Source organism: Buteo buteo, chromosome 19 (assembly GCF_964188355.1).
Source record: "Buteo buteo chromosome 19, bButBut1.hap1.1, whole genome shotgun sequence".
Taxonomy (NCBI): Eukaryota; Metazoa; Chordata; class Aves; order Accipitriformes; family Accipitridae; genus Buteo; species Buteo buteo.
In genome coordinates, this window is record NC_134189.1 from 29471720 (window position 1) to 29543808 (window position 72089).

The 72089-nt window shown below is 41.0% G+C and overlaps 1 protein-coding gene and 1 long non-coding RNA gene across 4 annotated transcripts; one reads left to right on the forward strand and one right to left on the reverse strand.

The window, feature by feature from the left end:
* Window positions 1-1012: 1012 nt before the first annotated feature.
* On the reverse strand, window positions 1013-48760 carry STK38L (serine/threonine kinase 38 like). Of its 2 annotated transcripts, none has more exons than XM_075051923.1 (14): window positions 48611-48760; window positions 19336-19480; window positions 17451-17502; window positions 15859-15981; window positions 15174-15257; window positions 12375-12498; window positions 11649-11803; window positions 10753-10855; window positions 9897-9958; window positions 8097-8214; window positions 7561-7684; window positions 4636-4731; window positions 2872-2963; window positions 1013-1408 (listed from the first exon to the last, which is right to left on the reverse strand). In XM_075051923.1, the coding sequence occupies exons 2-14, from the start codon at window positions 19467-19469 to the stop codon at window positions 1281-1283; spliced, it is 1395 nt and encodes a 464-aa protein (XP_074908024.1). In that variant the 5' UTR covers window positions 19470-19480; window positions 48611-48760; the 3' UTR covers window positions 1013-1280. The 2 variants fall into 2 exon arrangements, with proteins under 2 accessions (XP_074908024.1, XP_074908025.1); XM_075051924.1 differs by lacking the exon at window positions 48611-48760 and adding an exon at window positions 35258-35301.
* A 205-nt stretch (window positions 48761-48965) lies between these two features.
* LOC142042227 (uncharacterized) lies at window positions 48966-56516 on the forward strand. 2 transcript variants are annotated; one of them, XR_012653651.1, is made up of 2 exons: window positions 48966-49842; window positions 54351-56516. It is a non-coding gene; the product is annotated as an uncharacterized LOC142042227 (long non-coding RNA). The 2 variants fall into 2 exon arrangements; XR_012653650.1 differs by having other exon boundaries at window positions 48966-49664.
* The last annotated feature ends 15573 nt before the right edge of the window (window positions 56517-72089 follow it).

Consider the following 72089-nt stretch of genomic DNA (forward strand, 5'->3'; position numbering starts at 1 on the left):
CCCTGCATATGGAGAGATTTCTGCTTCAGTTTCCTTGACCTAGGAGAAGGAGACCCATCTCTGCTGTCAGTTTGTCACCATCCTGCACTTGGGGAAATAACACTTAGGTGCTCTGCCCAATTCAGTCATGGTTGTTTGTGGTTCCTGGAAACTGAGCTGCAGACTCAGCTTATCCTTTTTAATCCCATGGTCCCCATTAGATGGAGATACTAGAAGACGATGGAACCCACAGGAGAGTCTGAATGTAGTGGGGTGCTCCATTTCCTTTAGCTTGGCAGAGGCTGCTACAGGGTATTATGGAAAGAAAAGGCTAGATCAGGATCGCTTCTGCCTGGAACTTCTTAGGGAGACAAAAAAGAAAAAGCAGCAGTTTGTTCACTTTTCTAGAATACATTTTGCAGAAACAGAAAAGGCTATTTGAATTACGAGTAGCAAAAAAGATGATCTGCTTTACAGCAGAGGCAGGAATGCAGTCCTGGAAATTCTGCCATCTCTTCAAAACTCGGTATCAGAAAGTTTCCCTTGTGTTAAAAATCTGTATATTTTTCAATCGGATTCCTTTTTTCTTCTGAAGTTGCCAACAGGCATAGTCATCTTAAACAGTAATACCCATCAATTATCATTTAAAGCAGAAATACCACTAAACGGATCACAGTGGAAAAAGGAAGAAAAAGAAGAAGGAATGATTGGCTGATAAAGCCCTTCAGAGAGGAAGTGAGGGTAGGCAGAGTACAAGTAGGCCCACAGAACACTGCTATTTAAAATAATTCAATGTTGCCACACTCATGGGGGATCTGCACACCACAACTGGAACACCCTTGAACAACTGCTCAGAGAATTTTGCAAATGCGGACAATGGTTTTTATACTGCGTATCTAAAACCCACCAGGTAAGCAGTATAACAACAATGCTGCATAAAATGATATGTTTTACTCCTGGGTGGATTAGATGGTTTACAGTACAAAGCCACAGTACAGAGAGGCATGATTAACCGTTATACACACATAGGCAGTGCAGTTAAAGGGATGTACGTTCCTTTTATTCCAGTACCTTTGTATAATAAAGTTAACAAAAATATTCAAATATTAAAAAAAAAAAAAAGCCAGCTGGCACTGCCAACTAATTCCTGTAGTAGTCTTAGAAATCCTAATCCTGTAGAATTTCCTTGTGAAATCGATGCGCACCAGAGTCAATGTATTGATAACTAATGCCAAGCGGGTCTGGTGATGCAGCTACCTGAGGTTTGTATTTTTATATCTTTTGCGGGTTTGTGTTTTGTTTCACAACTTTCCGGCTTTCATGTAGGAAGGGATCGAGCCACGCTGCGTGAGCCCTTCAAACCTCTTGTAGGTATAATTGAGGAAAACCCAGTCTTTGGATTTGTAGTCAGGTTCCGTTGTGTTTGGCACTAGAATTCAGAAACAAAAGTAAAGACAAAACAAAACAATTAAAAACAGCGCTGCTTCTGAGAGGACTGTTCACAGAGCACTGACATAAACAGCCCTGAACTCTTATTTGCCTAGTCAGCAGAAGTTCCTTGAAGAAATCCTGTTTCTAATCAGGTCAGTTGCCTTTTGCCAATAGTCTGAGAAGAATTATAATTTCAGCATATATCTCTGAAGCGTAAAAAGTTCTTTTTTTTATTTGTTTGGGATTTGGGGGTTTTTAGTATGTGTACACACCATAACAGACTCCCATACCTTGACAGGAACCTCTAACACACCCACAGGATATACAATTATGAAAAACATAACATTTAGGATGCTCCATGCACAACAAACACATGTATACATATCGTGTTATCCTCACAACAAACAGAAGAAAAAGATACATCCAAGTTCTCCCAAGAGAACTGCATATATTACTCTCCTAGGACTTCCTCCCTGCTCATAGCTTCAGCAAAGCTTGTACAGCCTCCTTTTATTTTATGAACAGCCCACATGGCTGGCTTGCTGCACATGGACATTCACTGCAGTGGGCTTCTATATTTAGCTCTCTGGTTACTACTCTTAGAGTTCTATAACAATATTTTCAACTCAAGATGCCAAACACACTGATACTAAAGTTTCTATTTAGGTATCTAGATGTACAGTAACATTTTCAGTGGGTCTGAAATGCCGAAACAAATACAAATGTACTTGGCATTATCCAAATATGGACTTAAACAGCTGAACATAGGCACTGGAGATTGATTGCTTTTGCATTAAAAGCACAAACTTCCTTGCCATGAAATAAAAGCCATCTCACAAAAAATCCCCAGCTTTTTGATAATTCTTATGGTTGTTAGCACATCTACACTTATCTGTCATCAATTAATCATCTTTATATATCTATCTTTAAGACACTAATAATTCACTGAAAACAGTGGGAGCTGTGAGAATTTGGCATGTCAGAGAATCAAGCCTTTTATGTATAAAAATTTCCTACTACTTGCCAATAGAAATTAACAATTAAATTTAAATGAATTGCAGAGCCACTCTGGTTCATAAATCACTATGTTAAATAATCATCTGTCTGAAAGTTTTTGCCCACAAATATGCGAACATTATGTTTGGCATAAGTTGGTTAGACAGACTGTATGGTAGAAAACTGTAGTTTTCTGTGCTCACTATATATGCAAACCATTTTTACTAATAGATTTAACTGTTAATATCTGTGAGCTTTTTTTTTTTCCTCCAAAGTTCTAAGGACGTAGAAGCTATGAGAGATCATAGATTTACATTTATATCTGAAAGAAAACTCTCTAGATCAAGTCTGTATATTACCCTGATTAAGGTATCAGAAAAATGAATATAAACAACAACAAAAGCATCTGTGGTGTATTCTGACATGTCATAGATAGAAATTTGGAATTTACAATGGCAGTCTCACCTGGCTGTAAAATATCAGATTCAGGAAATTCATCAAAGTTGGAAGTATCATCAATACTTTTGATTTCTATAGGGATTGCAGCTGGTCTTTCCCTGTAAATAGAAATAAATGCCAGAATAGTCAATACTAGGAAAAGATATATTAAGTTCCAGTTTTGTTTAACTTAGCTTTTTACAGTTACAACATCCCTTTAATTTAAAGCACAGAGGTTCCACCGAGTCCATCAGAGATGTATTGGACTCGCCTGTTTGCTGACATCATGGGGAGATTTATTGGTTTCCTATCTAGCATTACTATCTTCTTGGCAAACTTGGGGAAAACATAATTTTTCCCATTAACTGAAACAGCATTCCACACTTCTCTGCCACATAGCTATCACTACAATCTTGGTTGTTACCAAGAACAACTGTGGTTGCCTTCATTTCATAAACCCAGCCTACCCAGCCGAGCAGGATTTTACTTGCATTTGAAGCCATCAGATATGTTGCTTTACAATTCCAGTGCTCATCAGCCTAGACCTCATCCAAATACTTTTGACTCTAACTCTTATTTCTGACACTCAGTCACCAGTATTTCTCATCCAAAATAGGCTGGCTCTGACATGTTACTGCTTTATTAGCTCAACAATTAGGCAGCCCTTTAAGAAGTTTTAACGTGGCTTTCAAAGTTGCTTAAGTCATCTGTCCCACGAAAGCATTCAAACTGGAACACGGCCCTGTGGGAAAGTCATTAATTTACACCTGTAAACTTACTATGGTTGTAATTATTACAATTACAATTAAATCCACTTCTGGGTGGAACAGAGAAACCATTTTGCCAGGTTGCCAAATGTGGCATGAACAGATATGTTACTGCTCTTGCTGCTTATTAACGTCTCCCACGCTGAAAAGATAAGTTAAATGAGGCTTTCTGCACCAGAAGAAATGAGAACTACTAGAGCTGGACAATCACACGCCCACAGTATGGATTTTCATATAGAAAACTGCACTACTACTGAAAAAGGAGACTACCTCAAACCTTAGAGAGCTGAACAGTAGCTGTCATTTCAACTGAAAACATCCGTGGGGCCACCAAAGTCTGCTCTAAAGGTGTTACCACTTTGGGTACTTGCAGATGTAGCTCAGCACCTGCAGGCACAAGCTCAGGCTGGAACTGGTACGGCTGCCTCGGCCAGGACCTCTGCCCAGGCTTGGCCCAGCAGAATTTGGCCACAAAGGCTGCAACTCTGAGGTGAGTCAGTGCCTCTGCCCAGCACTTCTGTAGACATACCGGTTCACTCAGGTGTAGTATCTGCAGCATGCAGTAAAGACATGCCCTGTGTTTTCCTCCTACTTGCTGCCTCTCCATTCATCTATTTCCCCTACATTTTTGGAATAGAATTTGCTTTTCTTATGCTCCTATTACAAAAAAAGTCAATGACAGCAATTGCTGCAGAGCCCATTACTACTGGAGGAGGAGCTCTCTGCTGATATCAGAGCATACATCAGGAACAACACAGCCACCCTACGACAATTTCTTTACATCCTGGGCACTCTGGGGCAATCTGAGGCATCTAAAGGCAATTCAACTCTGATCAGATCTATGAATGCCATCAAGGCCTGGAAACGTTCGCTGTCACCCACCTACTGCCTGCCAGTAGCTGCCCTTCAAAATAAAAGATAAATTGGAAATAATTATCCTTGACATCATGGTACATGAAATTCTTGCTTTCATGGCTTTTATTCTCTCTATAAAATGTGTGTGTATATATATACATATACATACCTGATATGTCCCCAGTCCACTCCTTCAAAGAATGGATGACTTTTTATTTCCTCTACTCCATTACTACCAATTCTATTTTCTGAGTCAATACAAAACCTGAAAAAGTGGAAAAAATAAAGGGAATGTTACAATAAATGCAGATGGAAGCAACAGCAAATAAAACTGCTGTGGTATCCTGTATCAGGAATTTGAGGAAGTTCTTTCAAATTGTGCCACCACTTGGGGTAACATACAAGCAGCCCGCTGCATCTAGGAAAGAAGGGAAAAAGTAGAAGCAGAATATTATTGGAGTGCCAAAACAAAAAGCCATGATGACAGTAACTTACACCTTTTCTAAACTGTTGCATTGCCATCTTCAAAGTTTGTGAAAAGCTGCTGCAAGTTTTAGCCCTGTAAGATTAGTTTGGAATGGAGGCTTAAGTCCCTACCACTGAAAACTCCTCTGCATGTTCTCAACTATTTAAAACCCATGTTTCAAAGTCACAAATAGGAACAAACACACTTAGTGAAATAGGACTACTCTCTGATGTCACATTTTGAAACTACAGTAAGCTAGACACATTCAAAACATGCCATGTCCCTGTTCTCCCTGTCACCCCCTCTTCCCTCTCCTTAGACATTGAGGTGCTGGTAGTACAAAGACTCAAGGCCTATTTCTGATAAGGCCCAGCTGCATAACCTCGGCTCAGACTCCAGAAGAAATTGACAATTTATGAGAAGCACCTGTGAGAAAGTCCATAGAGTCAAGTAAGAAGAAAAAAGTGAAACTGGAGACAAAGACAGGATTGTTGAGATGGGGATTGTCAGCTGCTCAAGTAGGCAGGAAAAAAAACCATCAACAAGGAAAAGTATAAAATCTTAAAGAAACAAAATAGGGAGGTGGAAGTTCTCTGACAGCAACTCAGTGACATTGGGGATTTTTTTCAGGGAGCAGCAGAGGCTGACCCTTCTCCTCTGGACTGACGCCCACCTGGACTCATGCCTAGCTGGCTGAAAAAGACTCTGACGTATCTCATCAAGGAGATGACCATACCAATGCTTAGCCTAGGAGTTCATTAAATCCTAGATATCTTTTATATGTGTTAGCAAAGATAATTGCTTTATATTTTTACACTGTCCTTACAGTCTCTTTGAGGATGGCAAAAGGTGTCAACAGTGACAGAAAGAGGGAAGTTTACAATAACAGGAAAAAACCCATGTCAAACAAAAAGCTTGGTCTTGCCAAGTGTAGAGTCACCTGACGATCTCCTGGAAATGGGGAGTACTTGGTAGCACGGGGATGCGGGCCTCCTGTTGCTCTAAAAGTCAGCTGGCCTTTGTTAAATGAAATCCTGTTTGCCTAGATGAGCAAAGCCTCTGGCTGTTGATTTAGTTATCCTGAACTCATAATCTCTCCACACAGTCACATCATCCAGATTCACAAGGCATTTTTCACATCAATACAACGCAATACAAAAAAGGTCACCTTCTTGCTAGTTAGTGAAATTTTCAGCAGGTAATTTAGTACCATAGCAAGTTAGGCTATAAACTGTCTCCAATTATAGGCTGTTATGTTCTTTTACTTGTAGTTGAGTGTCACTTGGGAAAAAAACCTGCGTGTATTTCTACTGCAGCCCAGCCAGTTGGTTAATGCCAAGTACTAATAATAGACCTCAAACCTTGTAACAAGAGTTAGCCGGACCAGGTGTCTCAGGCTTTGTCTGAACTTGAGCTTATTTTAGTTTGGTTTTAACTGTATCCATAAAAGTAAAGAAACTTTAGCTTTGTCAACAACTTTCTTTAAGTTGAAATATATGTTGTCTAACTTGTCCAAGCTGTAATGGACAAAGTACTCAATGGCCAGGTATTTTTTGCCTGCTGTTATGACCTCATTTTAGTAAGTGGTCTGTAACTAAAGATGTTTTATCCTAATTTAAATCCTTCCATGTATGGAGAAAAACTAATAAATTCAAGTAGTCATTGTATAAGTAAACTCATGAGCAAGACATGTTAACAAATAAACTGCCTGAGATATCTAAACATGTCCCAAACACAGCCAAGACTGAGGAGGAAGAAATCCTCAGCAGCAACACTGTACTCTTTCCAGCAGAGAACTCAGGATGCTGACAACACGCAGAAGAGGTTAAGCAGAACACTAGAGAAACAGATGCTGAAAACATAATAAAACTGTTATACATGAACTTATTAATGAGGATTAACAATAATTAAATAACTTGAACTGTTAGTATCACTGTAACTGGATTAAGAATAACTGTTTGTTGGATGCTACTGGACCACTGCTTGGACTAATAATAAATTCTAGTTCTTAGCTGTGCCTATGAAGTATGTTCCCCTTTTTGCTTGTAAAAAAATTGTGTAAGCTTGTAATATTATCTCGGGGGGGGGGGGGGGGGGGGGGGGGAAGGATTAAAAATCAAAGCCAAAGACCACATCCCCCTGCAAAACCTCCCAGGGCAAGAGAGCATTTCTGCCTGACCTTGACACCAAAACCCCTTGCAAGAACTTCAGTGCAAACTGAATGGATTAAAAACTGTTAAAATTACAAATTTTGGAAAAAGCGAGTAAATCCAAACCATCCGAAGATTTCTGTTCAGTACATTAAATGCTGGCGAGTGATTATTTACTAGTTCTCTCTGAGAAGAGAAAAATTGTGTGTTAACTTTTGTTTTTCTTCTTTTTTTTCCCCCAGTCCATTCTGTTTCTCCTGATATCATGGTACAAATCAAGATCATTATAGCTTATTTCATCACATTAAACAAATGGCAAAGGGAAAAAGACTAAAAAAAAAATCTATCAAGGATGGTGACAGACAAGAAACCAACCTTCCCTCCAATCTAAGGCTTCCTTCATGCAGAATGGAAAGTTAACATAATGGAAGATGACTATGTCTGAGTGACTGGCCAGAAATGGGCTTTTGTTACTGACCTTAGAATTAAATCCTTTGCTTTCTCTGAAATGGGCACTTCTGGAGGAAATACCAATGTTTCTTTCCAGTTCATAACTTTCCTGTAAGTCTCTTGTGGCGTTTCTGAGCAGAAAGGTGGATACCCTGCACAAACAAATAGAAAAATTAACAAGCTTTCCCAGAAGAGGAAAGTGACCTGGGCCTCTGCTTTTGCCACCACGACTCCCAAATCTAACAAGTAGTACCAGCCAAAAGTTTTCTCTTTTGTAATGCAACATTAAAGGTGTTTTGTTACTTCTAAGTAATGAGACTGAACCTCAAAAACATTTAATAGTGAACAGTTATTCACTGAAACAACTGAGGCATCATCTCTTGCTGTCTTCTTGGAAAGGTGGGAGGACAAAGTTTTCTGGAAGCTGAATTTGGGGCTTACTTCAGGTAGAACTGAATAGAATTCTGGTACCTCCACTATGCAGGGGATCAGACTCAGTGAACTAACAGACCCTGTTACCTTTGAACCCTTTGAATGATTCTTAAGTTGGGGTCTTTAACATACCTATTAGCATTTCATACATAATCACTCCCAAAGACCACCAGTCACACAGCTTGTTGTACCCAGTTTGCATAAATACTTCTGGTGCAATATAGTCTGGGGTTCCAACAGTAGAATATGCCTGGAAAAAAAAGAATAAACTCTTTGAAAGATAAATACTACGTTTTTACACTTCGCAAAACCTCTTCCTGGGGATTCACACATAGGATCTCGTTATTTGGATAGACAAGAATGCTTTATTTGAGAATTCACAGTATCTAAAATCCCAAGAACATTATTCTTTTACATGAGTAAGCACAGAGAACCTTGAAAGTAAATAGAAACCATCCTCCTAAATGTGACAAAATCATAAAATATTCCCACTGCAATATCAGAAGGTCATCTTAGCTAAAGTTTCAGGTAGCCGCATTACTAAAATACGCAAGAAGTTCTGTTGCTGTTGTAGTTGGTTTTGGTTTTTGGGGGTGTTTTTTTTGTTGTTGTTGTTGTTGTTGTTTGTTTGTTTTTTTTTAAAAAGGGATAACCAGTGGTAGATTCCCACGTGTGACACTCTGATACACTAGCTGTTCCATGTATTACTTTGTCTTCATTGCAAAATTTATTTGAGCTCTTACTGGACCCAGGCTCTGTCTTTTTAACCTTTTAAATGTGCAGCCTAGGTGATTCTGACTAATGACTAAATCTTTGGCTATTTGGGAATTTCTCTTTACTGATGGAAAATTTTGCACAGGGCAGGGGGGAAATACCCCCAAACCAACAAAACCCCACAAAACCAAAAAAGGCCACCAAAACCAGTTTTGCCAGAAAAACCTTTACTTTCATTTGTCTGACCAGAAACAAAAGACTTCATTTCATTGGACAGAACCAAAGTTTTGAACCAATAGAAAACCAAGAATATGGCTCCTTTTCAAATAGTGTTGATATAAGTGTCGTTTTGGCCTTTTATTCTCTCTGTTGGACTGTCTCGTGATTCATATAGCTTCACCCCACAGTTCTGCCACATCAGTATTTACTGACCTGGAGATATAGTCTTTTCAGGAATCTAACTCCAAGTGGGAGTAAGGGTGTGAAATATAGCCCCTGAGGTGGCATGATTGCAATGTAATCTCATTGTGTCTCATAAGGAAAGAAAAAACAACCCAAAAGCTTTTTGGGAATACTGCAGCATACCACTTTTTAAACAGAGTGTGCAAATAAAAAGTTCCAAAATTTGAAAACTGAGGTTTTTACAACTGCTATTTGGTGAAAATCAGGAGCAGGGCTGAAATTCTGAAATCCCATGGCTGACAGATACTTTCCTTTGATTCAGTTAATGCCACAGCTCCCTTTATTACTTGACCACTCTTCATTATAAACCCAGGCTGCAGCACTCCAGTGCCAATACACTCCACTGCCTTTCCATCATACTCCCATTCAGCGGAAGGGAAAAGAAGTTTTCCCCACAATTCTCTGAAAAAGAACCACAAAGCTACGCACCTTCTTGCGACACTGAACTGCAGGAATTAAACCCAGGAGTTCACACACAGTGTCAATACCAGCTCAGTCTAGGAGACAATCTCAAGATACTCAAGAAAACAGACAGACAAAGCAACCCTGATCTCTGAGCTATTCCACAACTGGAATCACTAAACCACCTTCTTTTGAGTTATCTGCAATTTTAGGAGCTTGAAGAGAGTGACATCTGTGATGGATGAGGACCTTTCAGATTTTAAAAACCAGTAGCATTAATGCTGAGTTTTTATTTAATGTTTTCTGTAAATAGTTTAAAAGAAAAATAAATTATGTATAATTTCATTAACTCACCAGCTGTCGCCTGTTCTTCTTCCATGTTTCTGCTTTCCTCTTTGAGTTCATATTCTGAAATGCTAATTTACAAAATAGTTATTAGATAATAAATACATTTGTGAGAATTAAAAGAAAAGATTGATAACATTCTGTTTTGAAAGAATAACTATTTTGTATCTTTAGAATGCTTTAGTCTAGAAACAAATATTTAATTATAACTGGAGATGGGAAAATGAAAATGAATAACTAGTGTCCAATTTGCAGCTGAAACTCATGCAAGTAGGACACATGATCAGCAATTCTAATTTAGAACTTGCTAAAAGTTTTACAGATTGATCTGAGATCAGCAGCACTTATTGTTGCAGCTGGCAACGTATATACAGATACGGGCGATGTTTTTTCAAGCAACAAGAAGAATCCAAGAAGAACTGCAGAGGAATTTTACTTTTGTAGAATAAAACACTAATGAGGATGTGTCACCAAGGCATGCTGATGAACAACTTTACTCTTATGAAAAGCTGCATGAGATTATCACTGACTTCAGAAAGTTGGCACATGAAACCAATGTCCCTTCTGCAAGAGTGTTTCTGTAACTTCGCTAACATTGTTATGAAAAATACATTAAAATACAGACACATTACATTATGTGTATGTGTATCTGCATACAAATGTGCAAAAATACATTATCACTGCAGAAATCATAATTTCTTTCCTGTGAAATGCTTCCATGTCCCAGGGAACATGCATTTCCAGTTTTCCAATTAAATGCAATCAGCCTGACCAATCTTGTTTATCCCAGCAGAAATAAATTATGATGTGGCAAAGCTGCAACTCAAAACTATTTAAATGTTTAACTAGGACACCTTATACTTACAGAAGTCACTTGGTGGGTTGTGTGTAAGGTTCCTGTAGAACTCTGTTCTGTGAGCTTTCTTTAAACCTGTGCATAGCCCAAAATCAGACAGTTTTACATGACCCTAAAAAAAATCAGAGAAGATGAAAACATACTTTATAAAGGTAGTGCTCAAAAAAGAAAGTTTTAATAACTGCTCGTGCCTTCTTAGGCCATGATGGACTAGCACAGGATTACCTAATTCAGGACAAGTAGGCAAATAATGACTGAATCTTGGTGTACCTTGAGAGTGTTTTCTCTCCAACAGGTTATTGCCCCTGGGAATGGTTAAACCTACAATTCTGCAACAGCTGAGGGCAGCTGGTTTGCCTGTTCTTATTTTGAACTGGGTAACACAGACTGAGAAAGCCTCCAGGACAAAATTATTTTGTTTTGCTTTGATGGTAACCAGGCTTTAATCAGGTTTCCAGACATCAATGCTAGATAGTCTAAAGACTTGGGTATGATGCTTACTGGGTCCATTTCATGGCTCCCTATAGTCAGTCTTAACAGACAGAGTGTTTCCGCTGGTGAGCAGGTAATAAAACAAATGAGGTAACTGTAGGAATTGAACTGATTATTTAACACTGCCTGAATAGTTCATGCTTTCATTTGTCTTGGAGTAACTAAGTGTATGTTTTTAATGTGTATGAATACGAGCACCTGGACACCCTTCTCACTTAAAAGGCTAGCCTTAAAAGGGTTAAAAGGCTTTCCAACAAAAAACAAGGGCAGTTTCGCTTTAAGTATATTGGTCCAGCTAGTTTAAATCACTGGTGCAGCCCTACTGGTTCCCACCAATTAGCACCACTATAAATGGTATTATCTGCAGAATGAGTTGTTTAAAGCAGAGGCAGTTTAACATGCACATTACATGCCTTAGCATCCAGCAGAAGGTTATCTGGTTTAATATCTCTGTGGATGAATCCCAGCTGGTGAATAGCATCTATGGCCAACACAGTTTCAGAAATGTAAAACTGTGTCTCCTCTTCTGATAAGGTGTCTTTCTTCATTAGTAAGGTCATCATGTCACCTAATCAAAGAGAAGAAAATACAGCTCAGAAATCAGAACATTTTAACCACCAGACTAATTCTCTGTGAAACCCCAGTAGAATCCAAATTTAACCTTGTAACTCGCCTTACAGCTACTAATTATAAAACTATTACTGCAGGGACCTACAAACCCAACATACTTTTTTAGTAAACTGGATGTAAACTGTTGAAAATCCTAATAGGAACTTTAATTGTATAGTCCAGGAAGATATCGTGAATTTTAACACATAATACATGTATCGCACAAATAAACTGTTTAAACAAGAGCTTTTTTGTTGTTGTTTTTACTGTTAATAGCTTCAGCAGTAAAAATCAGAACATTGGATTAGAATAATTATTTAATCCAAGCCTATTTTGACACCCCTTCATAACCCTTCTCCTTCCCCTAAAAGTCAGGAATGGTTAGATTACTGGGACTTCATTTAAAACAATGTTAAAATTTTTATTATCACAAGTTACAGAGCGTGCATGTTTCTAACATTTTATGAAGCTGACAACAAAAGCTAAGGAAGAAGTACTTGTATCACCTAACACTACAACATGCAGCTTACCTCCAGGTAAGAACTCCATGATCAGGTAAAGATTTCTTTTATCCTGAAAGCTGTAAAACATTTTCACTACCCAGGCTCCATCCGCTTCCACCAAAATATCTCTTTCTGCTCGGATATGGGCCACCTAAATTTTTAAAAAATTACTATTATTAAAGGACAATTTAAATATTTCAACAAGCAACACCATATTATATTCCTAGTCCTACAATATATTTTCATGATCTTTAGCAAAGAAACTATTTTTCATGCTCTTTTAATACTCATATTTTTCATAAGTTTTTACTAGATCCTACAAAGTCCTCACAAAATACCCACCAGAAACCCACAGAAGTCAACTCAATGTTGAAAATAACCATTCACACAACTTTGCAGAAGCAATCTCTAGAAACACAAAGCATAGCTTGTTAAGCTGGTTTTGTTTGTTGGAACTAATGAAGCTGGTGGAAAAGTGCAATTCCCTTCTTTACTATGCTCTAAAATGAAATAGGAACATTCCAAAACATTACAGAGCTGATCATCACAGAGCTTTATATGGTAGTGTCCCTACTGCAAGCTCAGACAAAAATTTATCGTGCAACTCAAGGTGCAAATACTGACAAAATTATTGGAAAAGGCCAGAGCTGGTCTTAAAAGAATGTAAGAACCAAGATGTAAAATGGTAGATGCATTGATTACTGTCAGAAGTTACCAGATTTCTCATATATGTATACAAAGAAACAAAGAGCTAATAGCTACTTCTATACAGATATCTCACTGTTTAAACTTGGCAAGATAAGCCTCGTGAATCTTCTCTAGCAAGGGTCACACAGCGTCTAAATGAATTACTTCCTGCAAAACCCGATTCCTTCATCACTGTGAAGAGAGAAATGTCTGGCTTACAGTGAACTACTGTCTGGTTCCCAAACCCACATTGTACACACTGCTGATGGTGCATGAACCTCTTCCAGATGGTACATGGAGACTGTTCCTACACGCATACGTGGCAAACCTTACTTGAACTGCATGGCAAGTGCCTTGGCCAAGTGGGAAAAGAGCTAGGATGAGTTTTAGCCCTTACAGATGATGGCAGGTAGCAATGAGCTCAGTGGCTAGTATTAGAGCAGTGCAAAAATGGTCAGGGTCTTGGGCTATTTAAGGGGGGGAAAGGGAAGAGAAGATGGAGCCATTGCTCCAAGTGATGTGCATGAAGCTGGCCCAGAATGGATATGGCCACCACTGCTGCTGATGTTGGTCCTGGGCAAGTGAGTTTGGGAATATCTGACCTTGCTCAGGATATTCCAGTCCCAGCTGAGGCTTTGAAAAACATATGGAGAGCTGCTACCCCATGAATTCACTGCAAACTAAGAATGATGGAGATTGGAGGAGGGGTGTGTGTTTCACTAGAATGTACCCTCATCCTGAAGGAAAATGAAAGACACATGCATGGAAAAATACTTCTTGACAGCTGTAAGGTTTTCATTATTCATACAACAGAAAGCAACTTCTGGAGAGAAAATATGTACCACTATTCCAGCTTCAAGGACTATTTCCAATAAGCAGCAGTCTTCTGCATCCCATCTCCAGTTCAACTGGCCAGAAGCATCTTTACATGTATGTGTTCTTTTCACAGGGTTTCACAGGGCAATGAGTTCCCTCTCTGTAGTAGGCACTTGAACATTGATTCACCTAGCTCTATCTATTCTCATTAGAAAATATTTCTTTCCACCCTCCACTCCTCAATGTAGCTATAAAATATAATATTAAAACCTTGCTTAAAAAACAGCCAGAATATCTTCCAGTGCTATCAGGCTTGGGGGTTGGGGGGGGTGGGGTGTGAAAATCTTAATTTTCTTGTATGTGTGTCCTGTGTTGCTTTCCATTGAACTAACCAGGCAATGAAAATTACAGCAGATAAACACTCTCCAGGGAAGAATACCATCCCAAACTAAATGGAGAGTGTGAGCTCAGCCTCTTTGCCACATCATGTTATGAAATTGCGGCAGGGATTCAACCAGAGGGCCACATGCATCCTGGCTGCTGTGCAGAACATGCTGCTCCTCTGGTTCCCTATATTCAGGGCATGGGCTTGAGAAGACAAAAAGTCTGTGCCAGGAAAAAAAATGAAGTACAAGTACCACTGCAGGGAAATGTAATACAAGAGCAAATGATGGGTAAGGTTTGGACTGGTTAGGAGAAGTCCTCTTTTATCTGCCCTTTTGCTTGAGACATCCACACTCAATTTCTTTGCTTTGTGGTGCTAAAGTACTTGCTGTGTTCTACCAAGAATTTGCAGTGAATTGCTAACTAAAAAGTAAAAGCAAAACCAAAACTAAACTAACAAAACCAAAGCAAAACAAAACAAGACCCAACTAAAAAGCAAAACAAAGGAAAACAAAGCCAATGAACAATGTGACATCTGTTAGTATCTAACCATCAAAAGAAAACAAATACTCTCAGTATTTACTTTGGCACAGTATTACTTTTCAAAAAGCATTTTCCTTGAAATGCACTTTTACAGATTAAGTGCTATAAGGTCTGCATTGATAAACGAAGGGAGGGGAAAAAAAAAAAGTCCTTGTCACTATTCCAAATTGGTTGTAAATAAAACATTTTTGAAAATCCTGTTTACGTGGCCTTATTTCCTAACTTCTACTTATTCTTTTGTATGGTGGTAGCAACTCCATAGATGCTTTGGATTGCTATACCATTACTGGGGCTTTCGAAGTGGAAAATATGACCAAATAGTATCTGCCACAAAGAACTTTGGCAACATTCTAGACAGCATAAGTTTGAAATCTAGGGGACTTATACAACACAAACCTGCTCTTTCTCTAGCATATCAGCTTTTCTTAGTATCTTCATTGCATAAATATGACCCGTATCCTTCTTCTGAACAAGGCGTACCTATAATGAGAAATATAACCCAATCAATCTTCTCTACCTCAGAAACTAGACCCCAGTGTCGAATCTACCAGAAGGCTCAAAATTGCTGGACATGGAAAAGTTCTTTTGTTAAACATTTAAAAACGCATGGAAAAAAGAAATATTTCTACACAGTGTATAACACTAACACTAGTGACGAACAGACAATTTGAAGTAGTTATTGTTTTAGGAAAAGTTAGCAGGCACAGTAAATTCCAGGTAGCCATGAGATTGCGTATGCTACAATTCAAGAGCAGATACAACTGTGATATGACACAGGGCAGGGAGGATGTTTACAGAGAGGAGCTGTGCCACTGCAAATCTATCATTTCAGGGGGCCACATGGGCAACATCAGTTTGGGCCAGTTTGGGAAGCTGTGGGAAACTAAGGGCCTTTCCAGGAGCCTTGAGAAATCATTGCACGTAATTCATTACTGGACTTATTACACTTGCACAATTACTCAAATAGCTATTCTTCCGCAATAAAACCCCCCAACTGTAACTTTTTATTCTGCAACTAAAATGTTTCATTTTAATGTTGAATCAAATTTTAACATCCTGTTCAAGCAAGAATGCCACAAACCTCCCCAAACGCTCCTCTTCCTATAACTTTCAAAGATTCAAAGTCATCCAAGCCAAGTCTAGTCCTTTTCAGTCGCAGAAACTCTGTTTCTTTGCGAGCATGTTGTGACCTGCGCAGTTTTTTCTAAGGAGACATATAAACAGAAATTTATAAGTCATTTGACAGTAAAAAATCAAGATATACAATCTCCCTTCCTGTGAAGTATTCTCTCTCCCATTAGGATTACAGAGAAAATGTAAAAGGAGAAGTCTTTCTGCATTTCTCAAAGTACCATCCATGAGCACTGTCTTCTATATAGAGACCTCAGGCCCATTTTCACTTTTTTGGAGGGGTTGTTTTGTTTTTTGTATTACTTGGATATAAAGAAACAGTAATAAAAAATAATGAAGAGAAAAAAAAAATCATATTGGTTCAAACAAAGTACATCAGTCCAAAGACCAAAGTCACTAGCTGAGGCAAGGACTCTTGTTTTGGGGCATTACAAAGGACCAATAAAAACTGAAACTTGCACCCCACTGAAAAGTGATGAGAGGCAACAAGGACCCTAACAGGCAGCAGAGATCCAACTCACACTATCTATAGCAAAATCCATTTCATTTATGGCAGGTAAACATCACATTTGAAAGAAAAATAGGTCCAAATCCTGTCATATATTTTGTTCTATAGAAATGTCAATGGGATTCACTCTGAGAGAAGACAAACACCAAGCTATGCTCCCAAAGTTGCCGAGAAGATCTCAGAGACTGCTAACCAGATCCATCAATCAGGCACCTGCCAGATTTTGTACTAGGATGGCAGCATCATTTAAAACCACAAGATGGCATTACGCACCCACACTCGCTTTTCCCTCTTCCCAGAAGCTACTGCAGCCACACAAACACAGAAACAACTGAGGCACTGTTCCTACTTATTTCCCTGCCTATTCTGAAGGCAGTACAGGCAGCCATGGATGATGGACCTCAGAAAAGCAACTTATTGACCAAAGTTCTGAGAGATACCAACCAGACAGAGATTCCTCCTCATCCGTATCCAAATGGAGCAAGCATGTGCCCAGTTTATTGTTTCAATCAAGAAAAAATGGTTCAGCATTTTGCTTTCTACTCACTTCTTCTAAGCGCATCTCACCTTTTTTATTTGCTAAATACAATGGCAAACAATTTTAATCTTTGAAAAGCATGCTATACACTTGCTGCAGCCATATGTCTCATAAGACATTTGTCAGGAATTGGAACATGCTGCCCAGGGAAGTGGTTGAGACACCATCCCTGGAGGTACTCAAAAAGCACATAGACAAGGCACTTCATTACATGGTTTAGTGGGCATAGCTGATGGTTGGACTCAATGATCTTGAAGGTCTTTTCCAACCTAAACGATTCTATGATTCTATAAGGACTAAGGGTGGCATGAAAAGCCTTAGCTATTGCATGTATCATTCAAGCATATTCACACCTCCCCTAACAAACAACTTATTTACAGGGGCAACATTCATTTACAAAATAAAACTTAATTAGCTAATGTTTCTGTAATGCCAATTTGAAGTAGTGTGACAAAAGCAAAGCAGTCTTTTCAAAGGTTACTTAAGTAGTATTTACCTCCTCATCTGCAAGGCCTTCCTCTTCCATAGCCACTTCTAGCTTCTTCTGCCTGCAAAGTGGAGAAACAGGAGATTGCTTTTTTTATTATTTATTAAAAACAAACATAATGATACAGCAAGACAATGCCTTTACTTCACATATTCCAGACACGAAAGAATTTGCCTCAAATGGAAATTTGAAGACTTACTGCCCACTCCATCCATCTACTCATTTGTGACCAAAGCTGTTGAAAATGTATAAGCAAACTTAAGCACATATTTATGTATTTGCAGAATTAGGCATTAAAAGTCCAAACATATAATCATTCTGATGATTTATATTTCTTCATATAATCTTGTTGAAGTAAGGCTGTTTTTATAAATTAGGATTATGAATCAGAATAAACAAGTCTTTTTCACCATTTCTGTTTCAGCTCTACCTCCAATGCCTCAGCCAGCTCCAGCTTTCACTCCCATCCCAGCCTTGCTGACCTCTCTCTGGTCACACACCTGGTCCTACTCCCCTTACTCTTGGGCCAACTAACTCTACCCCCCAGATTCATCATCATCTCCTCCCAGTGTCCTGTCTGGGCCAGGGCTCACGGTTCCAGAAGCTACTTCAGCTGGTGCCATGCCAGGCTGGGAGGGTCTGAGCAGGGAGTGAAGCCTGGGAGTACCCCAGAGATGGCAGGGGGTCAGCACTTGGCAATGTTGTCTATTGGACCCCTCTTCTTCCACCCACGGGATGCTTCTTTATGACTGTCAGGGTGCAGCTTTCAGACAACTGGTTACCCGCTAGCAGCAGCCAAGAGTTTGAAGGCTGGGTGCCAGGCTGCTAGTATCTTTCTGCACTTTGGGAAATACAGCAGGATCCCCTAAATTAAAGGCCCTCAGTAGACAGTCTATTCTCCTAACTAGAAGCAACTCAATTACATGGGATAATGACTAAATATGAAGAGAGAAACCCTGCTGCTTGGCTGAAAACCCCTCAATTAAAAACATATTACCAGGGGAATGATAATTTCACATGCTGATGACAATCTGAAACACAAAATTCATTATAATCAAATGCTTGGTGCTTTGACACTTAATTCAAGTAGCACTTCACCACATCAGAGGCAGAATGGGCAATGACAAGAGAAGTTAAAGTGAAGATGACCAACACATGGAGTACCAGTCAACACCACCCAAGAAAAATTTAGAGGTGGGTATTACATTATCCCCCAAATTCTTCCTGCCCACCCAAGAGCCACCAACCCTATGCTCTTTACTGTCCCTTATTTTCACACCAGGCCACCCCCAGCTCTCTGCTTCCTTTCCTTTCCCCATCACCCTGTCAAACACCTTTCTTGTCAGTCCTATACACTCCCTTCTGCAGGGTTTATGAGTCTTGGCATAAGCTCCATGCTGCAGAGCATGAATAGATGCCACGAACCACTGCCTGACAGAAAACCAAGTTACCACCCATCAACAGCTCTGCAGCATCTACCTCTGTAGAGTTTATTCCCTGTGGCACATACAGAGGAATTAGACATCACCAATCCCACATGCAGAAGTAGAAACCTCACACATGCTGCAAAATAAGACCCTGCACAGAGTGGTTTCCGCAAAGTGGTAATAATCTGATGAGGAGGTAAATTGTATGAGAACATCGGAAGTGGAGGTCCTTGGTCACTCAGTGACTGCTTGGTGCAGTAGCAGGGGATGTTCACAGGTCTACCAGCACAGCCAGCAGCTGAAAGGTAGCCTGTGCCCTTCAGGGATTAGCTCCTTGGCTACCAAGTACAGAGAGAAAAAATTCTGAGAACTGCTCCATGCATGGGGATCAAAATGCCCTTGAACAAACACTGCCAAAAGCCAACCAAGAATAGCTGAAGAGGGGCAAGAGGAAGCAGAGCCAGTACCTGGTTTCTCTCTCTTCATGCTGTATAATTAGGTTGCTGTAGAAGTTCTCCAGCGTAAGTTTGGCCACCGTCACTCTCTCCCGGGTGTGGTTACTCATGGGAAAGGATGTTGTAGTCCCTGCAGTCATTGCCATGGTAACATGTACTGAAACAGAGCATGTCAAATCATTACTCACTTGAAAAAAAATGATTAAAAAAATATATATATATAGACCTCTTTCCCACTCTCCATCTCCAAATTCTTAGACACTATAGAATTCACAGGAACGGCACTGTTCTTAAGATATAAGAAACTCCATTAAAAAACTGTATTATAAAACTATCCCAAGATAGCAGGAGGACTTACTACCCACTCTCTAAAAAAATAACAACAAGTTGGCAAAACAAAGGGAGAATCATAGCAAAGAATTACACAGGCTACAGGCAGCTCACCCAGCAGCGCTTGTCCACAAATGAGGAAAATGTACCTCTGGTGGACTTGAGCCCAGCCTGGGGGAGGGAAGAGGTGGCAGAGCATGGAAAGGAAAAGGGGGAAGCGAGAGGAGGACTAGGCAGCTCCTGCAGCTGGACATGTCACAGCTCTATGAACATTTCAGACTCCAAAAACTCTAGGTCCTACCAAAAGGACAGGGTAAAATGAAAAGTAAATGGACAAAACTCCTAACCCATCCAGAGGTGAAGCTATTTCAAGGAAAGAAGATAGCCATCAAATATCTTTGAATTTTAAAGCTGCTCAACCAAATTACATGTAGACATTTGGGGAGATTTCTAGAAACCATCACATGAAAATGAAATAATGGAATTGCCATATTTTAAATGGAAAAGTTCTGTTGTGTTTTTTTTTGTTTGGTTGGTTTTTTAAAGCAACAACCAACCACCAAGAATAGAAAACCCTTCCCCATCACAAGGCTATTAGGCAACCAGTCTTTCCGTTTGTTTCCTTTCCGACCGCTACTGTGCCATGCCACTGATGAAGTGAGTGTTTTCTGTAGCAGCTGTTTGTTACAGAGCTCCCTGTATTTGGATTCTCAAATTTAGGGGGGAAATCTTCTTAGGCAGCTGTAAACACATTACCCATGTAGATAAAGTACTTATAGGTCAGAGCATGTGGTCACTGAGCACTTAAAAACCAGGAAGAAAGAGGAAAGAAGAAAGGCTGCTCTCTTCGATAGCTTTCGATAGCTTTCATCTTGAACACAAAGAACTTGGATGTACTAGAACAATGCTTTTAATGCTGGGAAAAGACATCTTAGGCCAGTCCTGAGTCCCTTGCAGCTGGTCTAGGGAAGCCAGGGGAGATCAAAACAAACAAACAAACAAAAGCACAGTTTGTCCTAGGACTCATGCCCTACCTGGAAGTGGGTTGAGACACTTTAGGAGAGCCTCATGAAGGGGAACCATGAACAGCAGCATCTCAGCCCCATGCTCAGTTGTTCAGGTTGTTTTGGGGTTGGTTTTGGAAAATTACGCAGAAGTACATACAATTCCTTCTGATTATTTACATGATCCTTCTATTTCACCAGGGGATTTTGAGGAAGACAAATCCCAAATTAGGCTTATGATCTTCAGGCGGATCCTAATACCTTTTAAGGTGAAGCAATTAAAAGCTTCATACAGAAGAATATTTGTACATCCACATCAGGACAGGAAGATTGCTTAACTCTGCTGTGGGTTTTTCGTTTTGGATTTGCCTGCTACCCTCTGTGAGGATGGCATTTTATCTTGTGGATTTTTAATTAGATTTGGTGCGACAATAAGATATTTGTTGCCAGAAACACAGCTGCTGTGTCACAAATAAAGGCGTTTCATAGCATTACGTAGATATTATTTTAGCTGTGTATTTTGGAGTGTGCGAGATGCCAGAGTTCTGAGAATAAAAATGTATCTCTCTATACATATACAAAGAGGTTTTAATAGCACTACAGCTGCTTTAAGATGATATCAATATTTCTATTTTTTAATCAATCTTTTATCCTCTTCAATTTTCTACTAAAGAAAGATGAGCGCTGTCAACTCTTAGTCTTTACTAACAATTAAGGGGTTTTATTCTTTACACAATTATGTACCCCATATTGGACACCTCTCCAAAAGCTGGGAGAAGCAAGTACTGCTCTCCCTATTAAGTCTATTGTATAATATTAAACTCTCTTTCTCCCTAGATGGTGGGAAAAGATAAATATAAAACAGGTATCCGAGAGCAAAACTTACAGCATGCTGACACACCCAAATCAAACAGAGCAACTGCTAACTACACACTGGCATCTGTGATTAAGTTATTTCAAGAAATGACCTAATAGAGTAAAAACCTGCCTTCTGATCGTTTTGGAGTGTCAGGATAGTGTAGCATTAACCCGGGCTTGAAATGGATTAACCTTTACTTAAGGTATAATGAGCACACTCTAGCACTGGCAAGCAACAGGATATTTATCCTTTGCACATCTTGTATTCCTGGTAGGATAAAATAACACTGCAATTTTATTTCCTGTTAATTTGTTTTCCCCATGCTCCTATACTCACAAATGCAGACGTTACCAAAGAGCAAATCTAAGTCACTTGATTTTAAGCCTGTAAAAAGGAGATAATAATGCTAGCACTAGCACACCACGCTATAAATAGCAGGGCTGACCCTCACTGTGGTTCTACAGTACGAAAATACAGATGAGAACCCAACCCATAAACTAGCAAGCTCAGAGAAAGCTATTTACCAGAGAAGAAACTTGTAGCGACTTCACGGTCATACCAAAGCATAAGCCCACCAAAGCAGAAGGGATACATCACCAGAAGCGTTTGCTTCCAGCATCCCACGTATCCTGCGCACATGCCACCAGCCCTGCCTCCAGACCATGCTGTACCACAGCACAACATTTCCTTGAGACAGAATTTATTTTACATTTGCTCAGTTTGCAACTGGTGTTCCCAGGTGTCCTCAGTTAGCCCTGTCACCTTGGGAGAAAAAAACCCCAAACAACTAACTCTGTAAAACTGAGAAGTACCCTAAGCTCTCCAAGCTCCCCAAAGCAGAAAAGAGCACAGACCTGGCAGGAGACACAAGGTACCCTGCAAAATACTACATCAACTCACAGCCGAGGAAACCTCTTCATCCTTTTCCTCCTGTCTCTCTGCTTCCACTAACAAACATTCAAACAAAGCACAAATCCACATCCCAAACAAAATATTCAGTTGGGAGTAACCAAATAAAGTCCTTAAGCATGACCTTTGTAAACAAATGATGCTGGAGGGGATGGGTGCAGGGAGGAAAAAGCTTCAAAATGGGGCCTTTTATTGACAGCACACTACTTCTACTGACCTCATCACATTAACGGGAATGTTTTGAAAAGGTGCCACCCATAGTTCTTGGAAATGCCCTCAAAAACCTACTAATTCACCTAAATTCATGCCATTTGCATAATGGAACCATTCTACTCCTGCTGCATCACCAGCCTTGCATTAGGCTCCCTGGACCACGAAGAAGGTCTTATTAACCAACCAGCCACATTTGGCCAAAACTCCTCTGGCTGAGGAGGACTGAAGACCATTCTTTCCACAGAGCCTGTTACTTTGGAAAAAGTGATGCACTACCGGCTGCGAATGAGAGAGACATCAAACCTATCTAATCAACAGCAGACACTGAGCAGTGCGCAGCCCACAGGACAACGTCTCGGAGCTGCCAGAAGCAGAGACACTGTATGTGCTGCTTGGCCCAGAAATCGAGCCTGTGCCTCCTGGACAGATGGCTGAACTCACAGAGTGAACATTTCTCCTGGTGCCTGCTCTGCCCAGCAGCAAGCACCTATGGTCTGGGTGCAGGGGAGAGAGGGATGAGGAGCTACAGATGTGGGGTGACCAGGGAATATCTTCCCCAAGAGGCAGGTGGGACATGGGGAGGAGCTGAAGGATGTTCCTGAAGGACAAGGGAGAGCAGGGTACAGCAGCAGAAAGAGGACAACAGGCCCAATGCTAACAAGCTGGAGTATTCAAGAGTCTCCTTTGAGCAAGTCTCTCCTGACCAACCATCTCCTTTCTGGTAGAAAAATGCTGCCTGGTCCAAGCATATGTTTGATCTTTTTACTCCCAGATCTTTCCTGATGGGAAGCAGAGAAAGGTCAAGCAGTGTTTACTACAACTTCAGCCTGTGCTCCCATCTATCATGACAGCTCTAAGTCAAACCCTCAACTGATTTTCCTGAAAGCATTTCCACCATTGAAAACCCCACACCCAGCTTCTGCTACACAACCGGTAACTCAAAACTCATGTCCTCTCTGGGGCACTTCTTGGCAGCTCCCACAGTCCATCATTAATGTTTTCATATTAGGCTATTGGATTAAGACTCCAGTTAATGAGAGCAAAATCACTGAGGCATACAATTCCACCTGCTAGAACAATACAGAAGAGGAGAGATGGAAGAAATCAAGGCACCTGGAGAACTGTCCTCCCCTGAGAAACACACTTGGCACTTTGTGGGATCACTTTGTAATGAGGAAGGGATAAGAACACAAAATCCAAGCCTCTCGCACATCATCTACAGCCTTCACAGCCCCAGCTTGGGACATCCAGGATGTGTAAAGGCAAGGGAAAGCACAGAGCTGTCACTTGGCAGGAAGGAAGGATGGAAGTTTTGACACCCTCGGTAATTTTAGAGCCTATTTCTATGTATCCAGGTACCTCTAGACTTTAAAGAGAAAAGAATAATGACAGATGAAACAGGATCCCGACACAGATGTGCTCTGAGATCTCAAGAAGTTAGTTTTATTACCCCATGGCATACTTTCCAGCCCATAAAATGGAGAAACAGGACAGGGATGTGGAGTAGAAAGCATAATCATAACACTTCATGTCACCAAACATTTGAACTGTAGTGATGATTTTCCTATTGAAGTATTTCAATCAACAAGAAAAAAAAAAACACCAAAAAACAAAAACCCACAACAAAACACCAAAACCCAGCACCTCCCACAAAGCAGATTAAGTTCATCATTTCAGATCCTTCTAACATATTCTTCCAAGCTTTCACATTTACTTTTTTAACAATTTCTCACTTCAGTGATAATATAAATACGTGAGAGTATGCTACAAGCAGTGAAAACTGAAAACAATCTTTCCAGCTATCTTCCTTATTAGAAAGTTTCACATTTCTTAGGATACTATGGTAACTTATTTGATCAATTCTTGTTTTCTCTTATACAGAATGCCAGCAAAAGAGCAAGTCTGTACCAGTTAGACAGTGGTGGGTATCACAGCAGGGCTTCACCTCCATAAGAACAGGTCTGAAGGTGCCAGTCTCTTTACAGGCAAGTCTCCTGCACAACTGTGTTACATCGTATAGCTTGTTCTTATTATCAAATAAGGCTGGATCTATACTACCAAATTAACCTGGAACTAAGTCACACAATGGAAATATCATTCTTATTTTTGAAACCACATGTGTAGTATAATTACACAGCAGCCCTAGAATAAATTTACTCTGGACTCATTACTTAGTGCATGTTTAAGTTAGGGAGCAAACACCACATACAATTCTCTTGGAGAGAAAAGCACATTTTTTTCCACGTGACAGAACAATGCTACTTACATCATCCTGCTGGGTCTCTGATCCAGATTTAAAATTTAAAGCTATATACATGTTCATCAGGACAGGGAACACCAATCCTTCCTTCCAGAACAGCTATATCACTTCACAGAAAGGCCAAAAATAATTTTCATTTATACACCCAAGCACACCCTAAAGCCCAGCAATTAGGAAGGCAGTTTACTATTGCAGTTAAAAGGGTAAAACTGCAAAGTTTATAAAATTTCCATATACATTCCAAGGGATTTGGCTCTTGAATGAAAGCCTCCAGGTAAGGCAGGTACTGAAACATATTTCTGCCTTTCAAAGTTCCCATTTTCTCAGCATGACACATTTTGTCATTCAGCTTGCTCCCGACATGAAGTATACAAATGGCATTTTTCAAGAATTTGAAGGTGAAAGAGAAAGGAGAGATAAGCTTTCGGTGTCAGACCTGTTCCAAAGTAAACGCATACAGCTCAATAAAGTGAGTACCTTCAGAAACGCCAGCTATCACCACCGTGCATAGTGCTGGAGCTCTTCTGGGTGAGAAGCTAGAGCAGACATAGTAACGCTGCTTGGCTCCTTACAGACAACACAGCAAAGCAACTCACAAAATTGGGCTCTAAAAACCACTGCTGACAAGGATTATATTTAAAAAAATCTAGGAAAACACATGGACAGAGCAAGTCTTCAAGTATGAGCACCAGCCCTGCTGTCTCCAAATTGTTTGGATTCTCTTAAAGACAGACAGGAGGGGGCGGGCGAGAGAGAGAGAGAGAGATGGAAAAAAACAAAGAACAACATGGTACACAAATAACAGCATGATTCACACTAAAAGGCAGTGGGCAGGAACAGATAAATGAAATAAGCAACCAAAGGCTCTGCAGGACAAGGTGGTGTGACATACCAGCAAGGGTGAGGGGAGGAGCACCAGCTGGAGCAACAGCCACCCAGGCACCCTGAGCAACTTCTGAAACACGCAACTGTACATAGTATGAGCTGATGAAACAGAAGGAGAAAGTGATCATACTGTGGTATCAGCCTGGAGGGAAAATGACTTTCTGCACTATAGTTTCTGCTAGCACAAATTCAGCAACTGTGCTGTGTGTATTTTCACCATCCAATTGTTTATACTGAACCTCCTCCTGAAGAGGTTCCCTGCCTTCTTTTTCTATAACCCACTTCAAATCCACTTCCAAAGCTTTCAAGAAACCTTCAGAAACAAACAAAACACTACAGGATCCTGAAGTCTCCAAGCAGCAAGCAAACAAGAAAACATCGCTACTCCAATCTATGTCAATTATGGGCCAGTATTTTTCAACTCTTGGAGCCTGATCTTAATACTTGTGTTATTACCAAATACAGCTTTCCATGTTCAGAATGGAGCCTTGTCCCATGTTCACTTATGCCAATAAAAAAAACCCTCCAACTCAATAGGTTTTGACCTAATAGTCCTATTCTGGCATCTGGATGATGCTAGCTGTGCTACTGCTGTTACTGAAGTTGATAGTTATCAGATCAGCATGTTTGCCAAGCACTGCTCTGCGGTATGGTTGGGGGGCGGCGGGTGGGGGGGGGGGTTCCTATATAATTCATGTTTTCAGTAGTATCACCATTCACAAGCCCCTATTTTATTTAATATGCTACCTGAAGGAAGCAACATTCCCTGCCAAATAAAACAAATCAGATACTTCAAATGCAGATTATTCTTCGACGTTATTGCCGAGACCACATCTTTCTGATACCCTCCAGTTTTGACAAGTCCCCATCTGAGAAGGGAAAATGAAATAACAAGACTGCAACAAGACATCACTGACACTTCATTTACCTCATTTATATACTTCATTTCCTTTAGCTTGTTATTCATTCCCCAATGTGCATTACGTTCTGGTAAGTTTTGCTACTTTAAAGTTACAGAATGAATTACATTTGTTCTATTTAAAGTAGCACTAAGAAACCAAATAAAATTAGCCATGTTGGAACAGGCTTTGGTATTTAAAAGCAAAAGATGTTCAAATGTTTTAGCCATTTTAAGTCATTCTTGCTTTCCCCATGGAGAGTCTGGGTAAGTTGCCCATTATAGTCACAGCTAAAAGCAGAGCGTGCTCCATGACTCACCCAGCCCCAGCTCATAAACCAAAGAGTGGACACTCCCAGTGCCCGACCCCCACGACCATGAGAAAACCTTGAGGAGACATTCAGACACACAGGACTTGGGGATGGAAATGCTGCATGGGTCCTACAGCCTCAGTGGCTGCTGCGCTTCTGGGACCAACAGCACCAGGGAAACCCAGGGGACTGCGAGGCCCAGAGAGCAACTCGGGGTGTCAGTAGCTGGCTCCAACATGCCCCCTAAACCCCAGAAGAGCTTTTCACCCAATGCATCCAAGTAGGAGATGCTTTCAAAACAAAGGAACTTAGTTTCCTATCTTGGGGTAGACTCCTAAATGTACAAATACACCAAAATGTCAAGGAGACTCTCTCAGTAGACTAGGCAAAAAAACCCTCCAAAAAACAACAACAAAAACCTCCAGCAAAGGCCACGGCTGTATGCACACTGTAAGTTGGCACTAGCCAGTACTGTTTCTGAAAGAAGCCGTCCCACTTTCCATCAAACCATCTGCTTGTTTCTTTCCTGCTGCCACTCGATGCTTTGTGCCAGCACGAGAAGCTGTGTAACCCAGATTGAGGAACCACACTGGGCTGAAACGTTTTCTTTTAAAACAGCTTTGGTGAGGCTGGTTTCACCTGCGCTGATTGAAATGGGCCACCCTTCCCCAGGCTGAGTCTGTTCATTCCTTCCCATGGAGTTTGTCCAAAAGCCAGAAGTAAGTGACAGGGCCTTGTCTTTTAATTTGTCTCACAAACTAATCATACAAATCATTCCAACACACCCACAGTAATGATAAGGAAATATTTCCTAATATGGAATAAAAACTGAATATTGGAGTTGTGCTGCACTTCAGGATTTCCTGCTATTCAATGAAGCCAAGCAGCAGAGGTCTCCCATGAACAGCGGCCGTGATTCAGTTCTCTGCTGCTTTCAACTAGCAGCAAGCACGGCTGACAAACACAAATTCATTTCCCTGATGGGAAAAGATACCAGCTGGGTGAAACTACATATGTATACACAGAAATATGTATATATATGGATGTATATATATAGATGAACTATGTATATTTACACCTATATAAAATATATGCACTTTGTTTTCTTCCTTTTAATCTTTTGCCCACTTCGAGTACCGAAGAAACTTTTGATCCAAACATCGTAACCTTTGCTTTCATTAACAATGGGAGACTGGTCACCTGTAGTTTAGAAACACAAATCGATTAATAAGGTCACTTCCATCTTGGCTCCACTTGCCTCAACCTTCGGCGATAAAATTACATTCTTTATGCTCTACTATCAATAGCTCTGTCCCAAAGTTAAGAGTACATTTTGAGACATCCTGTACTTAGAACACTCGCTCAGCACTGAATGACTTGCAATGACATACCGAAATCTTCATGAGCTCAGTCCTTTCAAATAACTCATTTTATTTTCTTTACAGAGGGCTTTTTTAGACAATCGAATCATTTGGGTTTTAGCAGCACCCACTCAAATTGCTTTACTGTCCACGTGTGTGTGGCTGCAAGGTAGGACTCCCCCATCCATCCCATTAACCTCACGTAGAGAGTGAGGAGAAAATAGGAACAGGAAGGGAATAGAGGTGCTGGTGTATCCACACACTGCTGTCTTCCAAGGAGTGCTCCAAATCAGAGGTCAGCTCAGGACAACACTCTGGGTGACTAAACAAAGCACAAGACACAATGAGGGAACTAGACTTACAGTCCCATGCAGCCACCCCTCTCTTCCAGGGTTTACTGCGGCATCTGAATTGATGCATTTTGATTTATTGGTGACAAGAGAAATCAGTAGTTTGCTGAAAAGCTAACAATGCTGTGCAATGAAATGGCATCTCATAGCTTGTTTTAGCTTACTTGTATCTTTCCTTTCTCCTGGCTCTCCCCAAGTTTCATAGTGCTGCAAATCTTTGTCCTTAGAAATGTCTAAAAAATGGGAGGCTCTTCTATCTACCGAAGTAATTGCATTCCTGTGCACTTAAGCATTCTCTCAGCTTTTAGCAGGTACTTGCATCCAGCCATATTCAAGAAAACATCATTTTAAAGATCTGCTAAATTAACTGGCATAAAAAAGCCCATGCTAAATATTTTGCTGCAATGTTTTGGATCATGAAATAATTATGAGCAGAGCAAGGTCAACAACCAAAAATCTGCTTCCCTCCTCAGTTATTGGTTTTCTGAATAAAATTATACTCAGGTCTAATGAAAGATATGTCCCACTCCAAAACATGTACAACTGTCTAAAAGTAAAATTCAGTTACAGTAGATTTCTCTACATCTAGCTCTTTCATGGCCAGGATACATAACTTAGGACAGAAGTAAAGAATAAGAGGAGGAGCTTCTAATGTGGTGCCTGCATAAAGTTTCCTTGAAATTGTAATACATTTTCAGCTTTGATCCAAGAAACTCTACTCTCAAATTTTAGGGATGCTGTAAAGCCTTTCTATTTTCTAAGGAGCCTAGGGAAGCAGAAGTAGAGGGCGGCTTCGCCTTTGGAAACTAGAAGGGACTTTTGCATCGGAGAATGCTGGAGGAGAAGAGAACGCTAAGTTTGTTTTTCTTTTTACTGATGTATGTTTGAATCCCTGACTCTTGCTAGGCTCTTTTTAGATCACATCAATCAAATTAAGTATAGTAATCACACACGATAAGTCTGTGCCAGCAAAGGAGCTGACCCCTAAATGAGATGCAGAACATCAATGACTGGCTATGGCCTGTGCAATGCCTCTGGTCAGGGTTAATGAGCACAACAGATCCCTCTGGCCTTAAAAAACTGCAAATGCAGGTAGTGCATCTTGTTAGTATATGCAATACTAAAGAACAGATGTTCGCCCACTCAAATCCCACTACAACAGTTCATTTTTTTAAGTATGATTTTTGGAGGAGAAGACAGTTGTTGGCACATAAAGCAGACTACCTTGATGAGGCCCAGGATACACAGAGATAAAAAGACGTGTGTGGTCTCTTGATGTAAGAGAGGAATACGTGGTACCACCTTCCTAGTGCCTGAAGCTAGGAAGCAGATTTGGAACAGTGGGGATGGAGCTGTGCCAAACTCTTACCACCAAACTATCAGGAGATCTGGCCATCAGTACCAAAGGTGGAGAAAGAAATATTATTTAATGAAGGAACCATAACGGCAACATCTGATCCCTATAGTGATAACAAGGACAACTGAAAAGAGAAAACATTACCATTTTGCCTTATTATCAGACTGGTTTAGAGGAGAACAGTCAATACAACTGTTTTTTTTGCATTTCAAAATTTATATCTCTTTGAGAACATATATATCACTGTATCAATCTATATATCACTTTGAGAACAAATATACACTGCAAGTAGGTAGCTGGGGCTTATCCTTCTGAGATTTAGAGGTTTAGTTATAGAGAAAAACAGCTCTTTCAGCAGCACACTCGCAGAACCTCGCCTTCATGAAATCTGAGAGTCTTCTGCAGCCTACTGCTTAACGTCCCAACTGCTCCTCTCCTCTAGGGCTGAAGAGCGACCAGGAGTGCTTTGTTACGGCTATGTGCATACACACATGATCCCTCCTACGCATCACATATCTGCCTTTCCAGGAAGATAAGAGAAAGGCAAAATAGAAAAAGAAAATAGAAGATTTGCACCTAGGTGAAAGATGATGAGGTTTGTGATGGACATTAGTTGCCTGTGGAAGGTTACTCTCCAGTCTTGGCCTGGGAAAACTCACTCAGAATGGGTGGTGTTTTCCTTTAAATTAATCTCAGAGATTTGATTCTATTATCTGGTTTCCTAGTTAAAGGACAAGAGAGGCAAAACCAGGGTGTGGGTAAAAGCTCTGGCTATATCCAGCTGCAAAAGAAAGTGAGAGGGAAAAGGAACAGAGGATATCTGCTTAAGTTTCTGTAAGATACTAAGCTGTATGCAGCTGCTATGACACAATTAAACATGCAAGAATGGTCAAATTTCCAGATTAAAAAAAAAACCACACAAAACTTAAAGATGAAATTGATTGTGGCAAGAATAAGAGAACAAGACAACAACTTGTTTAGGAGCAAACCTTTCCCACCAAGAAAGCCTTCAAAACAGTCTTGCAGCATGTCCTGTGGGCTAAGCATGCTCTTGACTGAGAAAAGGAGCAAGACTCATCAGTAAGAAGGACTCTTCATGGAACACAGGTCACCTCATACAAAGGTATAGGCTTTACAGGAAAGTAGAAGGAAAAGCAACACTTGTGTTCCCGCAGAACAGCTCTCACTGTTCCTTTTCAAGCTGTAAGTGTTTATTGCCCTGTAAGGTGACCAAGTGTCATTGTGCCTCCGTTTCTTTATCTGTCAAGCAGAGACAAAGACAAGCGGAGTTACCTGCAGGAAATTCCATTTCAGTGCAAACAATGTATAAAGATGGAGACTGGTGAAGTGGCAAATAAAGAAGTCTTTCAGGCAGCAATCTGAATTGCTTGACAAGTTGGATACAACCAGCTATTTCCCATAAATAGTAACTAGAGAAAAACCCAAATAAGCCGTAGGAAGAATGAGATCATTTCCACTTTTGAAATATTATTTAACATTAACATTTCCTTACGGGGATGGGCCCCATGCACAAGGCCCTTACACAGAAAGGATAGATATTGCTGCCAAGTTCTATTTCAAGGAGTGTCAATGCAGGTCTATGAATTGCTTCTGAGAGAGAGGGGCCCCTCCCTCTCACTCTGCTGATTCCTCCAGTCCTGGCCACGGACTCCTACAGTTTTCCCAATAATGCAGCCACAGCCACAACCACAGCCGAGTTAGGTGAACTCAGCAGCCTGACAAAACTAAGCTACCAACCACCCCCATGCTCCTGTAAAAAGGAGACCATTTCTCCATAAAATCAACAAGTTGGTTTGTCCCACCCTCCAACTACATAAATGTTGAAAATTCAGTGAAAGAGGAGTAATGAAACATGGATCGGCACAGAGGACAAGGGGGAGAAAAGCACTGTCCCTTTTGCAGGCACCCAAATTTGAACTACATCCAAGCAGGGTTTGGATACACTTGTGGCGATAGGAGGATGGGACTGTCCCTTTTCACAGTGGCCAACTATATCAGATTGGGTACAACATAAACCCCAGAGTGTAACAATGACAACTGTTAAACAAACGTTAACTCTTACCAATGAGTCACGTTCTTCTTGCATCAACTTTTGCTGGCTTCGTTTGGAAACGGGCTGATAGAGAGGATAGCTTTGCAAAGCTTTCAAAAGACAGGCTATAACTACTTCCTCACATCCCTCTTTACTTCAGGCTGAAACAATGCAGAACACAATTCATTTGATTTTGATGAAAATGGTTATGGTGAGGCTAATCATGATGTACAGCTGAACATCTATCCCCTCAACAGTGTATCACATGCTGCACTCTTCATGAATAACTTTGGCTGTATTTACAAAGACCAGGAAGGGTTTGTACTATGTGCTGCTGCTTCTTGCTTCAGAAGCCATACCGAGCACTCCTCCTGGAGCACTGCTTGGTTCCTGTAGGTTGAATAAAGCCTGACATGGACAAGCAAGCTCAAACAGCAACGCTGACATGGAGCAGAAGTCCACACTATGCAGTAGACACAGACATAATTTGTACTTGAATTTGAATAGTTTTATGCTCACCCAAAGAATGCTGAGAGCAAAGACTTAGAGCAAAGCCTCGTACCTGATCTACAGCAACACACCAGGAACATCTACCTTAAGGCCTACTCTAATTTCTTACTCATTCCTTAATGCATCTCCTCTCATTCTACTCAACAACTCTACCAGAAGAGTTAGCAGTGAAAGTATCCCTAACACAACCTCTAATGGTGACTTGTGGACAAATTGTCCTGCAAAGTACAACCTGGTATTTGCCAATGATGCAAGCGCTGAAGTCATGAATATTTTGAGCTTTCTTTTTCTAATTGCAGATGATGTATGTACAGAGGAAGGATGCTCTTGTGGCTACAACACAGGAAACTGCATTAAGTAACAGATGATCTGGATTCTATTTTATTTCCCATGTGTGAAAACAAACCCTACAGAAAAAAGAAAGAAAAGAAAAATGTACTTAGGGTGTGCCTCAGTTACCCTACATGAAAACAAACCGATCATTCCTGTTGCTAGCAGGTCATGTCAGGAGGCTTAATAAGTTCATATGCACAAAGAACCTGGGCTCTTAAGAGTAAAGATGCTAAAGAAGTATTAAAAAATTATTAACTCATTCTGAAAATTGATTATTTAACCTGGCCCCCAAACTTAGGAGACATGTGGCCCCTTCTTTGTCATTTCACTTCTCTGAGCTGAGCTGCCCATTCAATCAGACTGGACAACAAGTTAACTCCTACAATCGACTGCAGAAGAGGCATTGATCTGTATACTGTGGATTTAGAAGGGTATGTGGCAAGATAAGCAACTGAGATGTCTTTCACTGTTCCAAGGACAGGGTTAAAGTCTCATTCTGATTTCAGAAATTGGAGGAAAATATATAGGAAAAGGCAATAGAAAGGACAATTAAATATTAATATACTGCAAGTGGCCAAGTTTGGTGATAACATTCCAAGTTGAGCTACACTCAGCCTTGAGTAAATGTTGCTATTGTGAATCCAGATGAAAGCATTCATTTGAATGACTCCCCAGTCAATGTTTACACATTCAGTTGCTCATATGCAAATAACATTAATCAGCTGTCTTTTAAAGTACTGATAAATAGACAACATTTGGAAAGTTTTACCAGTTTCCTGGTAAAGCCGCACATAATATCAGGAATGTAGTTTGTCACATTGATATAACACAGGCTAAGACAGAATACTTCTCAATTTCACAAATCACTAGGAAGCAGCTGCTCTGCTATATTTTCTTCACTTCTGAAAATATAAAGAGCACTACGAAAATAAAGAGAAAGGAGTCTAATAACGTAGTATTAGTACAGAATCAAAAACATCTATCTCTACGATTCCTCAGACAATTAATTATTGCTTCAATTAAGTCTTAAAATACATTTCAACTTGCACTCATTTACAAAAAGAAAACCAAGGAAAATCCCTTATTTTAGAAGTACTCCTGGCAGTCAGAAAAGGTCTGTGCAAAAACTAGCACTTTTTATTGCACAGATCATGCCCCAATTGATACTGAGCCCTACCTCCTTAGCCTAGATGCATAATAAAAATTTCATTGCTCTCCCCAGATCTAAGATGATAATGAACAGGGATGGAAGCAAGATCTGGAGGCTAGTCTATGTTGGTTTGTGTTTTTTTTTTTTTGCATCCCCTTGATTAAAACCTTGCAAAATAAATCAGTAATAAAATAAATTATGGAAACTTCAGCAAATCCTGAAAGCACAGGGAAGCTGCTTTGCTGGCAGCCTCCGGAAGGGAAGGTGTGCCCTCCTCAGTCCCAGCATGCCCAAAGCTGCAAAGGTCTCTTGGTGTTGTTACCAAGCCTCAAGCTGCTTTCCTCTCCTTTGGGTTATTCCTCATGTTAATAATGCCAGAAAGCATTCTCCAATGAAGTGGAGCTGCAAGCTTTATTCTGCTTCCCTATGTGATGTACCTTCTTCAAAGCTTTCAAGCAAATTATGTTTTGCCCTTTTAAAGTATTTTCTACCCAGATCTTGAGGTACTTTGCAAAACTGAAACATAAAACACATCATCTTGGTAAACCAAGTCAGCAATTGCATCACCACTGACTACAAAGGAAGGTAAATGAACCCAGGCTCAATCCTGGGACGACTTTGAAGGTGTATGAACAAGGGAAGAACTTGACCAGAGAATCCTGCCTTTTAACAAGTATCTACAGCAGCCTGCGGAACAGACCCCTTCCAACTCCACCCATTTAGTAATAGAAATAGATCCAAGATAACATAGGCTTACATAGCACTCTCCACATATAGTTCTCAAACTATGAGGACAATTTCAAAGTGTAATTTTCAGAAGCTGCCAGAAACCTGAAGAAAGAGCTGAGACATGGAATTGCTGCGTTAGTCCTGACTCTTACCTTAAGCTTAGTATTACAGTCAGATAGGTCAGCACTGGGGAAAGGCCAGTTGTTCCTCTGGCAAGCCTTCATACAGATACACGTTTGAAAAATAAAATGTGTGCACTTAAGGAACATAAAAATGTTTTATGGAATCCTATTTTTAACACTAAATGGCACAATGAACTATGGGAAAAAACTAGAATTACAGCAGGAAACAGAAAAAAGCTCAGCTGACCTAAGCCCATGGTTTTTCAGAGGTGCAACTGCAGAGGAGCTCTGCCTACTTACACTGCTGTTCACACGGGGCCCTGGGGCTTTCGCAGCTGCTATTGAGGAAGCACATTCTTCACGCTCTTCTGGAGAAAAACAAAGGGATTCTGACTATGCTGTCGGCAAAACAAAAGGAGTCTGTGAATTCACAAGTTTTTGCATGCACCTGCAGGGATATTTTACTAAGGTGAAGCCAGCAGATTTTACTATTGTTGAAATTTCAACTGCCATAGAAAACTACTCAGAAATCACACAGCAGTATCAGAGAGCGTATACTTGCATTCGAGGCTGCACAACTGGAAGTCCACCAGGGCCTTGCTTGTACCCATCTTTTTCTCCTGAAAAACTGTTAACCTCTGTTCTACCAGCTGTAGTGGCAGAGTCCTAAAATAGTCACCCTTGCAGAAGGTAGAAGCAAACACCTCCTCCTAGTGCTTTTTCATCTCCACTGACTACAGAGGACAGTTAAGATGACTAACTCACTTGGATGTGCAACTTTTAAGCACCCAAGGGGAGGCAGATGAATCCTGCCTGGCAGCTGACACAATGCCAACTCTCATTGTGATGAGGGTAGCTGGAATCTTTGGATTTAGCTGTTTGCTTCTCCTGATCATCTCAAAAGCCTGTAACTGTTAGCCATGTCTATAACAGGTTTCTCAAACACTTTTAGAAACCCAGCCTCATCAGATAGTACTCCTACAGCAAATGGATGTGACTTACAGTTAAAATGTGTTCCAAGGGCCAAACGAAGTAAACAAAATAGGTGGCATCCCTCCCCCATCCCCATCTGCACCACAGAGCACTGGACCCTCCCAGCGGAGGACAACTGGGCAACTGTCTGTAATGTGGATAGATGCAGCTCACACCACACTGAAGACAATTTGAATCCAACTGTGGTTTGAGCATCTTGTCATTTTTACCTCCTTTAAGTCTGGGCACCTGATAGACAGTAAAAATATTCTCCACATAAAGACAAAAGATGAAGATCTGAAGCTCTCTATATAGCATTTGCTAAAAACACCTCTTTGGAGACATCCTTTGCCAAATAACTGCCAAAACTTCAAAGGCCGAATTATAACGTTGAAGTATTTGTAATGCAAGTTTGTTATGCTTCTTGTGAAGCATGGCTGGCAGTCAGAGATGGCATCTTTCAGCTAAAAGACCTGGTCCAGGCAATAACTGGAAATAGCTCTTTGGTGGCTTACGTGAAATGAGTCAATGGATCTCAGTCCAGCTCTCAGTAAATTAGGAACCACATCACAAAAGCATCTGTAAGAGTCACTTCCTTTGTTGATACCATCCTAAAGGCCAAGGACTGAATAAGGTAGGGAAAATGAATTATCATCCCTCAAAATAGCACGTTCCTTCAAAACACAAATTGCTTTTACCTAGCATCTTTGGTGAAAGTATGCCAGTGTGTTTTTACAAAATATGAACTACTCTAAGTATTTATTTAGGTAATATATGTAACCCCACATTTTCTCAGTAGGAAAAACCAAGACCTGCTGACTTTCAACATGCCAGAGCCATGCAAAAGGGGAACAGCCAACAGGAGTATTCCCATCCCACACACTAACTGCACTTCTGCTTTCCAGAGCCAACAAAAGTTTAAGAGCTCCGACATATTCTTCTTTAAGAAAATTTAGCATACAAACATAGGCTCACTTGAATAAACCACTCAATTTCAAGGACTTACATCATTAGGAATATTTACCTTGTCTCTTGCCAGTAAAGGGGCATGAAGCAAGTAATACAAACTTAGAAAACTAAGAAAAAGCAACAGTATTTTAAACTCTGCTTTAAGAACAGAGAGTAATTTTAAGAGGACACAGATAATATGGCATCAAAATCTTTGATCATGAACATCAATCTTCACTTCTTGTAATAAATCCCCACAACCACTGAAAGCATCATATAGATCCCAGCAAATTAACTTTGCTAGAAAGCAAAGCCATACGTCACAAATACAATTCAGAGCAACAGTTTTGAAAAACCAGCTGATTATATTAACTAATTTGAACTTTGTTGCATTCAGATGGCACAAGGTAATTGAATATAAACACACAATATTAGAGGATTGGTGCTGCTTAGTAAATTTAGAGATGCTGAGTTAAGAGAAAAGAATGTGCTTCATTCAAAGAAGGTGAAAGCCTTCTGAATTTTGGTGCTTTATAAACAGCTCCTAAACTGACTGAATGATGCCTGTGAAGTACACAGGGTCAAATGTGGTCAATACCTCAAAGAGCACCAGATCTTTCAATATTGAAAAAGCACTTATAAAAAGAACTTGGTACATTCATATATTCTCTCTCTGCCTATCACTTCAAAAAATGTCCTAGGTATCCACAACAGAGGCTGGATTATTCTTTGTCAGTCCCCTCTCCCTCAAAGTTGACGAGAATATACCACCAAATTCAATATGGGTAGTAGATTTAGCTTTGTATCAACAAAAGATACTTCTTGCTTAGAAGCAGCATTGACTGAGGTACCAAAGGAAGCCATGAATTACAATTAAATTCTTAAGTGTTTATTTTGTTCATAAATTAGTCATTGGCAAATATTAATTTAGATCCCATTAATCTGGAAAGCCATTAGAATGCATTCAGTGCAGCTTCCTTCTAAAAAAGTAGGATTAGCCAAATTTTATTTCTGTTAAAAATCCTACACACTTGGTCAGGCACAAACTACATTCCTGATCTACCCAAGGAAGAGAAAACAGGAGGAAAAAGCATAAGCAGGTGTAGCGCTTCTTATGCCACAAGCAAAATAGCCGCTATTTCCCTCCCTAGATGTACATATATGACGTGACCCTACTTCTGTAAGTGACTTCATTTTGTAAATCAGATGCTTTGTTGACAAGATGATCACCACCCTTGAATAGAAGGAAGTTGCACCCAAAGCACCGATTCAGATGTTCTACACAGAAGTCTGGCCTTCCATCCAAGACAAATATGGAGCTTAATCTGCACTGCTCTTACCATGGTTTATTAGTTTGCAATATCTGGAGATGATTTATTTTATGATTCAAAGAGAAGGGGGCTGGGTGGACCTTACTTAACCAACATCTTTGTGGTAAAATCCAGCCTTGCCTTGGCACCCAAGAGAGGAAGAGAAAGCACTTAGATGCCACAATGACAGAAGAAAATCTCATCATGCAACTGCATTCTTCAACTGCACACAGGCAGATGCAGATTCACTATCACTCTCTAATGTCCTAAGTAAGAATACAGAAGCTTTTAGCCTCTTAGTCCGTATGGCAGCATTCTTTAAAGATGACAAGATGATATGACTGCTTCAGAGCACTCAGGCAAAAGAACCAAGAAAAGACATTTATGCTGTGTTTCTCTGACTGAGAAAATTACAGTCAAATAGAAATAAGAAAGATACTGTCAAGACTAGCTTCAAAAGTGAGCTTCTACATGGAAAAAAATACAAAGAACACAAATAGGTTTCAGGTTTGGGTTTTCTTTGGTTTGGGAGGGGGGTGTGTGTGTTTGTTTTTCTTTTGTTTTTTTTAGAAAGAGAAATAGGATAACCAAAATCATCATCAGAATTCTTCTCTTGCAGCCTTTGCTCCTGAAACAACAACACAGGCTCATCCTATGCCTGGGGGTCAAAATCTGAAACTGAGATCGGAGTGTAAACAAAACCAAAATTGGCTTGCTAAATATTACTGCTTCTTTATATAAAATGGGCAGAGGGAAAATTAGCTAAAATTACTTATCTTTATTAGAGTATAACAATTTCCCCCCAATTACCTCACAATTACTTCCTTTTTCATTTTTGGCTTTCCACTATTCTTCCAATCCTTTCAAATGCAGTGATCTAAAGTACACATGAAAAAATGGTGTGTAACTACGAATGTTTTTTCTAAATATTGTTTTTGATTGTAAAGATTATTTTACAAAGCAGAATGTTATTTTGCTTATTTAATGGGCAAGCATATATCTTTGTTGTACCCTCACCATGGCCAGAGTTTTGCATCTTACTGATGAGCAAAGCTGAAGGCAGCAGCATTTTTGGCAGGCTCCAAGGAACCTCTTTGCTAGTTTCCAGCAAAGGTGTTCAGCAAAGTTATTCTGTTAGCAGCCAGGCTGCAGCACAAGCTGCGAGCAGCAGCTGAAATCAGTGGTGTAAGTCAGGGTCGTCAGAAATGCGAAATTCTCTCATCTCTGGCTTGGGTGATACAATGTTCATCTATTTTGCCTGAACACTGAGAGGGATTTGTTGTTCTTTTTTCATTTGCCACTACACAATTGGCTTACACATCTGTGAGCAAAAGCAAAGAGTTAACATGAATCAGGTGCCCTCTGGGATTAGATGGGGCTTAAAGGTATCCAAGTACAAGCCTAAGACTTTGGAGTTATCAATGAACCATAGCTGTTAGAGACAATGCTTTCAACATGAACTTAGAGCAAGTGGCGCCCTGACAGCAAGGAACGTGGCAGGTTGTACTCTGATGCCTCCTAAAAAACCAAGTGGAAAGTTCCTTTAGGTCACCCTACAGTAACAGCAGCATCACTGATATTGATTGAAGGAGTTGGGATTAGAGCTGCAATACATTAAGTCAACTTGAATATCCACATACTGATTAGGATTGATTGTATCAGTACGGCATTCATTTCTCACTCCTCATTGTGACAAAGCCCAGAGCAGTAACTCTTGCGAGACAAGAGGACACATCACTATTCCTGTCACAAGAAACATTGATACAAGTTCACCTGCATCTAAATTACATCCCAGGTGTAACCAGCCCTCTGGAAATGCCAAGATTTACATGCTCAAACTGATTCACTAGTAAATATATTATAATCCTCACCCGGACAGCTCCACCCTTCCATATATTACTACCATGCCAGCACAGCTGAAATCGAAGTTTTCACCCCACATGTTTGTTCTCCTCTAACACTACCTTGGCTACATGGCCTCAAACCTTTGGAGACAACTTTGCATTTCCTTGTGCACCTGGGGCTCACAGTGACTTCAGTGTGTTCCTTCCTGTAGAAGGAATGGATGAATGTTGCCTGTAAACACTGCTAATTACTGAGAACTAGAGCTGGTCAAGAAGCGGTGCATGCTGCGACATAAGAAAGAAGCTAAAAAATTTTCCAATTTCTTTGAAGGTTTGCCAGTAAAGCTTGAAAAATCTAAAGCATTCCACTTTGTTCTTTTCCCTTTACCACTGGCTCATGAAAAAAAGACAGGGAGAGATAAGAAAGGAGAGGAAAAAGATTTAACAAGGGGAGGAAGGAGTCCCCTTTTCTACTCCCTTCATCTTCCAAACCAAAATAACTGGTTTTGTTTTTCCAGATCTTTATCTCCCTTCATCTAAAAGCTGTCCTCAAAATCATGTAATAAATTACCTGCAATTCATTTTCTTACCTGAAACTATTTCTGAAGATGATTGTTCCCAATACCACAGCTCCTCATAACTTAGTGATTTCCAACCTGGGGTCCACAGACACTGTCAGCAGCATGCAGCTGGTCAGTGGGACAGGAGTGTTTTTTAATCAAAGGTGCATGATGGTCTGGGAGTATGTTGTGGCTTGACAGTAGTCTATGGTTCACTGGACTTCAGAACCACAGCCTCAACTGTTGCTGTCTAACCACTCCATGGCTTATATAACTCAACTTCAGAGACAGCTGTAACACTCGGATTCAGCTGAAGAATATCAGGGGGAGTTTTATTTGACTTCAGTTCCACATGTATCTCTTTAAGCAGATACTGAAAGTCAATTATATTCATGTTTTATACTACACACACTTTTTTTTTCTCCCTCTATGAGGATCCTCCTGATGTAATGTCTGTATTCTGCACTTTGGGCTTTTCAAATATTTCAAAACAGTCTCTGCTCTTAGATTCTTATTCATCTTACTGTCATCTTGCCTGACTTCAAGTTCACTCAATTTCTGGTTGGAACAATTCAAAGCATAAGCAATTTACAGGAGATTATTCCAGGTGTTCTTAACATAATTGTTTATTTACTAAGGAGAAAAAAAAAAACAAACCACAGAAAAGTTTCTAATTGCTACTTATGCAACTGAACAGTGAAGTCACCATATCCAAAGTACAAGTGGGCTAAGATGCTCACATAATACCTATTTTATATGAACTTTCCTTCTCTGTTAGATGAAACTCCATGAGAAGATAAACAGCACAGAGTAGGGAAAGAGTCTCCATGCAATAATTAACCATAAGAGAACCCATCTAATACACTTCAATATAAAACAGTCATCAATACACTTTGCTCTCAAGAGATTTGAGAGCTGAATTCATGGAGAACTCCTCTTTCAATAAACCTTGCTTCTCTGCCCGTAGTCATTACTTCCTAAGATGCTACCTATGCCTGCTAAGACTGGGGAAGGACTAAACAATAAGACTTTACTAGAAATTGTATTTACAATATAATCAGGGTTTTGTTTGCCCCCCCCCCCCCAATTTGAATATTTCCTTTCCTACAGCATTTGCAGAAACCAAGATACATGCTGTAATAAATTTCATGAAGGAATTAAACTGTAAGCAGGCAGCTTAATTTAGTAAGAGAAATTTTCTTTAGGCACAACAAAATTTTTGATTTACAGAAGTGAAATATGGCAAGTCAGTCATGAAGACTATCAACTCACCTGCTCAACCAGAGTTATTTAGCACTTTAGTGGACTAAGCACAAACAAAACCAACAAAAGCCAGTGAAGATGCAGGTTAATGCACCAGAAGTGATAAAATTCCTTTCTTTCACCTTATCTTGACAGTCAGAATTCCCTGTGATACACTTAACTGCTTTCCGAGACATACCACTATTATGATCTGCACCTAAGACGACCTTACTTGTTAAGTAAGTCTCCCCAAGTGTATTTGCTACACAAATATCTGTTAACCAGAAGCCATTACTCCACTAAATAGCAATGTGCTTTAACAGTTGGCTGTTGCATGCTTGTAGCAGCCATGTCTTTCATTGCTGTATGATTGCCTAGTGTCCCACAGAGAAGCTATATGTAGAACACAAAATTCCCTTATAGTTCCAGATGTTAGAGCTTGTTAAATTATACTTTTTAATTATTGTTAAACAGACTTCATTCTCCATATTCAGTTTCCACAGCTTGTAAAAAGAGATATTCCCATTAAATCCTTACCTTGTGATTGAATTTGTTCTCTTTTCCTGCTCTGCCAAACACTAAATACCACAAAACAGAAGAATCCAGTTATCTTTAACTTGAAGAAACAACCGCCTTTAAACAATGCAGTACAACACTTTTGTTTGTGGTGCTACTAACATAAGCTTTCCTCTTCATACAGGACTCAGCGTGCTAAAAATTAGTGACATTTTAAGAGGAACAATTCTTTCATCATCAGGCTGATATTTGGCTGGCGTTCTGGTTACCTCCCTTGTAAGGCACCAGTGAGAGAAGTGCTGGGAACACATTATGCAACTATTCATTGCAAAAAAATAATTAAAACAAATTTTAAGAAATGTCTGTGACAAACACTTTTCCAATATACAAAGCAAGACAAAAGGATCCTGATGCCATTGGACAAAGGTCTGCTATTTCTACCTGGCTAATTTGGAAAAGGGGAATTTTTTCCTGAAATGATTGTCTCCATTTCTATGGGAAGAAGTGGAACAGCCTGCGAGCTCCTCCTGCCTTTTCCACATTTTGATTCAGATCTAGCTAATCAGCCAAAGAAGTAGTTCTGCACTCGGAAATAAAGGGGAGACACCAGGCCACACCTGTGTCCTGTCCTCTGTGTTCAGCTGTGACACATGGAAACCTAAGATGGCTAATCATAAGTTCACCTTCAAACAATGGTAAGGGGGTTCTGTGGCTAGGTAATCCGCATATTGACGGGCTTTTACAAAACAGCTCTCCTGCAGACAATGAAATACCATTTGGAATTTAACTATCAGTTCAGCTATAAGTAGGTTCTTTCTTTACTAGTGTACTCATAACAACACTGATGCTTTCTACCAAATGAAGCTATAGCTCTTCTGGTAATACATGGCAGTTGAGTTGGGCCTCTCTCAATATTAGATTCAGCTCTACTCATTCTGGAAAAAACGAAGTAGAAAATAGTGACCTGTGGGAAAGGTCCACTTTATCAAGTGATCCCCCACAAGTGACTGAGCACAGATTGGTAGTAGTGCTGGCAAATTCAAGGTTTGCATATGTGGCAGAAGCAAATCTACCTTGAAAATGAACAGTCCCTGGAAAACCCTTTTCCCACAGAGCAGACTCAAGAGTCTCCAAACTGGCAGTGACGTGCGGAAAACAGTCTGGCAGGAAGAAGATGTATCTGTCCTCTGCGGGGGTTCTCAGTGATGCTGGCAGAAGTTCATGGTAGAGCACAAGTGTGCTAGGTAAGTTGTCTCACTCTCTGTTGCACCAGGGACAGGGAGATGGAGCCTAACCTTGTACAACCAGGATAACCCCCTAAGCACACACAACTCCCCACTTGCAGCAAGCTGCTTCTGTAAAGCGACTTTCTTTTGTTGTTTGCATCCTTCTTAGCAGTAGCTTCAGGGTAGTCATGTGTCTTACTGAAGTTATGACTTTTGTTCCCCTCTCCCCGCAGTTTAAACACCTGTGTATGGAAGCTGACTGTAGTTGTAACTGCTATGGCTAGGGATGACCTAATATCTTCATTTTAATTGCACCCAAATTAAGCACAACTGTATTTCTCATAAGCATTATTCTACTATAGTGGCTCATAAAAAGGGCCCTAAACCAAGTACTTCTTTCTCATAAGGTATCCACTTGACTAAAGTTTTCTAATTGTTTGTCTGGGGGGTGGTTTGCTTGGCTTTGTTTTACTACAAGGAGATTTAATCGCTAAAATTTCTTAGCACATTTTATAAATGCACTAGCAGTGCCTTAATGCAACATTACACATGGTACTCTCGGAGAATTGTAAAATGCTATCTTTATTACACATAGTAGAAAAAGGTCTCACAACCTTTTATCTGTTCAAAGGTAACAAAAAGGTTTTTTGTTTCCACTTCTGTGGAAGGAAATTCAACGAATTCCAACATGCCAAGATCTTTGCTAAGTCTGCAGCTCCTCTACAGCACGTCAGCAATCACAGGCTCAAACTCTGGAACATAAGAGACATAGCTAATATAAGTTGCAATACAATAAACACTCTTCCTCTAAACACAGTTCCTCTCCCCATATAGATCCGAGTTACCCCCTTACTTCCTCCCTCCCATTCATTCTCCCACCTATGATAAACTCAATCTGTTTGCGCAACCTACTCACATCAAACTATTACTTAATATTGTCTGTTACCTTTTTACTAAAAGCTGAATAGTTGTCTCTCTTTTTACTGCTTCAGGAGATTCTTACCCTTGTGAAATCCCATAAACCCAGACTACCATTTAATCAATCATTGTTCCCTTTTACTAGTAAAATAATAGAGAAGTCAACTGTTCCTTTGACAATCAAAATACCATATAAGTAGCCTTCTGAAGCAAGTTTATTACATTAAAATTCTAGGTGTCTGCTTTCTTCATGCTCTATTCAGTTGCAACTCTTATAAAACCATATGTCAGCTAACAGAGTGCAAGTTTGTAGGTATAAACATTAAAGACATACATCACAAACTAAGTTTCAAATCTACAGTTCAAACCAGAATGCAAAATCCAATGCCAAAATTACTGAGAAATTAGAAAAACAGGTATTTGAAGCATAAAGATTAATATTATTTCCCGATCTGTTTTCCTTCACTTTTTTAATCTCTAGAAAGTCTTGAGATATTAATGCAAGCCTCACAAAATTACCTGATTTCACAAGTAAAAGACAGTAAGTATTAACTATGACAACTGCCCATTTGAATGCTTCCCATGCTGATCAAATTATTTATGACACAGAAAATAAGTTTTTTTCCGATAAATTCATTCACACACACACACACCAGTCCCTGTTTTGTTTTTATTGTTGTCAAAGAAAAATGTTCTATTGTTTCCTCAAGCAGATACAGGAGCAGTGGGACTGCCAAAAGTTATTTTGTAGTTTTAGACTACAGAGCTGCAAGACTTTTCATACTAATAAAATGATCGAATCTACGCTTCTGCATTTGGCAACAACTAACTTCTGATCCTTCAAGAAAAGATCCCCCACCTTAAATACAGTTCACCATGTAAATTCACACCATGCACTAAATAACTCTTCCCTGAGTTCATACCCCATAACATTAGATTGGGTTACCCTCACTGTTACTCCTTTTTGCACAACAGAAGATTTTATTTAGTCACCAGGCTTTGAAAAATCCTGCATCAACCCATCCTGAAGAATTAGACTTCAGTCAATTATTTATCAAACCCACATTTTCATGCTACAGTAGCGCAATTACTACTGATGGCAGGTCTGCTCTAAGTGCAGCTATATGTTGAAATGAGCTGCGAACAAGAGAAGATTAAATGATTTTGTGGACAAGGGTATGCTTGATTTATGTCAACTGTCATTACCTTAAGACACATAAAGCCTCTTTCTGGGGTACTAAAAGCAAACCATTTACCATATAATATCAGCTTAGTAGTCTTTGTGCTGATGAATACTGTATTCAAAGCAGTAATTCTTTTCATTGTAATTTACATGTCTACCCCGCATCTCCTAGAATACAAAGTTTATCAATTGGCTTTACATTTTAGCTAATCCTCAACTTAAACTTAGTGGGAAGAATATTTTTATTAGAATAAACACAGACTGAGTGAAAACAAAATTTATAGGGAGAAGATAAGCTTTAAAAACCAAGACAAACCCATTGCCTATACAGATACAGCGGACAAAAAGAGTGCTTCTCAAACTGTGACTAAGCTCCTTGTGGTCACCAAAGGATTCAAGAGAGATCCCAAACTACAGCAGGTAACTTAAATGATTAAAAACTTCTACCCACCATTCAAGCTTCAGGGACACACAGACAGATGAGCCAAAAGGCAGCTACACAGAAGTCCTGAGAAACAGTAGCTAGGCAAACCTCACCCACGTGCGTGAGAAGCTATGCATACACTGAACTCTGTTCAGTGTGCCATCCCAAATTATTCCAATCCATGAGAGGCCCACGAGGGACTCCACTATGCACAGGATCAGACCCTCAGAGGTCAGAATCAGAAGGCTTGCACAAGCAGGTCCACAATGGATCATTTGACAGAAATCCAAAACTTCTGTTCTCCTGGGAACATTCCCTCATTGGGCACTGAGCGTAGGGGCCTGGTCCAAGTCCACTACAAGTTAATGATAGGGTATGGGTGTGTTGTTTGGTTTGGTTTTTTTAAATACTAACTTTCTGAAAAAAAAGGCAGAAAGAAATAAAGCATGCCACCCGTCCGCAGTAAGTATTTGCTTCTTAATTCTGTTTAGCTAGTGGTCTGGGGATTTCTTTTCCCCTGAAATGTTTGAGAAATAAAATCTTTAATTTTAGACTTTTTAAGCTCTGTTAAGCAATAATATTTAAATTGAGCATACACTATGCCATGTACAATGTGAAATACAGCCGAGTTCCAGTTCCACAGAACTATGCAAATTTGACTTTTCCTAATCCAAGACACCTTTTAACAAAAGCGGGAAAACATGTCTACATATAGCACAGAAGATAAAACCACATAAATACTGTTAGATACAGTAATGGATTTCTCATATGCAATGAGTGTGGCCACTGCACACCATCTCTCAGGTTTAGCAGCCTATGGGCTAGTATTTCAGTTAGCTGCTCTGGAGTAAAATTAAGACTGAGACTCTTTCACCTCTAAATTCCTAAAGGATAAGCAATGAAAGCAGTTTTTAAGATTTCTGTGTATATTTGGGCATCTTTTACGGAACACACACAATAATTTAGTGACATTTCTTAGTGTTATATACACTCACAAACAAGATCCCTCTACTACAAGTGACTTAAATAAAAACTGTAATCGAAACACTGAATCGGCATAGGTGACAAAACCCATCATCTGTGGTCTCCAAACAAATTTCACTGCTCTTAAGCAAAAAGCGAGTAAAAGCAAAACAACATGAATATATCCCACCAAATATCCTATAAGAAACTTTTTTTTTTAAAGTCAAACTTCAGCATTGCTTTTTATTCAGAGGCTACATCAAGGCTCATTTATTCCTACTCTGAATTTCGCAACAGGAAATCAGGTATGCAACATCAGTGGAGGCAGCCTTTCAGCACTCATGTGAACTCTATTATTCTAACCCAAGACGATTCAAATTAATTAAACCCAAACAAAACCAGGCGACATCTCATAGTTCTTCGCATCTGACTTTTACCTTACTCACTGTAAACAGCCTAAAGATACAGAGCACGAGCCAGACTGTCAAATTACGGGCCCAATCCAAACCTCCTTCGGCTCAGGGAAATGTTACAAAAGCAGGTTTTGGATTCGTTCACCTGAGAGTGGGAACTTCTGAGGTTTTGTTTGCTTTTTAAGCGCATCACAGAGACAGTTTTGCCCCTTTATTTATTTATTTTTCAAGCGGGCAGGACACCCTTAAGCCCGAAAGCCACGTTACCCGCGGGTAAGGCGGCTGCACCCCGCACCACCTCACGACAGCCGGCCGCGCCCGGGCCCGACCCTCACCGCGCACCGCACGGTATCCACACACGCCCGGCTTTGCCTCCCACCCCGCTAAGCGCCGAACCTCCCCACCGAGCCCACCTCTCCCCCCGCCGCCACCTCAGGCGGGGCACCCCCGGCTCTCCACAAGCCAGCCCGCCCGCCACGCCAGCCTCCCCGGCTCTCCACACGCCAGCCCGCCCGCCCGCCCCGCCAGCCCCTCAGCGCTTCCCTCAGCCCGCCGCGCCCAACCGCCGAGCTGGCCGCCGGCTCAGCCGTCGCCCCCCTCACCGCCCTCGGGGATGGAGCGGCTGGCGGCGGCCGTGGCGGGGCATCCCTGCACCTCGCTGGCCGGCGGCACCCACCCTGGGGAGACGGACGAACTCGGGCAACTTGTGCCGCTGGCAGGAGGCGGCAGCCCCTGCTCGCCCGCCGGCGCGGCCGCTGGGAGCAGGGGGAGAAGTCACCTTAGGGGCAGCGCGCCGGGGGCGGGCGGGCAAACTGCCCCGGCGGCTCCCAAGCGGAGAGCCACCCCCGATCCTCCCCGGCCTGAGCAGCAGCCGGAGCTAAGGCTGTCCTCCCTCAGACTCCGCGGCTATGGCTGCTCCTGCTGCCTCACGGCGGGGGGGCGGGGGGGGGAGGAGAAGAGGGAAGGCAGAGGGAGACTTCCAGTCTCCGATGACAGGGTCCCTTCTCCCCCCGCAGCACGCCGGGGGAAGGCTGCTCCCCCGCCTCCAGCCGCCGCCAGAGAGAGGGCCGGGCCGGGCCGGGCCGAGGGGCGCCCCCGGGGCGGAGGGCTGCGCCGACTCCCCGCAGCACTCACCTCTCCGCGCCGCCCTCCCGCCGGCTCCCCGCTCGCCGCCTGCAGCCGGCGCCTCTGCGAGCACGGCCCCCTCCTCCGCGCTAATGGCAGGAGGAGGAGGGCCACGGGAGGGCCTCGGCCGAGGGATGTTTACTCGGCGGCTCTCGCGAGAGCCCGGCGCCGCCGAACCGGGCCGCGATTGGCTGCTCCCGCCGCGGCCCGCGGGCAGGTGCCGCAGGAGGCGGCGGGTGCCCCTCGCCCGCCGGCCGGGCGGCCCCGTCTCCTCCTTCCGAACGGCCCGCAGTTCCTCAGGGGCGGCGGGCGGCCTCGCCCCCGGCTCTTCCCGGAGCCGCCCGCCTGCACCGGCTCCGCACGGGGAGCTGCAGTCGAAGCAGCCAGCTGAAACCTCCGCTCTCGGGGGGCTCTGGGGGTCGAGGTTCACCGAAGGGACTGGAGCTGTGAGGAGATCTCGCAGTCGGGAGGGCACCGTTAAACTTGCCCTGAGCATACGCAGGTGCTCAGGTGCTCAAACAGAAGACAGCGGAATTAACTGGACATCAGGCGTTTGCAGGCCTCTTGCTTTGGTATCCTTCTGTCCCATCACCGAAGTACAAGGGTAAGGATGTTAACGCAGGCAGAAGATAAGTGAAACCCTGCTTTGGTTTTACTACTACCTGATGATAAAACGAAGCAGCAGCACTTATGGGGAGAGTTGTTATCCCAAGGATGCAGCAGCACAGATTTCCTACAAAGCCAGCTACACAGAAGGCAAATCTCTGAGCTCAGATTGGAGGAATGACAAAGGACAACTGTCGTCTTCTTCTGTCACAACGTGCAATGTGTGGAAGCTAGCCAAAGTTTGTCCTAGTGTCGTCACTTGACTGGAGGATAGCTGCTGATGGCAACACTCTACGCCAAAGCAGATTTCTTGCCCAGAGATCTCTACCACCTCGGGACCTCCAAGTGTATCTACATGTCCCCTTTGCCTGCAGGCAGAGCCAGGAAATTCACCATGGGCCTCCCTGAGCACTGTGGACCTACCTGCTGAGACCCATTTTCAGAAGCATTAGATTTGGTAGGTTTGAAATAACAGAAGCCTAAAATTAGCATGTTTTAACTTGAATGTGATGCAAGAGTGCTTCCTGGAGGCACTGCCCTTTGTGATACCTGAACTCTGTTTCCACATTTGGAGCCCGCAGTAATGAAGTTGTGCACTCCCATGTACCACGTTGCAGTGTTAAAAGCACAGACAGGTAACCTGGGAAAAGAATTAGCAAGAGGGGAAAAGATACTCTACACTATGATAAGTAAATTCAAAATAAACTGGTTACAGATCTAGAAAAGTGGTATTTAACTAAAGTACTCTTCCCAGAGCAAAAGTCTTTAAAAATCTTTATCAATAACAATGGTAAATGGGAGTGACAGACACACACCCCAACCCTCCAACAGGAATGGGTACTGATTTTGACTGGGGATTGCTGGTGTTTGAGGGGTTTGATTTCAGTATCTTCCTTCTGTCTGCTCCCCCGCTCTAAAGCTGTCAAAGGGAAGTTGAGAGGGGCAAGGTCAGTCTCCGATATGATGAGGACCAGCCGTGACAATGAAAATTGAATGAATATTCACAACATGACATTACAGTTCCTGACTTGCTGCTGCTACTCCTCTTGTGGGTCCTGCCAGCACAGCAGATGGTAGATATTGAAAGACTTTGTGCCAGTGGAAAATTACTGAGTTTTGTTGGTCCTGTGTATGTGCGTGTGTGAGGGGAGAAGTGGGGCAAACTTCTATTAAATTAGTTATTTTCATGAGAGGAAAGGAAAACAAATGGTTCCTAAGACTACAAAAATTACTGGCATGTAAAGAACCAGTCTCTTATTTTACATGAATGATACATGTCTGTTTTTACATTATAAGTTTTCCTTGTAATTCCATGTAGCTCTCCTCATAAATCAAAATTGTGAGTTTTCCTAAATAGCGGTGCAATTAAAAAGAGAACAACATTGTAACAATAGCACTGGGTGTTACTTAAGAGACCTGTGGAAAAACTAAGTATTTCATGTTTCTATTTTTATGTGGCTGTAAAAGTATTTATGTTAGTGGAGTTTCCATTGCAAAACAGACATGGTTTATCTTAAATTTTTTATTTTTTGTTTTTTTTTTTTTTTACATAGCTATAGGCATAGAAGGTTATCTTACTTGATCTTGCAACGGCATCCCTACTGTTGCAGTTGAAGTCAATGGGATACCTAATGTGAATACAGTTAAGCATGTCCGTAGTCTTCGAAGATCTGCACACTTAAAGTTACAACAAAATGCTTATCCTGAAATGAACTGCGGCAGAACCAAACCTGCAAATAATTTCTGTGCAGGCAAATGAAGTGCGGAGAGTTGGCAGAAATACATAAGGTTTTAACCAAAACTGCAATGCAACTTAACAGTTATAAACAGCAGTGTTTGCCCAGTAACTTCTAATTGTGTATATTTGCAGAGTTAGCCCTTAATTTAGAGGTATAACATATTCACTATGTAGAAGGGCAACATCTCTTTCAGTTGCCAGGCATAGGACTTAGAAAAACATTTTGAAACAAAATCTTTGCTCTAAATGTGCATACTTCTGCACACTGTGTGATGTTCCAGTCCTGCAAGTTGCAACAAGCAGCAAAAGGTTCTGCGTCCTCTGCTCAGATCGTTCTGACTGCAGCATCAGGATACACCCTGGTGCACAGCAATTAAAGGCAAACACAAAAGCCTAAATACCTCTTGTCAAATTCCACTGAATCTCTGAAGCCTTCAAAAAACTTAGGGGAAGGTCTGTAGCAAACCAAAACAATATTGTCCTCATTATTGTAATTCAAAAGAGGGATATCTTGTCTGTGAAAGGACATTTATGTGAGGTTTTGACATACATTCCTTTCTTCTGCAGTCAATTGGTGTAACAAATACAAATTGCTCTATCAGAGTCATGCTGGAGATGTCTCTTGGAAAGATTCTGGGTTTTTTTTAACCATGAAAGGTCCTTCTCAGCATCAGAAATAACCTATAAATTAAACCTATGTTTAATTCACAGAAGGCATTACAAGTAGTTTGCAACTAACTCCTTAATCAAGGTAACATTTAGGAATCAATTCTGACTTTCCTTTCCTGGTTTCTTACTATTTTTCTATACAATATAAACCAGTTGTATTTCTTCAAAATAAGACAAAAATTACCAAAACTTTTAAGACTGGTCAAGGAATAATGCAGAGCTAGGGGAGCATAGTGCAAGCCATACAGAAACATTCACCCAGATTTTCCAGTGTCTTATGACTTTTTTAGTTGCTGTTGGTACTATTTTTAATCCAAATTTTACTTGTAACTCCCTGATCTGCCTAAATGACAGAAGTATATGTTTTTGTTGTTTAATATGTAGAAGGCCAGGAAAAAATGCAATCCTTTAATCTGTTTTATGATGCTTAGCATGCTATTATAAGTTTGTGATAAGATTTTACACCTGTTGAACGTACTGTAGATCTTTAGTTGCTTGATTCCGGTGGGGCACGTTAATGAATCAAATACTTAGAAAATGCTGCGGCATAGAAGAAAATGTAATTTCTTAATAGGCAGAATGCGAACTTAGAAAGACGCACATATGGTTGTACTTCATATGCAATGTTTCACAGTTGAATTAAACAATTAAGAAGATCTTGGGCCTGCAGACTCTTGAAGACTTAGGTAACACTGAAAGTGATTGAGTTTACTTCTGTGAGACTGTTCACAGAAGTAACATTACTCACCTTGTTGTTTCCTGTGATGGGCTTCATATTTAGGAAACTGTCATCAATATTTAAAAAGATGTAACAACATAGGAATGTCTGCGCTCATTCAAACCTAGGTTCTGTCTAAGTCACATTTCTATCTTCCCAGTGATCATGGGCAGACAGCTAGGGAAAAGGAAGAATAGAAAAAATTCACAATGGATTCCTTTAAAACCCTCCCACCCTCCACCTATCCTGAGCCTGATGTGGTCTGTCTAAATAGTAACTCCAAGGGTTTGCTCTTCCAAGTGCTTGTGTAGTTTCTTAAAATATTGTAAACACCTTGCATTCCCAGCCCACTGGAGTTCCACAGTCTGTTGTGTGAAATTCATCTCCTTTTGCTTGTCCTGAACCTGGTTCCTGAGAGCATCTTGGTGTGGATCATGGTTGGTATTAGCATAGACAGGGAACTATTGATCCATGTCTGTCCTGGCAGTGCTAATTTTTTTTATATCTCATACCTTCTCAGTTGTCCTTATTCCAGACTAAAGAGTCCTAGCCTGGAAGCCATTCCATACTTTTCATCATCCTTGTTGCCCATCTCTGAACCTTTTCTACTTCTATTGCATTTTTGGAAGTAAAGAGACTAGAATTTCACTATTCAAGGTGTGGACGAACCATGAATTTTTCCAGGGGCATATACTTCTTGCCTCACCTCTTAATTTGAAGGCAGAAGACACCATTTGCTATGCCTCTCAAAAATAGTAACAAAGTTAAGCAATGTCAACAAGTAAATAGTATTAGTTAAGTTTTTAAATGAGGTTCCTTTTGAAGGCATTTGCAACAGTCCATCTCTGTTCCATACAGGCAACTACAGACTGTTGCTACCTCCACACCTCTTCTTAGAAAATTCTAATTTATACTTTACTGAAAGCCCAGATAAGTTTCTCTATATTAATAGCATCTCTGTCACTGGGAAACCATTTGTGTTTCCGTATGTGTAGTCTAAGGAACAAAGCAACTCATTCAGCTATACAAAATCAAGGAAATTACTATAGTCACCTTACAGACTGTCAACTCATATCCTGAATGTCTTAGCAATTCACAACTATCCTTCCAAAACCAGTATTTTGCCAATTTTCAATACCATTTAAATGACTTCTTTCCTATGTAAGTATTATTATTTTTTAGCATGAACTTCTGGCTTGGCTGTGACTTTTGCAGGCAATTTGGAACCCACAGCATGTTTCTTCCTAGCACAGAAATACCAAATTCCTCATGCAGGAGTTAAGGATGTGACAAATTTTATTAATTTTGTAAGCAATTAAAATACTTATAGCTGTTCACTTAAACAATGTCATCTCTTAAAATATTGTTCCTGGATTATCTCTGGAGAAAATCTTTGGTGGACTTGCAAGAGACATATTTAGTACATGATCTTTTTCCACAAATAAAGAAACACAGAAAGTCTAGAACAAAAAAGTTAGCAAAAACACTACCTAATAATAACTACTTTTAATTTTTAAGGAAGCACAATATTCTTCGACAGTCAGCACTGTCCTTTCTTTAAAATTCTAGAGAATAATGAAGTTTACAATCTTTCCAGTCAACATGAGGGATACAAAATAATATATTTAACAAAAATACTCCTATTCTTCAGGCATTTTATTCTTAGTTAATATCTTTGATCTGTTCTTACAGTGTTTCAGGAGTGACCATATGCTTTCTTCCTCTTACCAAAGATTCTCTGCGGATTCTTTACTAGATCCATTGTTATTTTCACATTATCCTGACACACAGGAGATCATCTGTATATTGCAAGCTTACCACACAGTCTGTCTTCTTACTTAACACTTGCTTTCTGCTTGTCTTTGCTATATAGCTATCTAGTTCAGTTTTTGTGTCTGAAATAAAGCTCTTAAAATAAATTAAGAAAAAAAGAAACTGGAACAAGATGTAAACTAAATGATGCAACTTGCTGTTACATTCTGTTCTCTGTTTTTCAACCTTAATGCATCTATTTTCAGGCCTGATACTGAAGTCTCTATACTCAGAGGAACTACCCCATTGAACAAGGACTTCTGGAACAGCCTAAGGAGAGGCACGCTTGCTTGGAAGGGATGGCTAGCATCACAGCATAATGTAGCTCTCATAGGAGAACCAAGGATGACAAAATAGGCTCAGGAGGCACAGAGACTAACCTGACTGGAATTGGACCTGTCATATTTCTTCTACTGTAACTTGAAACACCACACTTCAGGTCACAGGATAGGGTCGTGTGTCTGGTCACACAGAATGGGACTGAAGTTTGCCTATGCAAGGTGACAAGCTTCCTGCCTGAAGGCCATGGACTTCTGGCCTCTCTCCTCTTGATATCTTCATGTATGGATGGTCAGTTGCAGAGGAGTCAAAACCTGCAGTTACTTTCAGAGTCTGTAGCTCAAAGTATGGAGTCAGTATGGAAGATAAGAGGATGGGTTACAAGGAAGTGGGATAAAACATCACTGGGGTTGTGAAGAAGTGTTTGTAAGACCATGAAAGATTTGTCCAAAAGTGGCTGGTATAAGCTTAGAACGTAAGCTTGCATTCATGTTCAGGCACTCAGTTGCTAAGATGCATGGTCCAGCTGTAGATACCTCAGAGTTGCTGCACTGCAGGGAGAAGGATTTGATGAGGGAAGAGGCTAGAACAAGGGTCACAGATAGCCTCAGAAAACCATAGTTCCAAGGATCAAGGAGTCTCAAGAGCAGACCCACCCTTTCCATGATGGAGGAAGTAAGTACAGTGTAAAGGGATCACCATAAAGAACTTTGGAAAGTATTTCTTACCCAAAGCTAAGCTAATCCAAGACTAATGCAGCACTGCCAACTTTTAAGTGCTCAAAAATCTTAAATTAGCTCCTCCCCTGCCAAACTTTCACAAAATTTACAAAACTATGAGTCCAGAAAAGAAGGAGATGATGGTGATGAAATTCTGGGGTTTAGTCAAGTGCTTTGGTTATTTAATTTCCTCTGCCTTGTGTGTCCCCCCCCGCCTCCATTTCAATGGAATAATTGAAAGCCTGCAAACTCCATCCTAAATACACACACAAAGATGCAATCCCTGCTCTGCTGCATTCTTAATTTATATTTCCAGTCCTTTCCCTCACTGTCTTCCAGCTCCATTCCCTAGAGCCCTCCTTGTTCCCTAAGTCCCTTTAGCAGAACCTGACTGTCCCTGCACATTCCTACTAGATTTCCCCAACCCACTAACAGATGGGCACAGCTTCTCCTTTGTTTCCAGTGTGTGTGAAGCATGTCCTTGTGATGTCTTTCATTACCGACTTTTCCTTACTGAACAGCATAGGGAATATTTTCCATATTGCTTGCTGTTTAACAACATGAGAAGTCTCCTCCAAATTTTCAACACTGATCTGGTTCCCTCTTGAGAGGTGTTGCCTCTCAGCCAGCACTGAAGCCAAGTGCTTGAACCCTCGCTGTTTCTACCATAACTGTGCTTCTCCTATACCTCTGCTCCTACCTCAAAGCTCTAGGCTGCTAGTGAGGAAGATGCTGTTTACTGCCAAAGTTGCAAAAAGGGCACTTCTCCAACTTTCACAGTAAACAGTAAACTTTGGCTCTGCTATGCAGAACAAAGAGAGAGAGAAGTCATTGCAGGAGCAGAGCTGTCAGCTCTTGAGGTCTGGGTATTTCTCACACAACAAATAAATGCAGTAAAATCTACAGGGGTATAAAAATAATAGCTCTTAGCTTGGTAAAGGTCAGTTCTTAAATGAGCTGGCTTCTTACCAAATTTGCTTAGCTACATGTATCATGTAATGTGAAGTAGGAGTTTCTAGATAAAACATTTTAAAATCAAAGTGTAATTCTAATTTGGAATGGGGGTATAAGAATCAGTTTCCTCATGTCTCTCATACAGTCCCTATAAATATCCAGAAAAGGTACTCTTTTTCTAGTAAAAGATGAATTGTGCTGCTGATGAAGACTTGATGAAATATCAAGAATCTGTTCTTGGTTGACATAAATTTTACGGGGTCTCTGACTCTGTCCATTTGTCTGTCGTACACACAAGCACATACATGCACAGTCAGTGTAATTAAATCTGGCATGTGAAGATGTCGAGCGTACTGGCCTATGTCAGCAAGATCACTTGCATTCCTAAGTTTTAATGTCAATAAAGAACGAGTAACGCTACATGCTATTGCCCTGCACAGTAGGGTATCTGCCTGAACGTTCAGCCAGTGTGCAATGTGAACACAGAGATCAGTGTGCGCTTCTCCCATTCACCTCACAGTGACACTCTGAAGGTTTCCAAATGAAGTGCTAACTACTGTGAGCATTTCAGCAATAGTTTTAGCATTTCAGTAATAGTTTTCAAAGTTTACTAAGGAGGGGAACTGATCAACCATTGCATTTGTAGGTCAGGCCCATAAGAAATTGAGACAATCACCCTGTGAAGACAAACATAATAAATGGGATGACATTTTGAAATCTCAACTGTGTTGTTGCAGGCAGAGCTTGCAATGATACTATCATCTTCCCAATTTAGCCTCTCAGCACAGAGATTTGATTAGGTAGCCTTTTATGCTACTTTTGTAGTAAAAAATACGTAAACATGCTGTAATTACCTTCCTTTTTTGCTGCTCTTCTTTGTGAAACTTACCTTTGTTGTCCTTCTTTTTCACTATCAAGGTAATTGAAAACATAAATTATATAACTAGCCTTTTCACTTTTAATATACCACAACCACACACTAGAATATAATGATCTAAGCACAATCTCCATCTGCAGAAGAGAAGAAAGTGATTCCAAGCTAACAAAATAGTTACAAACTTAATGCAGCCTCACACTTGTTTAGACTACTAATGAGGGAGAGTAGAGAAAGGAAAACAATTCAGTTCCATTCCAGTTATCTTGTGGGCTTGGATCTTTAAATGAAAACAATCCAATTAATTGTCACAGCATGAAGAAAACAGTTGGGTCTGATAAAGACAAGGCAGAACTCTGAAGAAAAAATATATGTTTAAGGTCTTAATATAAGCCAACAAAAGATCTCCTGGTTTCCATGCACTTATTCCAGAGCCTTCTCTGCATTGTCTCTAAGTATAATGTCATGGAGAAGTAGAGCAGTCAGCCCAGGCACATTTAGCAGGACCAGTTGTATAATGCTGGATGTCTCTGACTGTCGTTATGTCTGATGAAATTCTTCTGGAGTCCTCAGGAGTGCAGAGGCCTGTGCAGAGGCTTCCGTGCACAAATGGAAACAGAGCAAGTAATTAAGCCTGCAATGCTCAAGTCTGCTATGAAGAAAGGCCACAGGGGGCCCAGTGAAGAAAAGCTTTTTAAAATGGCATCAAACATGAAATCCCCGGAACTCTGTTTTCACCCCCCCAGCCAACAGTCAAGGATCAACCACATTTTTCAAAAATGATTGCAATTCAGAAAACATGGGCAATAAGCTGCCAGCAGGGTGTCAGTGAATCTGGAGCTGCCAAAGTAATTTCCTAGTCTCTCCAAAGGGAACAGAATGTTAATCAATGTACTCGTTTTTCTCCTTCCACTATAATTAGCCATGCATGGCCACAGCTTGACCACCTGAGTTAACTCAAAACTGTTGAAAAAATCAGTATACTCAGAAGGATTACTGAAAAAAGAGAGTAGCTTTGGAAAGACAACAAGAAGTCAAATATATAGCCTAGATTTGTGAGGGTCTATTAAAGCAAGCAGCCTGGTGTTAAGGGGTGCATACAAAAAAAAAAGCATGGATGAAAACTCTCTTAGGTTTCTTATGATTTTAGTCTCCTGTCTTCCTGGGACAGTAGCATTTCTTAGTAAAAACAATACTTCCAAGGCTGGTTCCAAAGAGATTGCATACATTAGGGTTGTTTCACTAGCTGGAAACTTTTCATTGGCTGAACTAACTAGGAATCCCTATTCTCTAATGAGACTCCTGTCCTTTTGCATGCAGCGGCAGAGGAGTGACCCATGGAGCAACTGTAAAACCAGGACTGAAGCCTTTGGTTCTGCACCCTAAGTATTGTATGCTAAGAAAACATCATGGCAGTCAATATGGAAAGGAAAGATGTGACAAAAGCAAACATGAAACAAATTCTTCAGAGAAGCTGGAGAAATTTCTTAGTGGAAGAAAATATTTCAGACATGAACAACTAGTCAAACATGTTGAAGGGGAAGAAGAATATATAAACTCACTTTTCATAAATTTTTGTTGCAGTAAATAAGATCCAGAAGGTAATTGAGAGAATAATTTCATTTATGCTAGGAGACAAACATGTGAAATGATGGTGATACTAGGTGGTACCTTCTAGGCCTTCCTTTGTTGATGTTAGGTGGAGTCAGGGAGCAGCAAGAGCAGGGTTTCTGCCTGAGGGAGGACAAGCTGGGGCCAAGGGTGACCACAGCACAGATAATACCCTCGCTGGTCAGGGCACAGTCCTACAGTATGTGAATAGGGTGTGCAGCATCCATCGACAGTCCCAGACAAGGCAAGGTGATGGTGAGGTCTGGAGCTTGTCCAGGGAGTCCAGTCAGGAGCAGCACAAGACAGAATTGGAGACAAGACTGTGGACCTGAGGTCCGTCCAGGAGACAGGACCCAACCTACCTATAACATGGATCAGAGATCCAACTGGGAAACAGTGCCAGAGACAGGGCTGGGCACAGGAATATCTACAACATAACTGGGGCAAGAACCGAAGGCCCTGACAAAGAAAAATAATCCAGGTCCCTCCTGACCAGGGAAGCATGCCAGAAATGAGTCAGGTAGAAAAAGCAAGTTTATTGTCCTCTGAACTGCAGAGATCAAGTGCAGGGCTGTTGCAGGTACCTCTAATCCATCCCTGTTACTTCATTTACATTCCCTTATATTCCCCTTTTCACCCTCCCAGGTTGTTCTTCTTTCCCACACTCATCCCATCCCAAATAAACAACCTGCACTGGTTAATTGTTGTTCCATTATCCCTCCTGTTGCTCTTTTTGGTGCTTATCATATCGCTGCTTTAATAATTTCTACTTCAGTCAGCAATTCCATTTTGTCAGAATCTCTCTTTTATTACTTACGTATGTTTCTCATTTCTGCTTTTTTTCATGTTATTACCTTGTTAGTGTAGCCATAGGTCAGGGATTGCCGGCTGCATATACATTACTCCACCTTTGCTATCTCTAGCTCCTTGTGGGTTTTCATGTTGCTTTTTTGCTCAGGGATGATCTTCTGCATATTTCAGCAATTTTTATCAGCTAATAAGTAAAGTGAGAGCATTTAACTTGCAACAGCAATAGCCAAAAATCTGATTTTTTCAGTTGTGGCGACTAGACAGTTCATTGGAGTTTTATTTCCAAGATGAGGACATACAAACTCCTTCAAGTTCTTCTTAGTGGCCTTCTTCCCTTTCTCACTTGTCATTCTTATTGCCTGCCACAGGTAACTGAAGACAACATACTGAAAGGTGCTCATTTTGTGTCTGTTTTTTCAAGGTTTCTTTCTCTGAACCTGACCTACTCAATCTTCCACCACTCCAGAACTCGGTCAAAGCCCAATGACGCCAGTGTTTGATAGCAGAAAGAGCGGAGATGGAGATGTTTCCTTATCATGACCTGTCTCCATCCCAGCTCCTGCTCTAGCTTAGAACATATGATGATTACGCATTAAAAACTGAAAAAAGATCCAAACTCCCAACCTTACACACTCACTGAGGTCTTTCCAAGCTTAACTGCTAGTGAAAAATAGAGAAAGTTGCTAAGTTTTAAAGAATATATATTTTATATTTTTAAGTGAAAATATTATTGGCTGGCTACTCACTTTTTCATTATGCCATGTCCTGTTTGTATGTTTACTGTTTCCACTATTTAGTGGACACAGTGAAATCTCATTTGTCAGTTTGACCATCATGTATCATTTCACTTGCATTAGAGAGTAAGTCTATACTGCTGACTGACGTACAGTTCTGTGACTGGACTATTAATATAGATAACCCGGGCAAGTTTTAAAACATCCAGCCTGGAAACTAGTGTCAATAGAGTTGTGTCCAGGCATCTCAGCTGCAGAAGCAAAATTAGGTTTCTTTTCTGCTTCAAAGAGAAGGGGGTGGAGTTGCCTGGGTGGTTCCCACCTCTGCCAGGAATGGAGTCAGCAAGGGAAGTGGCAGATATGGAGCAAGACCACCTTGGGAAACTGGGCTTGCAGCTTCTCTGCTACTGTACAGAAGGGACCCTACTACATACCACATTAGCTCTGGCCCACATGCATCCTCTGCTAAAATACCAGCCTGACTCTCACAGGTTAACTGCCCTGGGAGACTGGTCATAGGAAGCATCCTAGACAGAGTAGCCCAGAGATCAGTTCAGATAATCACCTCTGCAGTTGCCCTCCTTATCAGGATGGTTTGGCAGCCTGCTATGAGCTCCAGGCTGCTGCCAGTAGAGTGCTGGCAGTGCCAAGGACTCCAGTTTAAAATTAGGTCAGATACACACAGTGAACTAAGAGTCAGATCCACATCTCCACTGTCAATATGCACACACTCATGCTATACAAGGCTTTTACAGCTTACTGACCAAGTCATTCTTGGAAGTCGCAACACAGAGCTTTCACCTCTGCAGGCCAAAGTGTTATGGGCTCACAGAGACAAAAAGGCAAAAGTCTCAAAAGATATTTCCAGGAGAAAGAGGAAATCTTTAAAGACTTTCAGAAGAGACATGTGTCTGAAGGAGGATGCTCTGTGTCTCTTCTGTTAAGTCTTTTGTTCTCTAGGTCTGACAGGGCACCAGTTTTGAGCCTTTTTCACACATTTACAGGCATATTTGGACATAACATCCTATTTTCTTGATGTGAGCAGTGGTGGCAAAGCAGCTGCTATTAAGATGTAGCTCTATAAATTGCTAATGGAGGAGGGCAGCTAGTGACTTGGGGCCAACTCTGAGTGGTCTAGAACATTTCCACCAGGCCCATGTTCCTATAGGCTTGCTATAGTTTGGTCCAGCTCTCTCCAAGAAGTGCAACCATGTCAGAAGTTCTTACGAGCTGCATTTTTTCCCCACTTCTAAAGCTAGCCAGTCTTGTGCAGCTCCTTGTTTGCCTAACTAGCTGCCCAGGTAGGGTTTCCCCAGTGAGGGCTCAGCAGGGGCTGGCTGCTTCCCCGGAGATGGGGAGTCAAGCATGATACCATGGCCAGCAGGACCAGGGCCTCACCAGCCAGGCCCTGTCCCACTGCCTCCAAGCGATGTGAGCAGGGCCGCCCTGGGGAGAGCAGCTGGGGTCGACCAAGAGTCCAGATCGTCAGGCAGGTCTGTGGTGGTGAGGCAGGTCCAAGGGAACGTGAGTTTGCAAGTCAGGTTTAGGTCCAGCATCAATGAGGAGGGTCAGGCTCAGCCGGTGATCACCAAGCAAGTCCACAGCAATGATGCAGGTCTGCAGTTGGGCCTGGTCCAGACCAAGGGGGTCCATGGCCAGCACAGTTGGAACTAAAGATGGGCACACCTATAGCATAGCTCTGGTGGGGTCTGAAGCCCAGGCCTGAGCTTAAACAGCCCCGTGGCCCCTGGAAGAGGCTGTGGGTGGAGGCCCTGGGTGCGGCTGGACAGGAGGGTTAAGGCGGATTGGTGCCCTCAGGGCCAAGCCAAGCTCTTCCCCCTTCTCTTTCTCTCCTGCCAAGCAGAGACGGGGGAGAAAAAGAGCCTTGGCAAGGCGGGGCAAGGTGGGCTAAAGGCAATCTTTGATCCCACGACCAAATTACCAGCATTTCTAAGCATAAAACCAGAGCTGAGAGAAGGTGTCATTTTTCATTTGAACATGAGTAGGACAGTTCTTGTTCCCATGCTCTTTGACTTTATATGGCAGCTACACTCCTAAAAAAGCTGAGGATGGACTTTACCGTAGGGGCTAAAGAGGGTACAACATCCTTTTCGGTGTTGTACACCATAATGCAAATCATTACTGGACTCTTTTTCTCTTGTTTTACTGCACCTAAAGATGTACGCATGTTCATTTTCATGTGAACTCCAGAGACAGAGTTTGCAGAGGCAGAAGCCTCTTCTCCTATAGAGAAGTCAGCATAGGCTGGCCTCAGTATAATGTCATATGCACCACTCTCTACTGATCTCTGAAAGAAAGTGTTCAGGAGCTGTGGTATTGGAAATGAACATACTGTTAGCTTCCCATCATATTACACAGTGTAGCTGAGGGCACGCTCTCATGAAAAAAATCTGGAACCTGAAAAGATATGAAACAGATTTTAGAGAAAGGCAAGTATCTCCAAGTGCAGCCAGCCCATACTCAGTATGAAAATAAGTGAGGCTAAGCTAGATGAGTAGTGGCCAAGGTGTCTTTGCATCAAAGTGCCCAGTGCTTTTAATTCCAGGAGCATAATGCAGGTAGAGCCAGCAGAGTTTACTAGCCTGAACTCTTGATCCATAAAAGCTGTTAAACTCAGCTCATCCTGGAAAAGTGTAACATCATCCACACAGAAATGCACCTTAGATGTTACATTTGTTGTCCTACCCTGGCTCTCTGCAGAGCCAGCCCATCTGTGTGTTATGGTAAAGCCTCAACCCAGGTATTACACTAAATGAACAGCCAAGAATTAACCACACATTGCAATCATACCAGTAGACATACTCCTGACACAACAAAAGCTGCAGAACTCAGAGTCACAGCCTCACAGAATAATAAGATTGGGAGGCACTTCTAGAGCTCCTCTATTCCAACCCCCCACTGGAAGGAAAGTTGACTAGAGCAGCTTGCTCAGGACTGTGTTCAGTTGGATTTTGAGTATCTCCACGAACAAAGACTGCACAGCCTCTTTGGGCAGCCAGTGCCAATGTTGGAGTGTTTGTCCATCCTTACTATAAAAGTTTTTTCCTATCTTCAGATGGAATCCTTTGTATTTTGTGCCCATTGCCTCTTGTCCGTTCACTGGATACCACTGAGAAGAGTCTGGCTCTGTCTTCTTTACATCTTCCTATCAGGTATTTATAAACATGGATAATGTCCCCCTTGAGCCTTCTCTTCTCCAGGTTAAACTATACCAGCTCGCTCAGCCTCTCCTGATACGACAGATGCTTCAGTCCCTTAACTTTGCAGCCCTTTACAGGACTTTGCAGCCCTTTACTCCACTACACCCATGTCTGGCTTATACTGGGGAACTCAGAAGTGAACCCAGCACCACAAATGTGTCTCACTAGTGCTGAGTAGAGGGGAAGGATCACTTCCCTCAACCTGCTGGCAATGCTTTTCCTAGTGCAAGCCAGGATGCTGTTGGTCTTCTTGCTGCAAAGACACATTGCTGGCTCATGTTCAACTTGGTGTCCACCAGGACCCTTGTTTTCCAGTGGGTTGGCCCCCAGCCTGTGTTGGTGCATGGATACTCATAGATACACAGTCTTTTTGTGCCTGTAAACTTGTAGCACAGCAACATTGGCTGGCAGGTACCTCTGTAGGTTGTTATGTCTGAACACCCACTTGAACTGGGGCTACCACCAACACTACAATAGGTCATCTTGTCTAGCAAGATCCTGGAAACCTCCAAGGGTATCTACTCCAGTGTTTTGCCATCCTCCCACCAAAAACATATCCTAATGTCCAATCTGGACTTCCCAGAACAGTTTGTGGCCTCCACATCTTTGTATATCATCTGCCACTGCTGAGGAGAGTTTGGCTCTGTCATCTTTGTAACTCCTCTCCAAGTAGTTTTGTTTCATTTTTAATTCATCTTTTTAAATAAATATGCTACTCTAATGAGTGTCCACTTCACAGAATGCCAAAACCACTATGTGATCCTTTTTGTAACCAGCTCTGAGAAACTGCTCTCTATGCAGGTAGTATTTGGTTATCAAGTGGCTGTCTGCACATGAATAGCAAACCTAGTGAGGTCAAACGACGTCAGCCACGGATAGGAGAGTAGACTAAGGAGATCCAGTGACATTTATTTTTCTTTAGGTTCCAATCCCTTCGTCTCATTTTGAAAGCATTTGTATTTTATGTTCCAAAGCTATTAATCCACTGGTAACAGTTTAAACCTCATAATGGTACTGTGAGTTGCTTCTGCAGCTGATAATCCCCAAAATGCTCTTCAGTAACGACTAGCAAGAGGTGCTTTCTTCTTTACTATTCCCTGCATATGGTGTTGGTTGCTATCTGTAATAGCCCTGAACATATCTGAAAACTCCTTTTTCCCATATATTCCTATGAATACTGTAAAGTTCAGCTCAATCACACTGCTCTCAGCTTCTGTGATCACCTGGAAGCTTTCTGGAGAGCTGTAGGACTAGTGCAATGGATTCCTCTTAAGGCATCTGGCTAAGAGATCTTTTTTTACCAAGGAGATATACCGGAGTCTGAGTTTATAGCTCTTGAAGGCACACTAAATGGTGCATTTATTTAGTCAGGCCTTTTATTGCCTTTTATTGACCATTAGAGGTTTTCTGGCAAGTGCATGCAGGTATTGAACTACTGTCAATGTGTTTCTTAGGCTGTCCGTGAGGTTGGTTTTGCTCTCATCTGGTGTCATCTGATTTTGCCTTTTTAGTATGTTTTTTGTTAGACACCAGTTGCTGCCAAAACCGGCACAGAATATACTTTAGAGTAAGTAGGTATGTAGATAAAACGTTTAGTGAAATCGGACTTCACCAAATGCTTCTGTTCACTGAGGCATGCAATATTTGGGGTGTTTAGGCCAAAATCCAAAGCTGTGACTCTCCACACTAACTTCAGGTGTATGGTAATACAAGTTTCATCACAAGAGATGTTAATCAGAGTCCTCTGCTTGTTCCTCCCCTCTCTTGAAGGCCCTGCCTATTTTATTAAAATAGATGTTAAAAGAATTCCTTAGAGTCCTCTACAAAATACTGGGGACACTGAAACACTGCAACCACCTCTACTTTCCCCTCACTCAAGAAAAAATCTATTTCAAGCAGGGTTTTTATCCTGCTGCTGGTCTGACTTGTCAGACTAAGTCATACCATTAACTTTAGTGAAGTGATCACTACATTTGTGCTTTTTTGAGCTTGCTTCTTCATTTGATTTCAAGTTCACATGCTGTATTTTAAGTATGATATTCATATTCTACTAGCTACATGAATAAAGCTAATCTCGTCAAAGAGCAAACTATCAACTACCTTACAAATAATTGTCTGCAGCCTAGTGCAGGATTTATGTATTACTCTTGATTAGGTGAAAAGAAGATGAAAAGCTACTCCTGTTGCCAGCAAAAAATAATGATGCAGCGCAACTAAATCCAAGAAGGCAGAAAATAAGCCATTGTGCTATTACTCCATCCAAGAACTCTTTTGAATTGAATAGAATTGCAAAAAAGCACTTAAGAACTCCCTCAGAAAGAGACACTCACCAAGAAGTAATTCATAAGTAACCTATTGGTAAAGCTACTTCATGCTCCAAGTGTTACCACATCTGGTCCAGCAATTTTGACTTATCTAATGGTAAAACTTCCTGATTTTGTTTTAAATTGCCATAATTTCCTCCTCTCATGTCTAATGCACCAAGCAATGCCTTTTTTAAGCCAGAGCAAGTAGCCAAATGTATCAGTCCCTTAAAGAATGGTGGTAATTCACCTTTTGTTACAGCAGCTTGGTAGTTTCCACATCTACTCCAGGTATGGACTTACCTCATGAAGCAGATAGATACAAGCACTGATAAGACAGGGCAAATAGACTGAAATCTGCAAGATTAGCATGCTAAACATAAAATGCATCAGCTATAACCAAGCTAGGTTCCCAGGGATTGGGTGGCTGCATGGGTGCAATGGCATGAAGCAGGTGACAAATTTCTGCTGCTCTTGCCTGTAATAATATTCTTAGGTGTGCTGTAACATCAGTAAGGCAATCAAAAATAAAAGCAACAAATGCGTCTCAGTTAGGTGTGTCACACAAGACTACACCCCTTTGCTTGAGAAATTTTCATTACAGCCTTTTTAAAGTGACACCTCTGAACTAGTTTTGAGATCTGCCAGGAAAAGTCATCATTAGAGAGACAGGTCCTGAATGTGAAAGTGATTGACAAAAGTTCAAGGTATTGTAATATTTAAAATGGCACTAAAACTCTTAACTCAGTTTCTTAAGCTCTCTTTAAAAGTATTCAGAAATATTCCTCATTATTGCCAAAATAAGATCTTTTCAGGTAATGTATTAAGAGAAGCAGGCACCATCCAGATCATCCTTAATGAAAGAACATGGCAACACCTAGCTAGTTTCGGTTTACAGCTGAAGTTCTGTGCTACACTGTTGAAGTCAAGGGATGCTGCTCTTCTAATCTGTTGTCACCTCTGCCTTCCTATTCCTGCCGTGGGGTTGTTCCCTTCTTACATCACGTGTGGGATGAAGCTTCCACAACTTCTGTGCACATGTGAGGTTATGGCTTTAGTGACAGAGCTGAGGGCAGCAACCACATCACTTACACATCTTCTCTCTCATTAATGTATTTTATCACCACAATATCTGTTCTTCAAAGTTATTCCTTAGAGGGGAAAGGACTCACTCTTTGTAGACATTTCACGTCTCTTCTCCCATGTGTATTTTAATGATGATATTTTAATTAAAAATACAGAGAAGGACTATGTTGTAAGGAAAACTGACTAGTAGAATGACCATAAAAGGGTGAAAGAAAGAGCAAGCCAAATTGCAGGTCTTGTTGAGCTCAGACACTTGAAATTAAAGGGAACTAGAAATGCAGTAAGTTGTTGGTGATTTTTACTTTCAAAAAAGTTGTGTAATGAAAGCTTAAAGCAAAGCTGGTTATGCAAGCCTGTGCTGGTCAATAGGGCAAGACTTAGTCAAAGTTAAGAGAATTTCTTTTTGACATTGTGCCCTAAATGTAGGGCAAAACATTATCAATTGGTTGAATCATCTGAAAAAACATGTGTATGTATAAGATGTTAAGGAGACCAATTAGGTGGAGAAATTATTCACTCCATTTTCCCTAATTAGCCTGATCTTGGAATGTTTTCCCCAGTCCACTTGCTTTCAGGCTGTGAGTGTTTATGGGAGTGAACACCCTATCACAGAACCCCACTGCTTGTGGTGAGGGCAAGTCAGCGCTTACTGCCAAGTGCCACCATGCACATAAACACATGGTTCACACGATGAAAACAACAGGTCCCACATGTTTGTTAGCTGAGCAGAAAAAACTTACAGGATCTGTCATTCTAGCTGTCCAACATCTAGCATCAAACATGTCGATGTACTGGGGCTGCATCTAAGAAACCCTGTTTTTGTTGTGGGGCGGGGATAGGAATTGTTGACCTGGACATTAAGTGCATCATTGCTATGGTCTGAAAGGAAAAGTCTGCTACAGAAGAACCCTTTCTCTCTTAGGAATGGATCTTCATCACACTCTCCTAACGGCAAGCTGGGAATGAGTAGAACTTTTGGCTTCAATGCAGCTTATTTTTGGAAGGACAGGAGAAGAAGCAGGGCATGGAGCAGTGGGCCTCCTGCAGCAATAATTGACAGAGCGAGGAAGGCAACTCAATAGTAAATACTACTGACCACATTTTCATTAATCATTCCCTTCCCCCTCTGTTTAAAGAGAACACAGTATAGGCACTGGCTTGAGTTAGTTGGTTTTGTTTATAGCCCTGCCTATGGACAGAGCCTTTTTCCAGATATTGGAGATAAAATCTTCCTGTCCAGAGAAGCTCAGGATAGATATTAGGTGTAGGGGACCAACAGCAGGTAATATATGTTGTACTCAATGCTAGTTGTATAAACACCCTCACAAAAGGAGCTTTTTAAAATTTACCTGACTTTGGAAAGAAACAGGACCAGCACTAAGGAAACTAGCATGTGTCTTCAGAAGATAAGTTAAGGGACAATCTCCTTGTTGAGGAGAGACAGAGTAAGCACTTTCATTTGAGCATATGGGCTCTCCTATTGTAGCGTCTGTATCTTTGGGTTTGCTGAGGCAGCATCTGTCTGACTCTTTGTAGGCACTGACCCATAGCTGTGGTTGGTACCATGGCTGACACTGGTGGTTACCTGCAGAGCTGATGGCAACTGTGCAGCGGAGTGAAGGTGTGGGCTGGTTCCGGGCTGGGGAAAGATGGAGCATGATGTTGGGTTTCCTGTTTGGATGGTGTAAGCTCAAATGCCCTGGCGGTTAATCTAAATACAATCACTGATGCTTACTCACTCTTTGCCATATCCATGACCCCTTACTGAATTAATTGTAGAAGAAAATGTCGAGTTACCTCTGTTGAAGTTCCCAGAAGCCCTCTCCTGTTTATCCAAAAGAGGAAGGAAGCTGGCATGAAAAATTGTGTATAGATCCTTCTGATTTCATTTGCATCAAGTGTCCTCCAAGGACCATATAACATATGTCTTTAAATGGATGTAAAGACTTAAATATTTGATCTTGCTGCGGTGGTTTTTTTGCCAAAATTTAGGAGCTGCCATTGTTGTTCCGTCAAGCGAGCGGTGACCTGATCTCTGGAGGGAAGCGTCCTGCAGATATTTCAGGGGGTGCAAAGGGTGGATGCTGCTTTTTAGCTAATCCCATCACTGTCATTTCATTTACATGAAGACAGAATAACTTGGCTAGCCTGGCTGCTGTCTCAACAATGTGATACAGAGGCAATCTACTTAGTTTACTTCTCAAAGCTACAAAGAGGCGTGAGTCACAAAACACAGACACAGAATCCAGATCTCACTATCCCTAAAGTTCAAGGAGTTCAGCTCTGTTGTTTCTGTTCAAGCTTTTCTCTCTTTGAGATGACAAAGTGATGAGCCCTGAAGAAGAGGAAGCTAGTGTGTTTATTGGTACACTCTTAAAAAGAAAAGAGAAACCTAAAAGGACAAGGCAGTCATTAGTTCTTGGCAATGTAGAGCTGCAAAGTAGTTAGTGCAGAAAACTGGAATCTAGAGGAATCTGCTCCTGATTCATTGGGTAGCCCTAATAAAGATGCTTAGCTCTGACTTTTGTTAAAATACAGACACTACTTGTCAGGATTACTGCATTCAAATTAAAGCTTTATATCAACCAAATATAAAGCAGGTATCCCGTGGGCAATTTTCATGATTTAGAAGAATCCATCACAGAGATGCACAGACGTGGTGCAAATTATGAGTGTGTGTGCGCATTTGTGTGTATTCATGTGTATTTGAAGGCATCAGACTTTACCACAAAAGTCTCTCTAGGAAAATCCCAATGCTGGTGGAATGAAGTTTGCCTCAAACTCCTTCAGAACAGTGGAGCATGTGGATTCAGATCTGGCCCTTTGACTTACGTCTTTCTCCATTTGGTTATATCATATGAGTCACAAAGGTACCTAAAAATTCACAGATGGAAAAGGCTGAGAAATTGCACATATTTTTTTGTGACCAGCTGGACCATTTACCATCCCAGACAGGACAAGACAATTAAAAAAAACATCTAACCTTTTTCTGAAACTGATTCATTGTGAGGAAAAATAGTCCATGCATTTCCTCATTCAGTTAGGAAATATGAACTGGTTTAGGAATCACCAAGAAACATTAAGTAATTTGTAGAAAGCTCAGATTATTACATCATCTGTCTGGACAGAGATTTATTGCTGCCAAAATTCCATGCTGCAGAAATGCAGCACCAATAAATCATCATTTCACCTTGTCAATAGTTTTAATAGGAGAGGGAACCAGCTGGAAATTTTTCTGGCCACAATGGTACTCTAAAAGAAGTTCTGAGACAAGAGTGCTATTACCATTAGGAGTAACAATATTTACTCGTCTCTCAAAGGGGAGGTCAGGAGCATATCTGCATTACAAAAAAGAGCACTTGAAAATACTGCTTCATTTCAACCTTTGTGGGTGTTGCCATCCCTCTGAAGGAGATTACTACCCCTACAACGGCTACCAAATAGCTCATGAGAGTACAGGTGACTGTTCCTCATGCACGTCAGTGGAAGTGACTGGGCTCACCACCCTGACTTTGCACTGGAGTGCATAAGGAGCATGGGCAGAGCTCATGGTGGGACCAGTAACCTCCAGCTTGTGCCAAAAAGCAAATGCATTGGGAGGATCTTTTATGCCCTAAGTTGGATAATATTTGTGAAGCATTTGCAAGTGAAAGAACTGTATGAATGCTAAATACTGTTTAACTGGGTTGAGCTCTTTTCACAGTTGAGGAACTGCATTTTATAATGTAGCCTGTCTTTACTGAAAGAGATTTTAAATTATTTCCTATTCTCCAACTTGTGTAAATATGCTGTGTTTAAGGCAGTTACTGTGTAATTCTGCAAAACAAGAGGACTGTAATTTCAAGGTTAGTAGGGTGGGAGATTATAAGACTGAGCTTTTGAGTATTTTGAGTATTCCCTTACTGATTGGGGATTTTGCTCCAGAAATTTGTTGCTTTATGTAATTTTAAAGAAGACTGGATAGCCAACAGTGTTTGTTGTTTTTCCTGACATGATATTTCTGCTTTTCATTATACTTATTAAAAAGTATCCTGCTTTCATCCTACACTTAACTTTACTTAATTTGTTTTTGTTTTCTTAGAACTCTTAATTCTGCACTCTCTTCGCTATAGTTTACATTTCTTGTGTTCTTTATCCTCTGAGTGTTTAGCAACCACAGTCAAATTTCCCTTAGTTTCATCCCAAGAAGGCTTAAAAACCCCTTCAAAAAGAAGTAGAATTTGTTCCAAAAGAAATCTCCAGTAAGGAAATGAAAGCAAGACTTGATATTTCTAAAGTAAAGTCAAGCTATTTCACATCTGCTTTTACATCAGAAGAGAAACTAAAAAGAAAACACCCAATATCTTTTACATTTGCAGGCTGTCTTTAGGTAGGAGCTCAAAGCTGGAACAAGTAAAGTGGCCTTGTATTTATTGATCTCACCTCAGTTCCTACCTATCACCTTCGAAAGCTTTTAATATATCAGAGTGAAATGCTTCAAATGCAACATAGGAATTTTACAGCAAGAAGATAGCTTTAACTGAACCACAGGAATTGCATCATGAAGCATCAGTATCAATGCAGAGGTCACAGTAATAAGCTATTAGTTCCCTATATTTTCGACTATATCAGAGCTGAGGGGTGGAAGCTGCATGACTAAGGATTTATAACAGCAACAGAAATCTTGTGGTGACTGCAATATTTAAGCTGAAGAAGGAATTTACGCTGCCTGTTCATACTCACAGACCCTCAGTTTGTCTTTCTATTACTATTTCAAGTGTTAGAAAGAGTGAAGCTGTGAACATGGGATTGGTCAAATTTTCCTGTCTCCCTTACAAATTCTTTGGGACAGCAATCCATAAATGGCTTTATGCATTGCAGTACGTAACCCTTTGATATGTGGTCTGTCATGCTGTCTGGTTTAACTGGCTCCAAGTTAGATACTGAGGAGCCATGTACAGGTGTCCTTGTAGAGTATGGACGTTGGAAAATGAGATTCAGAGAAAGCAGCAAGTTGAGCAAGAAACTCCCCAAACCAGCCAAGAGGAAATGCAGAGGAGTATGCCCAAGATTAATCCTCAAAGTCAGTGGAGACAGAGGTAGAAGTAGGTGATTCTCTATGTGCTTCTCTTTCTCCATGAACTCACTCTTTGAGTCTGGTGCCTAATCCAAGTGAGCGATGGCCATGTTAACGAAAAGGAAAAAGCCCAGAAACAAAGAGAAACTGTATCGTATTTCAGCTATATGTTAAGGCAGATATTTATTTTGAAAACACAAATTCACTAGTTTGCAGTGGAAATGTTAAAATAAGTCTCCTAATGCCAGGCTTGTGTGTGTTTTAGCCTGAGCGCCTCTTGATTTCCCTTGTTGGGGTC

What these genes read in the sequence shown, in the direction of transcription:
- STK38L (XM_075051923.1), bottom strand. Translation starts at nt 19,469, where the DNA reads ATGGCAATGACTGCAGGGACTACAACATCCTTTCCCATGAGTAACCAC. An exon ending in ATATGCTAGAGAAAGAGCAG is followed by an intron (nt 12,499 to 15,173) that starts GTTTGTGTTGTA and finishes TTAAAAATTTAG; the next exon opens with GTGGCCCATATCCGAGCAGA. An exon ending in CATGGAGTTCTTACCTGGAG is followed by an intron (nt 11,804 to 12,374) that starts GTAAGCTGCATG and finishes CTCTTTGATTAG; the next exon opens with GTGACATGATGACCTTACTA.